This window comes from Arachis hypogaea, chromosome 4, assembly GCF_003086295.3.
Source record: "Arachis hypogaea cultivar Tifrunner chromosome 4, arahy.Tifrunner.gnm2.J5K5, whole genome shotgun sequence".
NCBI classification, from domain to species: Eukaryota; Viridiplantae; Streptophyta; class Magnoliopsida; order Fabales; family Fabaceae; genus Arachis; species Arachis hypogaea.
The window spans coordinates 7,049,629-7,121,717 of NC_092039.1; the positions used below are offsets into that span (position 1 = coordinate 7,049,629).

General features: G+C 35.3%; 3 protein-coding genes and 1 long non-coding RNA gene across 6 annotated transcripts in view; 3 read left to right on the forward strand and 1 right to left on the reverse strand.

Moving 5' to 3' along the window:
- Positions 1-7,651: 7,651 nt before the first annotated feature.
- Positions 7,652-10,194, forward strand: LOC112794179 (uncharacterized). The gene is made up of 5 exons (XR_003198750.3): positions 7,652-7,747; positions 7,842-7,980; positions 8,435-8,543; positions 8,793-8,905; positions 9,721-10,194. It is a non-coding gene; the product is annotated as an uncharacterized lncRNA (long non-coding RNA).
- Positions 10,195-53,287: 43,093 nt separating this feature from the next.
- Positions 53,288-54,613, forward strand: LOC140184026 (uncharacterized). Its single transcript, XM_072234304.1, has 4 exons — positions 53,288-53,551; positions 53,615-53,756; positions 53,835-54,289; positions 54,407-54,613. Exons 1-4 carry the CDS (start codon positions 53,288-53,290, stop codon positions 54,611-54,613), a joined length of 1,068 nt encoding a protein of 355 aa, XP_072090405.1.
- A 10,721-nt stretch (positions 54,614-65,334) lies between these two features.
- Positions 65,335-72,089, forward strand: part of LOC112796075 (phosphatidylinositol/phosphatidylcholine transfer protein SFH9) — a 6,805-nt gene continuing 50 nt past the window's right edge. Inside the window, exons 1-13 of one of the 2 annotated variants that reach the window (XR_011880888.1) lie at positions 65,340-65,638; positions 65,766-65,794; positions 66,340-66,423; positions 66,535-66,588; positions 66,761-66,838; positions 67,041-67,094; positions 67,191-67,250; positions 67,340-67,435; positions 67,972-68,073; positions 68,190-68,270; positions 68,519-68,865; positions 70,425-70,491; positions 71,483-72,089. The exon at positions 71,483-72,089 is cut by the window's right edge and continues 50 nt beyond it. Coding sequence is in view for 1 of the 2 variants with exons in the window: in XM_025838346.3 (XP_025694131.1) it covers positions 65,584-65,638; positions 65,766-65,794; positions 66,340-66,423; positions 66,535-66,588; positions 66,761-66,838; positions 67,041-67,094; positions 67,191-67,250; positions 67,340-67,435; positions 67,972-68,073; positions 68,190-68,270; positions 68,519-68,836 (1,011 nt within the window). In the remaining variant the exon portion in view is untranslated. Of the gene's footprint in view, positions 65,639-65,765; positions 65,795-66,339; positions 66,424-66,534; positions 66,589-66,760; positions 66,839-67,040; positions 67,095-67,190; positions 67,251-67,339; positions 67,436-67,971; positions 68,074-68,189; positions 68,271-68,518; positions 68,866-68,979; positions 69,266-70,424; positions 70,492-71,482 lie in introns of those variants that run through there. The other variant, XM_025838346.3, reaches the window with a different exon arrangement.
- The window catches only part of LOC112796074 (WEB family protein At1g12150-like), a 3,572-nt gene continuing 1,208 nt past the window's right edge, over positions 69,726-72,089 (reverse strand). The window contains exon 2 of one of the 2 annotated variants that reach the window (XM_025838345.3): positions 69,726-71,916. In XM_025838345.3, the coding sequence (XP_025694130.1) occupies positions 70,318-71,916 (1,599 nt within the window). In that variant the 3' untranslated portion in view covers positions 69,726-70,317. The remainder of the gene's footprint in view (positions 71,917-72,089) is intronic. The other variant, XM_072234934.1, reaches the window with a different exon arrangement.

Genomic DNA, 72,089 nt, shown 5'->3' on the forward strand with positions numbered 1-72,089 from the left:
TAACTCATACTGTACAAGGAAACAATGTAATTCGAAAATAAGGCATAAAAGTTTCGAACAAGGGTGATCCTTGTTCTATATATACTAATCTAATAACTAAGGATTACAGAAAATAAGATAAACTAGTCTTGTAGTGCAAAATTCTACTTCTGGGTCCCACTTGGTGAGTCTTTGCCACTTTGACATAATGCAAAGACGCTCATCTAAAGTTTGCTCTAATATTGTTCCATGCACAAAATCACCCTATACACAAATTTTCCTTTTCATCGAACCTGGGTCATTTTCATATACATCTAAGCCTTCAATAACTTCGATAAAACACAATTTTTGCTCTTCAACTTGTTGCATGTCACACTCTATTTCATTGCACACAATTACGTCCACCGCATATTCATCTGTGTCGTCAAACTCATAATCTTCTTTGCCATCATTATCGCCTTCAAAAGATACATTATCCCAGAATAAAACCTTATCTTCTTCATGGCTGAGATCCTCACCACTTCCAGTTTTATCCATATACAATCCACAAAGTGAAAAACCTGATATTAACTAAGGGACATATCATCAGAACCTGAAATTGACAGTTGAGACAAAAATTCTAGCACAAACAAGTGCATTATTATCAGATTATTCCAATTAAGTACTTGTACTAGGAAGTAACTATGACAATGCAACCTCACATACAGGTCCAGATTTTCAATAGAAAATGGCAACAATTTTGATGTGAAAAAACATAGATGAGACGGAAGCAAATCTGGGGCATGAGGGCATATACTCAATGGTGGATTTCATTCTTTTCTTTTTTTCCTTAAAAAATATTTTTAAAATGAAAACAACCGAAAAATTTCAGGAATACTGTAATAAAAGTTTAGCTTGAAGTATCAGTACATTTTCAAATCAGAAGTTCAAGTAATTACAAGGGCAAATTAGAAAGCAATTCTAGAGAGATTTACTGGTATAGCAAGTTGATCCTTATGTTCTTATACACTTTAACAAAGCTAGATATGATTACATAGTCAATAACAGTGCAAGTGGTAGCAGTGATTGCAATACATACACAATGATAAAACTCACAAACTACATAACACACTATTAATGAAGTATATTAGAGATTGTAGAGACTGACTATATAAGCAAATTGGGATATTAACATTCAATTTCGGCTTAACTATACACGCCAAGAGAGGGAAGTGAATGCAACATCCTGGATAACATGGTTTTGTCCCAAGAAGTTGTGTCTCAGATCAATTTTCAAGTTTGTTCCGCTATTTAAGATCTCACCACTGGTTGTCGCCTGGGGTGTAATTGTAAATATATCATAGTGAGTTGGGACTTTTTTGTAAATAAATTGGGCAACTCTATCTAATGGAGCTCTCTTGGAGAGTTCCATCAAATACTTTTCCTATAAACATATAACTAGAAGCAAATTCTTTGGTAAGAATAGGCAGAAGAGCATAGCATCTTTTGTACCCAAATTCCAAAACCTAGCAATCTGGAACATCTAGAGTCTCCTGAGCAAAACTTAAAGTAGGAAGGAGGAGAAACAATTAAATGACTAAAAAGACATTGAACAAAGCAGGGCAAGCAGTGATGGGTAGTCACTTGTAGTAACTCTCAATCACTAGCATGTTCATACAATCTAATTTTCACTCTCAGGTATTCTAAATTTGAAGAAAATCCTATTAGCTTATGGTACACACTCTTAAACATCACATCAGGTTATGGGAAAGTGAACCACAAAGATATTAAGAAAAGTGAAGGAATTGAAGTACAGGTGGAATACTCCATTTGAGATACAAAGACAAGCCTGAGAAAGTGTCAAGTGACTCAAATGAACCTCCAAAACATTCAGTCTTCTCTCAAACACTTTTCCTCAGCTTCCTTAGTCTTCTGGGAAGAAGTTAGGTTAGGTTAGGTTAGGCAATCACTAATGTTGACTTTATACCTACTAAGTGGCATTTTACTAATCATTAAGCTTGAGAACAGATTTTTCTGTTTATGCATTGTTATTCTAGAGTGTGTTTATGCTGTACTTAAGCACATTGTCAAAATTTTACCATGCTCGAGCACACTCACAACGTAGCTAGGCTCAGGCCTAATGCTCAAGCCATATATTGCAGCGAATCATTCCTATCCCTTGTACCTGCAAAACACAGTAAAAGAAACGCTTAAAATGCTTCAAAACTCAGCTAAAAGCTAACTAGAAGAAATAAGAATTGAATTAAACCATGAAATTAGAAAATTAAAAATAAAATTTGCTAATAGAAAGCCTAAAACAGACCAACTTAAATTCAAAAAATACAAGTGAATAGAGAGTTATCTAATGCCAACAAAAGGAAGAAAGGTGAAAGTACTCTAAAAAGAGAAAAAACAAGAAACCATTTAGGAATTTCACTGGGAGTCCACATTTCTTAGCACATGCTAAGCTTCCTCAAAGCTGAAGGTTAAACGAACTACTACCCCACTCACTCACTCTCACTCTTTGAATTCTTTTAGAAATTAAGAAAAAATAGTAGTATGAAGTGCGTATATGAATTTATGAGTTTCAGGTTACTCATTCCCAAGTTTGAATCTCTTAGGGTGAAGAGACAAATGATCCCTAAAATTATTCCACCATAACTCTGTAAAGATAAGACAACTTTCAGCATATACATAAGTACTATACAGTACCTTTGGTTCATCCTGAAACTGTAGCAAGCCACCCGATTCATAACCATTCTCCCTTAACAGGGTATCAATGAGGAGCGAAATAAAGAATAATATCCATCTTGAATAGTCGGAGTTATTCAATCATTCAAAATTCTGCATTTTATTGCTCCTCCTTCTCTTTAGCCGTCGAATAACGTACATTGTTTTGTCATACTGATGTGAATTCAAACAGTATCCATGGGACTGCATCATATCAACAAGATCAATAGCATAGTCCTTTTTATCTATCGAAAGAAGGAGACATTTGAGGAGCTTGTTACAGATTCTTGGCCTCAACATGAAACTTTTTTCTAGGGTGTAGAGGAATATGTTTACTGCATCATCTAGCTTCCCTTCATCACAGAGAATATCAATCAAATGTACACAACTTGTAGGATTGATATTAATATTGAACTCACCAAGAACAGAAAATATAGCTAATGCTTCATCTACCTTTTTTGCCATATAGAACCCAGTAATTAGAATTGTGTATGGAGCTAAATTAAAATCTCTACATTTGAAGTCCATTTCTAGTAAGCCTCGAATTACTTCTTTCACATTTTCTCTGATAAAATGGTTCTCCAACACGTTGATTGAATCATTATCCCACCTCGGAAGGCTTTTCAGATATTCAAAATAAAGATTGAAGGCCATCGAGACCTTCCCCTTTTTGTTTAACCAGCTCATATGGGCATTAGAATTTGATAATCCAGGTTGACAACCATGCTTCAACATATGTTCACGGATCTTAAAGGCGTCATCTTCTCTGTTGGCCCTATAAAGTCCATCAACAAGTGTCCCATAAGTAATAGAATCAGGTGAGATCCCCTTTAGTTGCAGCTCCTTGAAAAGCTTGATAGTAGCGTTGATATTACCAGTTTTGCAAAAACCATTGATTAAAATGTTGTATGTGATAATGTTAGGCACAACCCACTCCCAGCAAGCTATTTGAGAAGCTTGTAAGCATTCAAAACTTCACCAGCCTCGCACATTTGCTCCACCTTTTTCTGGAGACTAACACTATCAAAAACCCTGTTAGAACCCTGAGAAAGCCGGAAAAACAAAGATGGGCTTCTCCCAATCTCCATCTCGTGCAATAAAAGGTGTGCTTCCTCAATTCTGCGAGCCTTGCAAAGGCCATGCATCAGAGCACTGAAGGTCACAACTGAAGGGAGACATCCAAGTTTTTCCATCTGATTAAATATCTCTCGTGCCTCTCCAACCATTCCATTCCTACACATGCCACAGATGAGAATGGTGTAGGTGTAAGCATTATGAAACTGTTCGTCCTTGGAAACCTCAAGCTGAAGAGATCTAGCTTGGTCCAAACGACCTATGTCACAAAAACCTTTGATTAATGCAATGTAACAATAGGCGTCTGGTACTAAACCCATCCCAATCATCTCATCTAACATCTTTGCAGCTTCACCAACCCTACCCTCTTCGGACAAACCACGTATCATGATAGCATATAAAGTAACATCCGGCACAATTCCCCTCTTAAACATCTTGGTGTACCATACATATGCGTCACTATATCTCTTGGCATGAATGAAGCTATTTATCAGAGAACAGTAACTCTGCAGATTAAGAGCAAAACCATCTATCCTCAACAAAGACAGCAAAGAAAGCACTTCATCTGTCCTCCCGTTCTTGCGAAACCCATCAATCAAGACATTATAACAACGCAAAGTAGGCAAGCACCCATTTTCTTTCATAGTGTTAAACAACCTAAATGCCTCATCAACCTTCTTCCACTGACAGAGGCCATAAATAATAGCCGTATACGTCTTAACATCAGGTAGCACACCCCTCTTGCTCATATCATCGAGCATCTCGAGGGCAGCATTGAAGTTTCCAATCTTACAGAATCCACCAATTAAGAGAGTGTACGTGTGGTCATCTGGCAAAGAATTAGAGCTAAGCATAACATTATAGAGCAAAAAAGGCAACACAAACAAGTCTTTCTTGAGCACAACCTTCAAGATAGTGTTATAGGCGTGAGCATCAGGCTCACAATCGAACTTAGACATTCTATCAAAACACTGAATGGCTTCTTCAGCAAGACCCATATAGGAATAGGTCCTTATGAGGGCTCTAACAGATTCAGAACTTATGAAAATCCTATATTTCTTTAGAAGCTGGATCGCGTCCCAGTAAAGGGAGCACCACTCCTTAGTGGCGAGAGTGCAACTTACCTCGTTACGGGAATGCTGATCCACGAGGCTCTCGAACTTGAGCGCGACCCACATGCGGAAACAGAGGGGGAGTTGGCGGTTACGATTAGGGATATCTCGCGTGATGACGACGGCATCTGCGGCAGCGGAAGAGTGGTGCTATGATCAGCGAGGGAGGAACCTTGTGAGCAGTTCGGAAGCATTGTGGAAATGGACTCATTTCCACAACAGCATAGAGGGATCGGGGTGATGATGGTGGCAGCGGGGCACTATCTTGTGGCGTTTGGGAAAGAGGGCAACATGTGAGACCTAAAAACAGAGTAAAGAGTAATAAATTGCTGCATAAGCGAACTAAGACAACAAATAGAACCTTGTGGTGTAAGTCTTCATCTATTCAATCAAACAAATCAAATATATATATGTTGGTCACAAGTAATTTGGTGAAAGTGGGTTAACAGTTAACTTTTTATTCGAGTTCTACTAAAATAAAATGTTGTTCAACTCTTGTGTATATAAGGTAATTATGTTTTCTCGGTATATTAATTTTATTTATATTATTCAAAGCAAGACAAGATACTTATTTTAAATGCATTTTTGAGATGTTGAAATCTAAAAGTAAAGTACTTTTTTTCTAACTTGTAATTTTAAAAATAATTTGTTCATTATATATTTATTACTAGAATTAAAATAAAAGAACTAAATTAGCAAAATGAGGTTTGTAATTACCTTACTAGTTACTAGATATTGAATGGTTATTACTTTTACTAAAATAAAGAGTCACCCTTTAGATTAATAGAAACAGAATTTGCATAATTATAAGTTTGATTTACTAGCTGAAAGTGCGATCATGGCCAATTGAATACTACTACAATGCCATATAGAGCTTTTGCCAAGGTAGTAAAGGAGGTAAATTAGACTAATGATTGGAAGTCTTAATTATTCTCCTAATACTTAAAAAAGTAAAAGTTTAAAATTTTAATTTTTGAAAATATCAAAAAATAAAAAAATTATATTTTTTTTGAAATTAGAAAGATAATTAAAAAGATGAGTTAGAATGACCAAAAAAAAAAGATGAGTTAGAACTTCCAATTATTTCTCAGTAAATTAAACTTCTCAACATATATATTTATATATAAATACATCATTATTAATATATATTTATCAATGATAAATTTATACGTACCGATACAGTTAAAATATAGACAAATAACAATAAGACATGTGGATTTTATTTTTCACGTCAGCATTTAATTTTTTTTAATATATAGTATATCACCACTTTTACTAAAACACCATTTTAATTAAATAAAAATAAAAAATATTTATTTATTTAATTTTATAAAAAAAACTTAAACATTCTTCCTTTATTTTATTAGACAAAAATATCCTTTTAATACCCCTATCTTAACAGCTTCTCCCCAAATCAAAAAAAGAAGTTGAAACAGGAAACCCTAGCTTCTCCACCACCGCCCCAAGGACTACCGCCGTCCGTCGCTCTCAGGCACTACCATCGTCGTCTGGTCGTCCGTGCTTCTTCCTCCTTCAAGAATCGCAGCTTCTTCTTCCTCGAGCTCGGCGCGTCAGTTCCTGGTATTCATCTGCTCCATCGCACTCCTGCCGCTGTCCGTCGGGCGCTCAGTCACCATCATCTTCGTCTGGTCGTCGCAGATTCTTCCAACCCACCACCGTCTTCTGAGTTGTGTTCGTCGCCTGGCCTCTGTCTCCGTCACGATTCTGCCCCCCTCTTCTCAGACTGCTCAGAAGAAAAACCCATCTCCATTCCAGTTTCCTTCCTTCAAGTTCAGAGAGCAGAAGCTCAACCAAGAAAAAAAACCTTAGACTTCGACGGTCAGTTCACTGCTAACTTCTTCTGCGTTTTTTATTTATGCCATGTTCAATGATTATTTGATTACTGAATATTTGAATGTTTTGTGTTTTAATTTTTTACTGAGTGATTATTTGATTACTAATGAGCTCTAGTTTTGCTGTGTTGCTATTTTTGTGTGTTGTGATATTTTTTTGAATGATCTTTGCTATGTTGCTTTTTTATGTGTTCTTTATTTTTTATTGACATGCATCTGAGTGATATCACCACTGTAACTTAACTACTTGCTTTGTTGATGTGCTTTTGATTTCTGAATGTCATGCCACTTGTTATGTTGCTGCTGCTGTTTTAGTGTTTTTTAACTTCTGAATCTGCTGTTTTTGAATTTTTGTTGATAGATTTATTGATTTTAGGATTTAGGGTGATTATATGTTGCTGTATTCTAATTTTAGTTGCTAATTGTTGTTGACTTCTGGCTCTCTTTAGTATGTTGTGCTGATTATTCTTGATTTTTGGCTCTGAGTGTTGTTCTGTTTTTGCTCTGTATTTGATCTTGTTCAAATTTCATGATTTTGTTACTGTCTCCTGAAAGTTGGGTTTCTTTTTCTAATATGCTTAACATCAGAAAGATTTGGAAAAATTTGTTACTCTTTGTTAAGAATGTGCTGAAACTTTGTTAAAATTTGGCTGAAAATTTTATTATAAGATAGATAGATGGATAGATAGATAGATAGCTTTTGATATGAATATCCAGTGGTTCCTCTTAATCTTGTATGTTTATTACCAGATCCTTTCGGTATCATTTTGTCAAGATTACATTGCTTCAGTATATGAATTAATTTAGTACTATATTTTTTATAACTGTTGCATGTTATGTTCGAATAGGATAGAGGTTTCTTAGTGTTGCAGTTGCTGATTGTAGATTTACTTGCACTTTCTGATTATATGATGTTTATGTGTAGGTTGTGGTATTATACTTTCATGATAAATTTACATGGGTGAAAGGGCTCGGTCTCTGCACTATTTAGTTTGGTGTCAGTTTATTCAACTGGTACAAGTAAGTCATCAGCAAACTTGTCTTCCAAAATTCTTTTTCCTTTAATTCTATTATGCTTGTTTATATGTTTTTTTGGTCTATTTTTCTATTTTAGATATCTGAAGCTTCAAAAGGGCCATTTTAGTGAAGGCGAGGTGGCAGTGCTTCACACAACAGATTCTGCTGGCAAATATGTTATTCTTGAGGAGATGGATGAGCAGGATATCTGAAACCTTCATAGCAACATCTTCAAAGTAAGTCCCTCAGTTGGACTGTTGTTAAGTGATGCATGAAGCTGTAATAACTTATTTATCTACAGATATATATAAATTGACTTTTCCTTTTTAATCATAAGATCGTTAGTGCTTGTCTTGGTCATCTCAGGGCTTGAATGTTGATGTTATCAACTACTACTGCTATATGGCACTCATTAATACTGTTAATGGAGAAATGTACCACTTTTATTGTGCACCTTTGTTGTACACCTTTCGTTTATGATATAAAAGAGGAATTTTTTTATCTTCTCTCACTTTTTATCAATCACTTTTAATAGGTATATAAGAGAAGTCTATACTAACTACTAAGTAGTGCATATAAGATCTTTCAGTTGCTATATTTGTGTAGCTCCTACGACTCGCCTGCTGACTGACTTCATGTCATGTTTTCAGCAGTTATTATAGTTATTCATCCTTATACTTTTTGTGGCAGGGTTGGAGAAGGGACCTTCTCAGTTTCTTAGTTGATTACACCAACAAAAACGGAGACATGGATATCATTTGAACTTATATCTGTGTGTTGTTGTCACATATCTTTTAAGGTTGCTATACCTTGATATACATTGAGATGGCGTATCCACTTTTGCAAATTCTTTTTTGTTCTAATCAAATCTTTGTTCCCCAAAAAAAGTGGATTTGTTATAGATAAATCTTTTGTTTTTTGGTTTTACTTTTATATAGGAGAATGCTTATCCCCAATTTGTATTTTCCTTCTCCTCATCTTAATGAAATTATGTTTATCTATCAGATCCCCAGTTGGATTTACTTTTATTTATTTATGTTTCTGCTAGAGGGACAAAATTGAAGAAGCTTTAAGGCTGGCAGATTTATCAGCTGAGAAGCCTCATTTTTCACATTGTCTAGAGTGGCTTCTTTTTACGGTATTTAAAGCAGATATATCCAGGTACTTCTCAGAAAGGTTAATAATGGTATCTGTCTAATTTGTGAATTTCAACTTGTGGTTGTGCTTATGACTATATGGATCAAACAATGTATGTACTCTCGTGAACCATATTGTTACTTCAAACAAACTTTATGCCAAATTTTATGAGGGGAATCTCTTGTTCTTGCTGCTTCATTGAACCAACTCTTTGCATATAACAAGCTCTGTTAAGTTGCACTTAAGGGTTGCATGAGCTCATTACAAGTGAAATGAGGTTCTCCTCTCATTTAAAATGACAAAATGGGTGACATTTGGGCAAAATATTGGGGAAAATTCTTAAAGCATAATTTTATACACTTCCTGGATCAAGATTTTAGTTTTCTTTCCAAACCAAACACAAAATTAGATGCAGAAGTGTACATCATCAATGGGATCTCTTCATGGTTCTATATTCACAATATGAAACTGAATATTTATCTGATGTTGAAACAACCTCGTATTTGCCTGTAGTTTCTTTGTCATTTTCCTTTGAAATTTCATGGTGCTTAAACTTGATTCTTTAGTGTTAAGATCACATTGGTATATGAGTTGATTACCATTAGTAAGAGTTAGCTAGGAGTACTTGGTTACAATGGTTTAGTCATTTGATTAGTATAAATAGAAGTGATAGGATACAGAGAAGGCTTTCAAATTCTCTGAGTAATTGTGATTGTTTTGAGAATTGAGAGGTCTCTTTAATATCCTCTCTATCATTTTAATTCAGCAACAAATACAACTTTCTGTGTCCATTTCTAATGTTTATTCTGGCTGTTTATTTTTCATGCTGATTACCCCAGGCCTAATGCAAACAAGAACCAGCCCTCAGTTCCCAAACATGCCAAAAGATCGCTTTTGGAGAAAATCTGTGATCTTATCAGGAATTTTTTGGAGTACCTTGATGTTGTTGTAAGTGTTGCAAGAAAAACTGATGGTTGTCGTTGGGCAGATTTGCTTTGAGCATTGGGATGGCTGAGGAGCGGAATTTGTAGAGAATAGGGAGAGGAAGTATCTAGGGTTTGAAGACAATCGACTGAAAACTGCATAATGAAATTTCAGGGTTTGCATCTGAAGTTTAGGAAGGAGAATGTTCCAATTTTTCATAATTGACATTTGACAGTGACACTTTTAAGGATAATGATATACCTAGTCGTACTACACTTTTAAGGATCACACTCATGTATTTTTATGGACCAAATAGCGAGCTTATTATCGATATTATTTATTTATTTATCTATGTACTTCAAATCGTCTAACAGTTTTTGGATGGAAATTCAAAACACATCAATAATAAAAGGTTGAGTCCTTACATATTGGACTAAAATCCTCCCTACTTGTAAAGGTCACAAGATCACAACATTTTCTTAATTTTCAATATATAACGAGGCACCAAAGCCATGATAATGATACATTAAAATAACATAAACAGTAATGGCAACTGAACATGGTTCAAATATACAACCAAACTTCTAGGAGGCTACCCACTTCAATAGAATGAGACGCATGATCAAAATATGTATCTCAACTCTAGAAGCAGACAAGACCCCAAATAGCATGAAAATAACTATAACCATAACCATCATATGGCAGTTTTTTGCCTTCTCTGAAGATCCACTGATGAGCAACATACTAATTGTATCCAATATGGTCTGCTCTTGGATTTCCTCTTTTTCCTCTTCATTTCCGTAGGATATCTTGCCGGTGAGTTCCATTCTTTTGCAGCGTCGTTTATCAGAGCTTGAGCTGAAGGCGATTCTTCAGTTCTATCAACACTTGTAGGAAGGATATTAGAATTAGTATTTTCTTCTTCCTTTTCAAGTAAAGTCTGAGCATCACTAGAATTAGAAAACTGAACATGAGCAGACTCTAACTGTACATTACCTATTGAAGCATTTGTTATTACAACAGAATTTGAACCAAGTGGGGAATCTTCTTGGCCAAGCACAGAAGGGAAAAACGCAAAGTTCTGAAATATTAAAAACGAATTGGAACACTCAGCTCACCACCTTTTATCTTATGTCTTTCATAATCAAGAAGTGCCTGCAGTAGTACATCAGAAATATTAAAAACGAATAAAACATTTGAAAAAGAGCATGCCTACATTTATATGTACAATATCTGGTAAGTCTTTCAGAAATCTTGAAAATGGAATAGCTAAAAACAAAATAAGCATATATGTCTAAGGTATTAAATAGATTATATAGAAATTTGGACAATGCCACTACTTAAGAGCCAAAATTTTCTCTAATAAGGCCATAACTTGAACACTCATCATCTTGACATCTTACAGATCATACGGTATGCTAACATGAAAATTTTCAGAAAAGTGACATTATCTAAAATAAACCAAATGTTAATAATAGTAATGTCCACACAAATAGCCTAAACAGAGGCTTCAAAGAAACACTAAGCATGCATAGACATTTCAACAATTTGAAAACAGAATTTATTTCATAAAAGAATTTTTTTTTCAAAAGATGAAGTCTAACATTAATCTAAAACCACCTTCTCATAAAAGCCCACGGAGAGTCCATGAAACTGTGGTACATGTCCTGCATGTGTTAAAAATAGAACATTATAATCATTCATAAGCAATCAATTCATTCAAAAAGCTGTCAGAATTTGGCAGCCCTAAAACAACCAAAAAAATACCACTTATTATATAATGAAAATAATAGCTTGAAAAGTATACTTTTCCATGCATAAGGAAATCGAGAAACCATTCATAATACATGGAAACAGTTAATTGGTCTCATCATCATAACCAATACACACTACCATTACCATGACATTACTTAGAAAATTAGAAAGAATGCATATCACAGATTTGAAATCTAATAACACAGAGATACAAAGTACTATAACTTGCCCATTTGAAGAGACTCTTCAATGAGCCATGAACACAATCAAGACAAGATAGGGGACGTTGGTTCTTAGTTAGGAGGTTTGAAAGATTCTCCCACTTGCCGCCATAGCTTACACGAGGTTACCTATTCATAAATATAAGCCAGTTAGGGGTATGTCCTGGCAGCAATGAAAATAACTGATTCAAATACACTCAATTTTCAAAATGCACATATAACCAAAATGCACATACAACAATCAACAATTCTTCCTGTTAACAACAGTCAACAATCAAAGAAATTAACTCAAAAAAACAAGAATACTCAAAGAAATTGAATGAAAGAGGAGGGGGAAATAGTTGGATTGATGTATTTCTCATGCATTCCCTTGTTCTTCACTTGCTTTAGCACAGGGGGGCTAACAAGATTTGTAACGTGGGAGTAGAAAGTGCTGCACTAGGCTGAGAAGCATTGGAAGAAAAATCAATGTTTGGTTCAAGAATGGAAATTGAATGAAGGAGGAGAGGAGCTTGAGGCTACTTTGTTTGGGGGTTCTTTAGACTCTCGGAACAAGGTTGTCAGTCAGGCATGTCTGTGCTGTGACAGATCTTCAAAATTTCAGTTGATTTTTGACAGATATTCATGTTAGGAATAGAACTTGTCTCAACAGAAGTAGCTCGATTATTTTTTCGCGTTCTTACTATTGTAATTATCTTGTAGTGTTATGTGTTTGAAAATAAAAATACATAACAATGATAAAAGAGAGTTATTATTATATATCAATTTACGCTAAATCTATATTAAATGCAAAATCATTCTAATTATTGACAATTTAATTAGTTTATAATCAACATAAATCACATCAATTATATTATTTATAAGTAAATCATATATTCCGTCAAAATCAATATTATATCTAAATCAATATTACAAATTTAAATGCTAGTATTATGTAGAGTTATAAGTTAAAATAGGCTAAAATAATAATATCTATTTTAAATCATGTTTTAATAAACAAAATAAATATTATGTATTAATACGCGAAGCTTTCCACATTATATTATCATGTACATTATAATATCAATTTTAAATAATAAATTTGAATAATAGTATCTATTTTAAATAATTTGTAAATAAAAATAATATCCACTTTAAATCGTAAATCTTTTTAAGCCACAATCATAGATACACATTCTTTATAATTATATATATATATATATATATATATATATATATATATATATATATATATATATATATATATATATAAAACAATAAAATCTTTTTGAAAGATATTTTTCAATAATAAAGAATAAACAAACAAAATTTTATTCTATATATAAAAACACTTCTCAGCAGATCATTAGCAAATTATATTCACATTATAATTCTAATTGTGTTATATATATGCTTGAGTGTTTGATATGGGTAAGCGAGAATCATCCGGATCACCTCAACGTAACGAGAACAAGAGACACAAGAGTTTGTTACCATTTTATTTATTTTCTTATTACTTAATTGGTGTCACTGACTTAGCCCCTAACTATTAAATTCAGCAATTCATACTGCAATGTGATACCAAAATTGAAGTTCTGTTGAAATATTATCAAAAAGAATTTATGAAAAAAGTTGATGAAGGTCTAAAAAGGTATATGATTTATTGTATTTTTAATTTTTTTATTATTTAATGGCATTTATCTTTATGAACTGATCTATAATTTTTATTTTTTTTTTAAAAAAAATTATATCTAGTAATATTTTAATACGTGAAAGTTGATACTAGATTTTTTTACCTGTGAACGAGAACAACACACATTGGTATCTGGTTGTTTTTTATTTGTGCAATCATCAAACAATTCTGCTAGACTCCCTACCCATTGCTACAGATAAAGAGCAAAAGAGATCGAGTATAGTAAAGCTAGTAAATTAACTTTTCCCATTTTCATTTTTATGACATTTTTTTTAGGTTTCAAATATCGTCCTTTATTTAATTTTTTTCCTATATAAGTAGGCAAAATATCTAAAAGATATACTCAAGTATGACTCGTTCTATAAATACAACACTCCGTTCAGGCCAAGGATACTTGATTTTGTATTTGTGGATATGTTAGAAACAGGAGAACAAGCTCCTGGCTCGTAAGGAATATCTGTATTTGTGTTTTCCTCTTTCAATTTTTTATCTGCATAAGTTAACTGCATCTTATTTAACACAGTAATGATTGTGGGGTATGGGTGGCAACTGAGATGACAAACTACAAGAAGACGTATAGTTATACAATAAATGTAATTTTCTATTGCTAAAAAAAATAGTACTTCAATTCTAATGTGTATGGTTTTGTTGGTAACCTAAAATATTTATAGTTTTCAGGTTAATGATGGTACAAGGATGCGACTTGCGTTGGATTTGATTCTAAGGCCCCACAACTTGATGCTGCATAATGTCATTGAATCTGCTACCAGGAATTACAATAAGTATAAACAAAAGGAGTCAAACAAAAATTAAATAATCATAATTGTCATGTAGTCATGTTTAGTTTATATTAACTACTAAGACTTGTTAGTTTCATCTCTTTTACTTAAAAAATTATTATGCACTATATTTTTTATGGACTCTTGTTGAAAATTAATGTTTCTGTCTTTCGTTCGATTGTAGTTGAATTTAGGTGAAGCTTAATTTTCACTCTAGCATTTTGATTCCTTGAACCATTTCTGTGTTGTAAGCTTAATTGAAAATTTGATACTAAAATATATTAAGCATTTTAAAATAAAAACAACATGAGAGAATTGTTATAATCTATCTTCTGAAAATTGGTTCGGACCGGCCGGTTGAACCGGTTGAACCATGAACTGCTACAAAAAACAACTAGGACAAATGTTAAAACCCCCAATTTCAAAAACCGCAATTGAACCGTCGAACCGGCCAAGAACTGGTCGATCGAACCGAACCGTCACCTGGCCAGATTTTTTGGAATAAGAAAAAAACGCAAATTTCTGAAAACAGTTCGAAGCGACTGGTCGAACCGGTCAAATCGTGAACCGAGGGAAAAACGGTTCGGATCAAGATTCTGAAAACCAATTCGAACTGATCGGTCGAACCATGAACCGGTATAAAAAATAAATCAGTCACATCAAAACCGAAAGATTCAAAAACCATCATTGGATCGTCGAACCAAACTGGAACCTGACCGGTTTTCTAAAATTTGCTCAAAATGGTGCCGTTGGTTAGAGGAACCCTAACCAGTAACCAAAACGCACAGCACCTTCTTGGCCTCTCCTCTCTCACAGTCTCACTCAGCCACTCTCCTCCTTCCTCTCATCGAGCTCCTCCTCCCTCCCTCACTTCCCTCTCTCTGGCCTCTGAACAAACACACTGAAGAAAGCAGAGAAGACAGAAAAGAACTCGAACGCAGCTTGGAGAAAGCACCTAAGCAGCCATCTCTCGTCGTCCTTCCTCAACGTCCAGCCACCGCCGCTGCTACAGCTTTGGCGCAACATCGCCCTTGTTCGCCGCGCATCCGCCTCCTTTTTGGCCAAGCTTCTACGTCTATTTTTTGGCCAACCCTTGTTCTGCCCTTTTTGGCCAACCCTTGTTCGAGCTGCTTAGCCCTCTATTCAGTCCTATACGCCGCGTGTTCGAGCCTCTGTTAGCCTCTGTTCCGCGGCCTTTCAGCCACCGTTCCGTCATTGTCTGCCTCCATTCAGCCATCTCCATCGCGATTTAAAGCTCTTCCCTTTCCCTGTACTGTTTGAATTTCAGAACTGCTCCATCCTAGGGTGATTTTTTTCCTTCTTCTTGTTCTTTCTTGTATTAATTATTCAGTTATTGTTTTTTTTATTGTTGTTTTCATGGTTAGTATGTTTTCAGTTCTTATTTTGTTGTTAGTTTGCTGTAGTTTAAAATGTTAATTGTTCTTGTTATTTTGATTTTCAGTTTTAATTGATCTTATTAACTTGTTAATTTGGTAAATTATTGTTTTGGTGTTGTTCTCTACCTTTTGATTGTTATATTGTGTTTCGCTGTGGTTGATTTAATAAATTGTTCATTGAGTGGAAGATGAAAACTTGCCATGGTAAAATTGCTCCTGCCATGTTAAAACTGCTTACCTCCTCTCTTCTGCATCTCTTGTTAGAGACTTCACCACTGGTGATAAAAAATCGGTTTCTGCCATCTTCTCCTACACAGTACTATTACATAAGATAACTAATTAACAACAACAAATACAGGAACTACAAGATCCTATCCCAATTTATTTTTGGGGGAGTTTAGATGTACCCCTGAATTAACTTATTTGCCAGTTGTGTTATTTTCGATATTGCTGCCTTGAAATGTTGTAAGGCCTTTGTTAATTTCTCTTTGGCTTAATTAAATATATCATCCCGTGCTTTTATATATTTCATTAAATTCATTGTATTGACTAACTTTATATTCATTTTTTTCTTCTAATGGGTAGTTCTCTACGGAAAGATTATACAGTGGAATAGTTCATGGTGTTAAACATGTGCATTTTATATAGCTTCATATGGAAGTATAGTCATTGTTGTCTTAGTCAACATATGGTTCAATGATTAACAGAACAATGTATTTTATTCAATTTGCTTCTAGAGTTGGCGTGTTTGGAGAGTCTTGACATTTCTTGCAGTAAAGTCGCTAATTTTGGCATCAGCTTTCTAAAAGGTACTTTCCATTTCCTTGTATTATTGTGGTGTTTCAGAACAATCAGGATTTTTTATTTTATAGGTTCAACCTAGCATTTTCATCTTCTTCCATGGATTTTTCTTTGTTTTTTGTTTTTATGTGAATATAAGGTTATAATTTTGAATGCAGCTATCAACCAATCAGTTTGTCTTTTCCGAAAAAAAATTTCAGTTATATATCCAATCTTCCTTGTGCTTCACTTCTTTGATGTAGACTTCAATTGTATAAATCATTCTTGGAAAAGTCTCTTTGTTTTTCCATTTGTCCTTGTAATTTCTGAAGTTGATATTTGATCAGCGGATAATTTATACGCTTTTTGGCATTGTTTTTAGTATGTTTTAGTTAGTTTTTATTATATTTTTATTAGTTTTTATTTAAAATTCACTTTTCTGGACTTTACTATGAGTTTGTTTATTTTTCTGTGATTTCAGGTATTTTCTGGCTAAAATTGAGGGACCTGAGCAAAAATCTGATTCAGAGGCTGAAAAGGACTGCAGATGCTATTGGATTCTGACCTCCCTGCACTCAAAGTGGATTTTCTGGAGCTACAGATACCCAATTGGTGCGCTCTCAATTGCGTTGGAAAGTAGACATCCTGGGCTTTCCAGAAATGTATAATAGTATATACTTTTCCCGAGATTTGATGGCCCAAATAGCCGTTCCAAGTCAGCTCAAGAATTCTGGCGTAAAACGCTGGAACTGGCACACGAATGGGAGTTAAACGTCCAAACTGGCACAAAAGCTGGCGTTTAACTCCAAGAAAAGTCTCTACACATGAAAGCTTCAATGCTCAGCCCAAGCACACACCAAGTGGGCCCGGAAGTGGATTTTTATGTCATTTACTCACCTTTGTAAACCCTAAGTTACTAGTTCTCTACAAATAGGACCTTTTGCTATTGTATTTAGGGAGATCTTTCGATCATGTTTTTATGATTGAACCCTCTTTGGGAGGCTGGCCATTTGGCCATGCCTAGACCTTGTTCTTATGTATTTTCAACGGTGGAGTTTCTACACATCATAAATTAAGGTGTGGAGCTCTGCTGTACCTCGAGTATTAATGCAATTACTATTGTTCTTCTATTCAATTCGGCTTATTCTTGTTCTAAGATATCACTTGTTCTTCAACTTGATGAATGTGATGATCCGTGACACTCATCATCATTCTCACCTATGAACGTGTGCCTGACAACCACCTCCGTTCTATCTTAGTTGAGTGGATATCTCTTGGATCCCTTAATCGGAATCTTCGTGGTATAAGCTAGAATTGATGGCTGCATTCAAGAGAATCCGGAATGTCTAAACCTTGTATGTGGTATTCTGAGTAGGATTCGAGGATTGAATGACTGTGACGAGCTTCAAACTCCTGAAGGCTGGGCGTTAGTGACAGACGCAAAAGAATCACTGGATTCTATTCCAACCTGATTGAGAACCGACAGATGATTAGCTATGCTGTGACAGAGCGCGTTGAACATTTTCACTGAGAGGACAGGATTGTAGCCACTGACAACGGTGATGCCCAACATACAGCTTGCCATGGAAAGGAGTAAGAAGGATTGGATGAAGACAGTAGAAAATCAGAGAGACGAAAGGGACAGAGCATCTTCATACACTTATCTGAAATTCTCACCAATGAATTACATAAGTATCTTTATCTTTACTTTATGTTTTATTTATCTTTTAATCATTAATCCTCCATAACCATTTGAATCCGCCTGACTGATATTTACAAGATGACTATAGCTTGCTTCATACCAACAATCTCTGTGGGATCGACCCTGACTCGCGTAAGGTTTATTACTTGGATGACCCAGTGCACTTGCTGGTTAGTTGTGCGAAGTTGTGATAAAGAGTTGAGATTGCAATTGAGCGTACCATGTTGATGGTGCCATTGATGATCACAATTTCGTGCACCAAGTTTTTGGCACCGTTGCTGGGGATTGTTTGAGTTTGGACAACTGACGGTTCATCTTGTTGCTTAGATTTGGTATTTCTCTTCAAAAATTTTAAGAATGAATTCTAGAGTTTCAAGGTGATGTTCTTATCATCACCAAAGCTAATTGATTCTCATCAATTTAGCTCTTGAATGTAATGTCCTGCTGAAACTTGGCTAGCCATGTTTAATTTCTTTAGACTAAAGCTTTAGACTAACATTGCATGATTCCTGGAATTCTCATTAAGAATTTTGATATCCTTATTTTCTTTTCCACATAAATTTCGAAAAATCCAAAAAAATTACAAAATCATAAAAACCAAAAATATTTCTTGTTTGAGTCTAGTGTCTCATTTTAAGTTTGGTGTCAATTGCATGTTTCTGTTCTTCTTGCATTTTTCGAATTCATGCATGTGTCTTCATTGATCTTCAAGTTGTTCTTGATGATTTCCTTGCTCTGGTCTTTAAATTCTCTTGTCTTGAGTGTTTTGTTGTTTCTCATATGCATTCTCAGTTTGTTAGTGTCAATAGTATACAAACTTCTAAGTTTGGTGTCTTGCATGCACTGTTTATTTGATCTTAGTGGCATTTTGATTATTCCTCATCATTAAAAATTCAAAAAAAAAATTTTTTGTCTTTTCAAGTCAATAATACAGAGAATTGAAGATTCAGAACATACAGCAGAGGAATTACACAGAAAAAGCTGGGCGTTCAAAACGCCCAGTAAGGAAGGAAAACTGGCATTTAAACGCCAGCCAGGGTACCTGACTGGGCGTTTAACGTCAGGATGGCACAAGAGGGAAGATTTTGTTTTTAATTCAAATTTTTTTTTCAAGTTTCCAAAATTTTTCAAAATCAAATCTTTTTCAAATCATATCTTTTCAATCATATCTTTTCAAAATTAATTTCTTTTCATTTTTCAAAAATACTTGCTACAATTAATGATTTGATTCAACATTTCAAGTATGTTGCCTTTTCTGTTGAGAAAAGTTTAATGTTTGAATCATATCTTTTCTTGTTAGCCAAGTCATTAATTTTAAAAATCAAATCTCTTTAAATTGTTTTTCAACCATATCTTCTAAATCATATCTCTTTAAAACCATAACTTTTCAATCATATCTTTTTAATCACATCTTGTTCAAAATAGTTTTCAATCATATCTTTTTGATTTCCAATTTCAAAATCTTTTTCAAAATCACTTTATTTCTTTCTCAATCTTAGTTTTCGAAAATCAATTACCATTTTTTCAAAATTTCTTTTAATTAATTCACTTTAAATTTTCGAAAATTTCTTCCCCTCTTCTCACATCCTTCTATTTATGGACTAACACTCCTCCTCAATGCACAATTCAAACTCTATCTTTCTAAGTTCGAATTCTTCTACCTCTTCCTTCTATTTTTCTTTTCCTCTGACACCTTAAGGAATCTCTATACTGTGACATAGAGGATTCCATATTTTCTTGTTTTCTTCTCTTTCATATGAGCAGGAGCAAGGACAAAGGCATTCTTGTTGAAGCTGACCCTGAACCTGAAAGGACCTTGAAGCGAAAGCTAAGAGAAGCTAAAGCACAATTCTCTGTAGAGGACCTAACAGAAATCTTCAAAGAAGAAGACATGGCAGCCGAAAACAACAACAATGCAAACAATGCAAGGAAGGTGTTGGGTGACTTTACTGCACCTACTCCCGACTTCTATGGGAGAAGCATCTCTATCCCTGCCATTGGAGCAAACAACTTTGAGCTTAAGCCTCAATTAGTTTCTCTAATGCAACAGAATTGCAAGTTCCATGGACTTCCATTGGAAGATCCTCATCAGTTTTTAGCTGAATTCTTGTAAATCTGTGATACTGTCAAGACCAATGGGGTTGACCCTGAGGTCTACAGACTTATGCTATTCCCTTTTGCTGTAAGAGACAGAGCTAGGATATGGTTGGACTCACAACCTAAAGAAAGCCTGAACTCTTGGGAAAAGTTAGTCAATGCCTTCTTGGCAAAGTTCTTTCCTCCTCAAAAATTGAGTAAGCTTAGAGTGCAAGTCCAAACCTTCAGACAGAAGGAAGGTGAATCCCTCTATGAAGCTTGGGAAAGATACAAACAATTGATCAGAAGGTGTCCTTCTGACATGCTTTCTGAATGGAGCATCATAGGTATCTTCTATGATAGTCTGTCTGAACCGTCCAAGATGTCATTGGACAGCTCTGTTGGAGGATCTCTTCATCTGAAGAAGACGCCTGCAGAAGATCAAGAACTCATTGAAATGGTTGCAAATAACCAATTCATGTACACTTCTGAAAGGAATCCTGTGAACAATGGGACGAATCAGAAGAAAGGAGTTCTTGAGATTGGTACTCTGAATGCCATATTGGCTCAGAACAAAATATTGACTCAGCAAGTCAATATGATTTCTCAAAGTCTGTTTGGAATGCAAGTGACGAATGGATTTTTGACGGTTTAGAATTTTTCAAATAAAATCTCGTCGAAGTATAGTTTCTAAACCAAGCAATAATCCTTTCATACAAAAAGTTGTTTGTCACTAAAACAAACCCCTAAATTTATAAACCGAAGTATTCAAACCTCGGGTCGTTCTCCCTAGGAATTACAATAAAGTGTCTTATTATTGGTTTGAGTTGTTTTGGGGTTTTGGATAAGAGACATGAAAGTAAATGGCAATGAAAATAAACTAACAACTATAAAAGGCTCTTGGCAAGGTATGAGAACTAGAAGTTCTATCCTAGTTATCCTTCTCAATTGTGATGAGAATTGTTCATTGCTACCACTTAGTTAACCCTTACTAAACAAAGGAAAGTCAAGTGGATGAATTGACTTGAGCCACAAGTCCTAGCCAACTCTCAAGGAAAGACTAGCTTTAGTGCACTCCAAACCAATTAGCAATCTCTCCAATTATCAATTAACAAAGGAATTAGATAACTCAAGTGTTACTAATTACTCTACCTAGGCCAAGAGGAATAAAATCTACACTAAAACTAAAAGAGACATTTCAACAAACACATAAAGTGCAATAGAAGTAAACATTATTAAATGCAAGAATTAAAGGAATCCACAACTACAAAAACAAGAGATCAACAATAGAAAAGTAAAGAAGAACAATTATTGTGAATTACCTCTTATTGAATTGGAAGAATGTAGAAAGAACAATACTAGATCTACAACAAAATGTAAGAACAACATAAAGGAAATTACAACAAAAGAATAGAAGAAGATGAATGTAGCAACAAAGAATTGAAAGGTAGAAGTAGAAGAAAGCAAAGATTAAAACCTAGATCTAAGAACTAATCATAATCCTAATCCTAATTCTAGAGAGAAGTGAGAGCTTCTCTCTCTAGAAACTAATTCTAACTACTAAACTAAACTAATGGTAACTAACTTGTGTTTCCCTCTTCACTCCTTGGGTTAAATAGCATCAGAAATGAGTTGGATTGGGCCCACAAGGCTTCTAAAATCGCTGGCCACGTTTTGCTTCAAGTGGACTAGGTGGCAGCAACGGCGCGTGCGCGTACTATGCGCGTGCGCGCCACCATACTTGTAGCAACTATGGCAAATCTTATATTTTTTCGAAGCCCCGGATGTTAGCTTTCTAACCCAACTGGAACCGCATCATTTGGACCTCTGTAGCTCAAGTTATGGTCGTTTAAGTGCGAAGAGGTCGGCTTGACAGCTTTCCGGTTCTTTCATTTCTTCATGAGTTCTCCAACTTTTCATGCTTCTTTCTTCATTCCCTTGATCCAATCTTTGCCTCCTAAATCTGAAATCACTTAGCAAACATATCAAGGCATCTAATGGAATCAAGGTAAATTACATTTAGCTATTTTAAGACCTAAAAAGCATGTTTTCACTCTCAAGCACAATTTAAAGGAGAATATAAAAAACCATGCTATTTCATTGAGTAAATGTGGGTAAAAGGTGATAAAATCCCCTAAATTCAATACAAGATAAACCGTCAAAATGGGGTTTGTCAACCTCCCCACACTTAAACCAAGCATGTCCTCATGCTTAAACCAAGAATGAAGTAAGGGTATGGCATTTATTCAATGGAAACTAACTAAATGCAATCTACCTATATGCAACTATCTACATGAATGCAATTGCTTGGTCAAAGTAAATCAATTCCCAAGAAGCATATATGCACAAGGGCTAAGGACTAGCAAGTCTAATCCACAAATGAATTGAGTTATTAAATATTTTTACAAACTTGCATGAAAATTATGATCATAGGTGAAAACATGTAATTGAGCATCAAACCCTCACCGGATGTGTTCGCACTCTATTCGCTCAAGTGTTTAGGGGTTGATTCACTCAATTCTCTCCTAATCATGCTTTCTAAGATTTGTTCTTCTTCTAACAATCAACATATATTTCATGCATGCATACAAGTATCATGAGGTCTTTTCTTTAGGTTGTAATGGGGCTAGGTTCAAGGTAGGATGCATATTTGGTTAAGTGAGTTTGAAATTTGAATCTTTGATAAGCTTAAACTTCCCACCTAACCTATGACATCCTATACAATTAAGTTCTAATCTAACTACCCATTCCTCACTTTTTCACATACTCATGTATTCCTTTTTAATTTCACAACCCTATGCATTGATTTTATTGGACTATACTTTGATTTGGGGCATTTTGTCCCCTTTTTATTTCTTTCTTTTTCTTCTTTTTCTTTCTTTTTCTATTTTTTTTCTTTTTTTCTTTTCCATATTATTTTTCTTTTGTTTTTCTCATTTTTTTCTTTCTATATACAAGAACTTCAATGCATAAGGTTTTACATTTGATCAATACATGAGTATGTACCCAATTCCCAATATTTCCAATAATAATACAAAATTACCCTTTTATTCACCCAATGTCCCAAGGTTCCCACACTTGAATGATACTTAAACACTCTAGCCTAAGCTAATCAAATATCCAAATAAGGACATTTATTGTTTTTCGCTTTAAGGCTTGTAATGTGCTAAAATTAAGAACAAGTGGGTTAATCGTAGGCTCAAATTGGCTAACAATGGAAGATAAAAGGTAAGGCTATTTGGGTAAGTGAGCTAATGAAATGATGGCCTCAATCATATAAATGCATGAATACACAAAATAATGGACATAAAGAATCAAACAAATCAAAGATTACAATTATAGAAAGAGAATAATGCACACAAGAAGGAAAATAAGTGGTTATAAGATGTAACCACACCATTAGGCTCAAGTCTCACTTGCTTGTGTTCTTAGCTCAAAAACATGATCCACAAGATATATAATTCAAGCAAGTTCTATGAAGAGTTTTCACTCAAATCAATTGAGGTGCCCTATAGATAGAAATCTTGAAAATTTTCATTATTTTGACTAAGCTTATTGTGTATACATATGCAAAAATTAAGAAAATGCAAGTTAAAATCCTAAAATCCTAGAATGAAGTGCAAAAGTGTTGGGATTAGAAATTTGTCACCCAAAATCGCCGAACGGTCGAACGACCTCCCCACACTTAAAAGTTTGCACCGTCCTCGGTGCACTCAAAGATGAGCAAGGGGGTACGGCGACTCTCCGGATTGCTACGTGTTCTTAGTCTTGCTTCCGTTATTGCTCGTGGTGCATACATCATGAAAAACAAAAATATAACACCATAAGGTAGGGTAATACAAAAGCAAGGAAGCATAATTTTTGGAATAAGGTAAATCACTAGAATTGAGTGAGTGAATTAGTGCGACATTAAGAAATATTAGGTGTGTGAATTCTAAATTGCGCAGTTTAGAACACACATTAGCATAAAAAGTTATGTCACCAAAGAAGCATGTACTTTACTCATTCTAGTATGCTTGAGATGCTTTAAGTAAACTTGTAAGGTAAAACAAGCATTAAAGAAGCATGAAAGCATTCAAGTCAAACACATATGGACGCATATGATCATGAAATACCATGCACTAAGGTAAATGCGCATCATCATCCATCATCAAGAGGTTGCCTAATCACAAAATAAGGCTCAAATCACATGGTGGCCAAATCATGTAATTCAAGAAGAGTTACAAGCTTGAAGGCAATTCTCATCACTTGGTATTTTTCAAAAGATAAGCATGAAAAACTCAAGACCAAGTAGCAAAATATAACCTCAATCATAGGATCCAACAATGATTATCTAAAAACATTAATGCTAAATTAGCATTTAGGCAATAAGGGAAAGCAATGCATAGTAAACAAAGTCAATAATCCAACACTTATTATGAAAAGAGAGAAAATAAAATGAAAACTAAACTAAAATTAACTAACAAACTAACTAACTAACTAATTAACTAACTAAAATAAATGGTTATCAATGGTGTTTGGAAGTGTTGGATGAGGGGTAGAAGAGGGAAGGAAGAAAGGAGAAGGAAAGAAATGGAAAGAGGAGAAGAAAAGAAATATGGTTGGAAGAAAGGACATCCACGCGTACGCATGCATTGCGCGCACGCGCGGATGGTTTATTTCGAGAGTGGCGCGCACGCGTCATGTGCGCGAGCGCGCAAATAGGTTTGTGCATCAGGCCCAATTTCCGCACAGTGCAGGCCTAACTCTCGGGTCAAGGTATGGAAGGTGGAACTTCTCAATCCACGCGTACGCGTGCATGGCGCGCTCGCGTGGATGGTCCAAAACGCTTGATACACGCGTACGCACGCAGTGCGCGTACGCGTGGATGGTGCTCTGTTTTTTTCAAAAAATTTTGCTATGTTTTTGCACCAATCCAAGCATTCCAAACCTCCAAACATCTACCAAAACACCATAAAACCTTATTCAACATATTAAACTATCAAATATACTCAACTAACTAAACAAAACATGAAATTAGACTAATTTTACCAAATATTTACAAAAGAGAAAATGAAAAGAAGTTACCATGGTGGGTTGTCTCCCACCTAGCACTTTTGTTTATTGTCCTTAAGTTGGACTTATGGGAAGCTTCTCTCAAGGTGGCTTGTGCTTGTACTCATCTTGGAACTTCCACCAATGCTTGGACTTCCAATAAGCTCCATCATTCAAGATTAATATCTCCAAGCTTTGATGGAGTTCTTCACAAACCATGGGCTCCCAATGTTGATCCTCATGTGTTCCCGGATCCCATATTTTGTCTTCACACCCATCTCCAAGTTGATTATCATTAATCCATGTGGGTGGTGAGCAAGGTGAATTCTCAACAAAGTGACCAAACATCCTTCTAGACCCATGTACTCTAGTTATACACCAACCTTTGGTATCAAGCTTTGGACATGTGACCATAATGAACCTAGGATAATGCTTCCAACCACTAACCATCTCCTTTTTACTCTTAAAGCCACAAATATATCTAAGTTGACCATCTGTTTCAAGCAAACCATATTCAAGAGGAATAATAAAGCTTGAGTATAAGAAATTTACCCACTTGAATGAGAGAGTGGATGGTGGTGGCTTGGGGAGAGGTATCTCCAATGTGCTTGTAAGCTCTACTCCCTTGTTTGCTTCTTTGTCAATCTCCACCTCTTCATAAACTTCTTCATTCTCAATCCTTTGTTCCTCAACTTCATCTAACTCTTCTCCATCACTCAAGTCATAAATGGGAGGTTGAGAGAAATCTACCTCCACATCACTTTCAAATTCATTGGGAGAAGGTTCTTCAAATTCAAAGGATTCTTCACCAAGAAGATTGGATGCATGATCTTCATCACCAAGGGAACTCGATTCTTGCTTTACTCCTTCCAAGTCTTCATATGGGATATGCCTTGGAGGTTGTGCACATTCCTCCTCAACATCAACTTCAATCTTCTTGGAGGGGTTTTCTATAACTCTAGGCTCCCATGGAAGTTCCGCATCTCCTAAGTCTTCAACCACTTCTTCCTTTTCTTCAATGGTCATAGGTTCCTCCAATTGTTCTAACACAAAGTAGCATTCCTCCTTTTCCACCGAAGTTTTCAATCTCTCCTTTAAGCTATGCTCCTCTTTAGATTCTCCACATGTAGCTATGGGAGTTTCTTGAGTGTCCAAAAGTTGGGATGCTAGCCGGTTTACCACCTCATCCAAGGCGGTCATGAATTGTTGCACATCCCTTGTCATCTTGTCCTTGAAGAAGAACACCGAGGGTTTCATCCATTAGAGATTGGGGTGGATGGGAGGGTTCATCATTTTGGAGAAAGGGTTCATTATAGGAAGGTGGTTCTTCTTGGTAAGGTGGTGGTGTGTATTGAGGTGGTTCTTGGGAGTAGTAATCTTGGAATTGTGGTTCCATGTATGGCTCATATGGTTCAAAAGGAGGTTGGTATGGTGGGTAAGGATCATGGTCATATGGAGGTGTTTGTTGAAAATAGGCTTGTGAGTGTGGTTGAGGGTCATGTTGAGGATATGACTCATAAGCATATGGTGGTGGTTCTTGAAAGTCACAAGGAGATTCACCATAGCCATTTGATTGGTATGCATCATGGAATGGCTCTTCTTCATAGTTCATTGGTGGAGGTTGTTGCCAAGAAGATTGATCATAAGCATATGGCTCTTCCCACCTTTGATTATCCCATTCTTGATACACAACTTCATTATAGTCCTCATCACCTATAAGTGTCTGGAGGTTGATGCCAATGGGAGTGATCAATTCCTTGAGGCTCCTCCCATCTTGGAGTGTTCCATCCTTGGTACATGTTAGCATTGAAGTTCACATTCCCTACAACACAATTAGAGCCAAACTCATAGCCAAAGTGAGAACTCATTATGGAAAAACAAAATAAAACTAACAAAAATTAAGAAACATACAAAAGATAAACCTATTCACAATATTCACATATGTACAATAACCAATAACACAACACCATTGCAAATCCCCGGCAACGGCGCCATTTTGACGAATGGATTTTTGACGGTTTAGAATTTCTCAAATAAAATCTCGTCGAAGTATAGTTTCTAAACCAAGCAATAATCCTTTCATACAAAAAGTTGTTTGTCACTAAAACAAACCCCTAAATTTATAAACCGAAGTATTCAAACCTCGGGTCGTTCTCCCTAGGAATTACAATAAAGTGTCTTGTTATTGGTTTGAGTTGTTTTGGGGTTTTGGATAAGAGACATGAAAGTAAATGGCAATGAAAATAAACTAACAACTATAAAAGGCTCTTGGCAAGGTATGAGAACTAGAAGTTCTATCCTAGTTATCCTTCTCAATTGTGATGAGAATTGTTCATTGCTACCACTTAGTTAACCCTTACTAAACAAAGGAAAGTCAAGTGGATGAATTGACTTGAGCCACAAGTCCTAGCCAACTCTCAAGGAAAGACTAGCTTTAGTGCACTCCAAACCAATTAGCAATCTCTCCAATTATCAATCAACAAAGGAATTAGATAACTCAAGTGTTACTAATTACTCTACCTAGGCCAAGAGGAATAAAATCTACACTAAAACTAAAAGAGACATTTCAACAAACACATAAAGTGCAATAGAAGTAAACATTATTAAATGCAAGAATTAAAGGAATCCACAACTACAAAAACAAGAGATCAACAATAGAAAAGTAAAGAAGAACAATTATTGTGAATTACCTCTTATTGAATTGGAAGAATGTAGAAAGAACAATACTAGATCTACAACAAAATGTAAGAACAACATAAAGGAAATTACAACAAAAGAATAGAAGAAGATGAATGTAGCAACAAAGAATTGAAAGGTAGAAGTAGAAGAAAGCAAAGATTAAAACCTAGATCTAAGAACTAATCATAATCCTAATCCTAATTCTAGAGAGAAGTGAGAGCTTCTCTCTCTAGAAACTAATTCTAACTACTAAACTAAACTAATGGTAACTAACTTGTGTTTCCCTCTTCACTCCTTGGGTTAAATAGCATCAGAAATGAGTTGGATTGGGCCCACAAGGCTTCTAAAATCGCTGGCCACGTTTTGCTTCAAGTGGACTAGGTGGCAGCAACGGCGTGTGCGCGTACTATGCGCGTGCGCGCCACCATACTTGTAGCAACTATGGAAAATCTTATATTGTTTCGAAGCCCCGGATGTTAGCTTTCTAACCCAACTGGAACCGCATCATTTGGACCTCTGTAGCTCAAGTTATGGTCGTTTAAGTGCGAAGAGGTCGGCTTGACAGCTTTCCGGTTCTTTCATTTCTTCATGAGTTCTCCAACTTTTCATGCTTCTTTCTTCATTCCCTTGATCCAATCTTTGCCTCCTAAATCTGAAATCACTTAGCAAACATATCAAGGCATCTAATGGAATCAAGGTAAATTACATTTAGCTATTTTAAGACCTAAAAAGCATGTTTTCACTCTCAAGCACAATTTAAAGGAGAATATACAAAACCATGCTATTTCATTGAGTAAATGTGGGTAAAAGGTGATAAAATACCCTAAATTCAATACAAGATAAACCGTCAAAATGGGGTTTGTCAGCAAGCTGCACCAGACAGTACTAAGGACGCTTCATCTGAAGAAGAAGCTTATGATCCTGAGAACCCATCAATGGAAGAGGTGAATTACATGGGAAAACCCTATGGAAACACCTATAATCCTTCATGGAGAAATCATCCAAATCTCTCATGGAAGGATCAACAGAGACCTCAACAAGGTTTCAACAACAATATTGGTGGAAGAAACAGGTTTATCAATGGCAAGCCTTTTCCATCATCTTCTCAGTAACAGACAGAAAATTCTAAGCAGAGCCACTCTGACTTAGCAACCATGGTCTCTGATCTAATCAAAACCACTCAAAGTTTCATGACTGAAACAAGGTCCTCCATTAGAAACTTGGAGGCACAAGTGGGTCAGCTGAGTAAGAAAGTTACTGAACTCCCTCCTAATACTCTTCCAAGCAATACAGAAGAGAATCCAAAAGGAGAGTGTAAGACCATCAACATGGCCGAATTTGGAGAGGAGGAAGAGGCAGTGATCACCACTGAGGAAGACCTCAATGGACGTCCACTGGCCTCCAATGAATTCCCTAATGAGGAGCCATGGGAATCTGAGGCTCACACTGAGACCATAGAGATTCCATTGGATTTATTTCTGCCATTCATGAGCTCTAATGAGTATTCTTTCTCTAAAGAGGACGAAGATGTCACTGAAGAGCAAGTTTCTAAGTACCTTGGAGCAATCATGAACCTAAATGACAAGTTATTTGGTAATGAAACTTGGGAGATGAACCCCCTTTGCTCACCAAAGAACTAGATGACTTGACTAGGCAGAGATTACCTCAAAAAGAGATAGGACCCTGGAAAGTTCCCAATACCTTGTACAGTAGGCACCATGACCTTCAAGAAGGCTCTGTGTGACCTAGGGTCAAGCATAAACCTCATGCCTCTCTCTGTAATGGAGAAACTAGGGATCTTTGAGGTACAAGCTGCAAGAATCTCACTAGAGATGGCAGACAATTCAAGAAAATAAGCTTATGGACTTGTAGAGGATGTTCTGGTAAAGATTGAAGACCATTACATCCCTGCTGATTTCATAGTCCTAGAGACTGGGAACTGTATGGATGAATCCATCATCCTTGGCAGACCCTTCCTAGCCATAGCAAAGGCTGTGATTGATGTTGACAGAGGAGAATTGATCATTCAAGTGAATGAAGAATCCCTTGTGTTTAAGGCTCAAGGATATCCCTCTGTAACCATGGAGAGGAAGCATGAAGAGCTTCTCTCAAAACAGAGTCAAACAGAGCCCCCACAATCAAACTCTAAGTTTGGTGTTGGGAGGCCACAACCAAATTCTAAGTTTGGTGTTGAACCCCCACATTCAAACTCTAAGTTTGGTGTTGGGAGGTTCCAACATTGCTTTGAGTATCTGTGAGGCTCCATGAGGGCCCACTGTCAAGCTAATGACATTAAAGAAGCGCTTGTTGGGAGGCAACCCAATGTTATATTTATCTATTTTCCTTTTGTTATTTTATGTTTTCTATAGGTTGATGATCATGTGAAGTCACAAAAACAATTGAAAAAGCAAAAATAGAATGAAAAATAGAAAGAAAAACAGCACACCCTGGAGGAAAAACTTGCTGGCGTTTAAACGCTAGTAAGGGCAGCAAATGGGCGTTTAACGCCCAGTCTGGCACCATTCTGGGCGTTTAACGCCAGAAAGGGGCACCAGACTGGCGTTTAACGCCAGAAAGGGGCACCAGACTGGCGTTTAACGCCAGAAAGGGACACCAGACTGGCGTTTAACGCCAGAAAATGGCAGCAACCCGGTGTTTAACGCCAGGATTGGCAGAAGGGGCATTTTTGCACGCCACTTGGTGCAGGGATGAGTTATCCTTGACACCTCAGATCTGTGGACCCCACAGGATCCCCACCTACCCCACCACTCTCTCTCTTCTTCACCCATTCACCAATCACCTCAATACCTCTTCCCCAAAAACCCCTCACCTATCAAATCCTACCATTCTCTTCACCACTTACATCCATCCTTCATAAAACCCCACCTACCTCACTATTCAAATTAAACCACTTTCCCTCCCAAACCCACCCATAATGGCCGAAACACAAAGCCCCATCCATTTCCTCTATTTCTTCTTCTTCTACCCTCTTCTTTCTTCTTTTGCTCGAGGACGAGCAAACCTTCTAAGTTTGGTGTGGTAAAAGCTAAAGCTTTTTGTTTTTCCATAACCATTTATGGCATCTAAGGCCGGAGAAACCTCTAGAAAGAGGAAAGGGAACGCAAAAGCTTCCACCTCCGAGTCATGGGAGATGGAGAGATTCATCTCAAGGGTGCATCAAGACCACTTCCATGAAGTTGTGGCCATGAAGAAGGTGATCCCCGAGGTCCCTTTTCAAACTCAAAAAAGGTCAACTTTAATCAAAGGTTGGACCAAGTCCTCATGGACATGAGGAAATTCCTCATCATGAAGTCCCTGAGATGCCTCAAGGGATGCACTTTCCTCCACAAAACTATTGGGAGCAAATCAACACCTCCCTAGGAGAATTGAGTTCCAACATGGGACAACTAAGGGTGGAGCACCAAGAACATCCCATTCTCCTCCATGAAATTAGAGAAGATCAAAGAATCATGAGAGAGGAGCAACAAAGGCAAGGAAGAGACATTGAGGAGGTCAAGCACTCCATAAGATCTTCAAGAGGAAGAACAAGCCGGCATCACTAAGGTGGACCCGTTCTTTAACTTCCTTGTTCTTTATTTTCCTGTTTTTCGAATTTTCATGCTTAAGTTCATCTATGTTTGTGTCTTATGATCATTAGTGTCTTAGTGTCTATGCCTTAAAGTTATGAATGTCCTATGAATCCATCACCTTTCTTAAATGAAAAATGTTCTTAATTGAAAAAGAGAAGAATTGCATGAATTTTGAATTTTATAACAGATTAATTATTTTGATGTGGTGGCAATACTTTGACTTCTGAATGAATGCTTAAACAGTGCATATGTCTTTTGAATTTGTTGTTCATGAATGTTGGCTCTTGAAAGAATGATGAAAAAGGAGACATGTTACTGAGGATCTGAAAAATCATAAAAATGATTCTTGAAGCAAAAAAAATATTAATAATAAAGTCATGATCCAAGGCAAAAAGAGTGTGCTTAAGAACCCTGGACACCTCTAATTGGGGACTCTAGCAAAGCTGAGTCACAATCTGAAAAGATTCACCCAGTTATGTGTCTGTGGCATGTATGTATCCGGTGGTAATACTGGAAGACAGAGTGCTTTGGGCCACGTCCAAGACTCATAAAGTAGTTGTGTTCAAGAATCATCATACTTAACTAGGAGAGTCAATAACACTATCTAGATTCTGAGTTCCTATAGAAGCTAATCATTCTGAATTTCAAAGGATAGAGTGAGATGCCAAAACTGTTTAGAGGCAAAAAGCTAAAAGCCCCGCTCATCTAATTAATACTGATCTTCATAGATGTTTTTGGAATTCATTGCATGTTCTCTTCTTTTTATCTTATTTGATTTTCAGTTTCTTGGGGACAAGCAACAATTTAAGTTTGGTGTTGTGATGAGTGGATAATTTATACGCTTTTTGGCATTGTTTTTAGTATGTTTTTAGTATGTTTTAGTTAGTTTTTATTATATTTTTATTAGTTTTTATTTAAAATTCACTTTTCTAGACTTTACTATGAGTTTGTGTGTTTTTCTGTGATTTCAGGTATTTTCTGGCTAAAATTGAGGGACCTAGCAAAAATCTGATTCAGAGGCTGAAAAGGACTGCAGATGTTGTTGGATTCTGACCTTCCTACACTCGAAGTGGATTTTCTGGAGCTACAGAAGCCCAATTGGCGCGCTCTCAATTGCGTTGGAAAGTAGACATCCTGGGCTTTCCAGAAATGTATAATAGTCCATACTTTGCCCGAGATTTGATGGCCCAAACAGGTGTCCCAAGTCAGCTCAAGAATTCTGGCGTAAAACGCCGGAACTGGCACAAGAATGGGAGTTAAACGCCCAAACTGGCACAAAAGCTGGCGTTTAACTCCAAGAAAAGTCTCTACACATGAAAGCTTCAATGCTCAGCCCAAGCACACACCAAGTGGGCCCGGAAGTGGATTTTTATGTCATTTACTCACCTTTGTAAACCCTAAGTTACTAGTTCTCTACAAATAGGACCTTTTGCTATTGTATTTAGGGAGATCTTTCGATCATGTTTTTATGATTGAACCCTCTTTGGGAGGATGGCCATTTGGCCATGCCTAGACCTTGTTCTTATGTATTTTCAACGGTGGAGTTTCTACACACCATAGATTAAGGTGTGGAGCTCTGCTGTACCTCGAGTATTAATGCAATTACTATTGTTCTTCTATTCAATTCGGCTTATTCTTGTTCTAAGATATCACTTGTTCCTCAACTTGATGAATGTAATGATCCGTGACACTCATCATCATTCTCACCTATGAACGTGTGCCTGACAACCACCTCCGTTCTACCTTAGATTGAGTGGATATCTCTTGGATCCCTTAATCAGAATCTTCGTGGTATAAGCTAGAATTGATGGCGGCGTTCAAGAGAATCCGGAATGTCTAAACCTTGTCTGTGGTATTCTGAGTAGGATTCGAGGATTGAATGACTGTGACGAGCTTCAAACTCCTGAAGGCTGGGCGTTAGTGACAGACGCAAAAGAATCACTGGATTCTATTCCAACCTGATTGAGAACCGACAGATGATTAGCCGTGCTGTGACAGAGCGCGTTGAACATTTTCACTGAGAGGACGGGATTGTAGCCACTGACAACGGTGATGCCCAACATACAGTTTGCCATGGAAAGGAGTAAGAAGGATTGGATGAAGACAGTAGGAAATCAGAGAGACGAAAGGGACAGAGCATCTCCATACGCTTATCTGAAATTCTCACCAATGAATTACATAAGTATATCTATCTTTACTTTATGTTTTATTTATCTTTTAATCATTAATCCTCGATAACCATTTGAATCCGCCTGACTGAGATTTACAAGATGACCATAGCTTGCTTCATACCAACAATCTCCGTGGGATCGACCCTGACTCGCGTAAGGTTTATTACTTGGACGACTCAGTGCACTTGCTGGTTAGTTGTGCGAAGTTGTGATAAAGAGTTGAGATTGCAATTGAGCGTACCATGTTGATGGCGCCATTGATGATCACAATTTCGTGCACCAATATTGTTTATGTTAGTCAGTAGACATGTTGCAGTGTGAACTATAAACAGTATCGATATACAATACTAGCATCTCAACTTGCCGGTTTGAACAGATTGACGCCATTATAGAGGGTTGTAATTATTCATGGGAAGGAAATCATGGAGGGATAAGAAAAAATCTTGAGGATCCATGCTTAGCTCCATTTAATGAGACGAAAAGTTAGAGAGTCCATTGCACAAAGTCCTTGCCAGGCAAGACAATTTCCAACCTAATACGAAATTAAGCATGTTGTGATTGGTGTTTGCGGTGCATTCACATGCTTAAGTTGCGTGTTTGAGTAAAACAAGAGGAACCGATTTAACGAATCTATGATGCCTTGTTAAATCTGTTTCAACAGAGGGTCCCATGATCCATGAATGTTGCTTTGTCAGTGGGAGACTGTTAGATAATACGGATAATAATGCTTATGTTCATGACCTGTTAGTTAGCAATCAATGGCAACTGTTCCTTTGATCTCCATACAAGTACTCAGATCTCTGTTTAATCTTGCAGGAACTAGACAGTATATGTAATGAAAATATTTGGACCATACCAATGTATCTAGTATCTCCATCAGACGGTAAGTTGTCCAATTTAGGTGTAGAAGCCAAGATTCTTGTGATACACAGTTATGTTGCTTGTATATCTATGTTGAAGAATTATCATGTATTTGACATGCACTATATATATTATATATACATTGCTTAATGAAGGTGGATTCCGAGTTTTGGTGACCTTTAAAGGACCCGACTTTGAGTGTTCATTGGGGGGTGACACTTGTTCCAATCCTCGCGAAGCAAGAGACTCGGCTGCTGCAAGGGTGTTGGCTAACTTAAGAAGCAAGCAAAAATCGGCTAGTGATTTTGACTCCAAGGCATAGAATCAGCAAACTTTCTAGATTTTTCTCTAACTTTGATTTTTGTTTTGTGTAAGAAAAATAAAAGTAGTTTTTATTTTACTGATGTGACAATTGATGTGCCATATATTAAGTATAGCAGCTGAGTTTGTTGCTTAGTCCCAATTTATCTGTTATCTCGGTTTACTTTTATCTTTTGTTATCGTTAATGTTTTGGTGAACAGAAATGTTTTCTTTTTGAAAGTGAATTTCCAATAACTGTTGCATGGATGAATATATTGTTTTTGTGAAACGGCCATGAACATATATGAAGTTTTCTTCGTTGTTTTTGCGTGTTTTTGAAAAACTTACAATTTAAAATTAGTTGTAAAGATAACTTCTATATATTTTTTTGTGATATAAATTCCAAAACAGCTTTATCATGTTCAAAATGTTTTTATTTTTATTTTTTAGAAAAAGCTGTTTCATAGCTACCAAATTATCAAATAAAGCAGTACTTAATCATTATATGTATTTTTTTAATTTCAATCATATGTACATCAAAATTAGCCACTAGTATAAAATATATATTGAAATATATATACATATTAAAAATAAATCGAACAACACATGTATTTATATATAAATACATTAGTGACTAATTTTGATGACTGATTTTGGTATATAAAAAGTATTTTTAGACTCTAAATATCTCATATTTTACCATGTAAAGGAAACACAATCCGATAAAGAATTATCTTAAAAGTACTTTTCAACAAAAAATTATCTAAACATCAATTTCAATATCTAAACAACAAAAATATCTTAAAAAATGCCAACTTGTAAAATTTATCCATGCCAGCAGAGTTTGGCATGTAATTACCATAGACATTTAATCCTAGCATCCTATAGCTACATCTTGTGGTTTCCTATAGCTATGCTACTCTGGAATTGAGGAAACGAATACCTGTAAATAAATTTATTTAGTTTGATTTGTGTATTACGACCTTTAACTTAGAACCTTTCCCTTCCTCACAGTAATTTAAAAATTTGGATCATCCTCAACAAAGTTTAATAAAAAACTCAAAGCTGAGGTCTTACAATCAAGTTTGGTTTGGGAAACCCTCTTCATCATTCGTGAGTAGAGCCTTTCGAGCTGTGGAATGCTGTAACTGTCGTTGCGCTCGACAAAAAGCTGCTTAATAGACTACAATCTTGTTGAAAGTTCAGTATCTGATATCGTGGCGTCTTCAAGACTGCTACCATGAACACTTTCATTTGTACCCGTTCCATGCAAATTCCCATCAGTTGATTGGGTTTGACTCTTGGATGGTAAAGGCTCTTGTCCTGACTTATCTTTTGCTATTTAAACCCAATTTTGAAAACTTCATATAATCAGTATTTGATTAAAGGAAAACAGTGAACGATCAATTGATAATTTGCAACCAAGCAACCCGGAACCCAGCGTATTTATATGCATGCATACAGAAGTGGTAACCAAATACTAAAAGGGAGTAAATGGAATCTAGAAGTTCTACAGATTCGTCACTGATGTAACATTCATGATTATCAATTTATCATGCCTCAGGTCCACTCATGATGGCTAAAACACCATTAATATTAGGTACAATTCAAATGAGTTTCAGATATTATAATTTATTAATTTTACATTGGAACATAAATAACAAGCATACTGTAAATGAATCTATCCATACCTCCACGTGCAACATCAAAACTCTTCTTAGTGTGCTTCAATGCTTCATAGTTGTGATCCACACTAACCTCTGGTTCGACATTACGAAGTCAAGCACTTAATCTAGTGGCAGTTCCCAGTTGTACAACGGGAGTAGCAGAGAATGTAGACCCCCTTAATTCATTAGACAAATTAACCGGGCCACCTTGGGCAGCAATCTTGTCACAGTATGCAACTAATGTTAGATCCATCTGTGAGATCATCCCATGCACCTGACAAATGTAAAGAGGAGAAAAAAAGAAGCAAGGTGAGTCCACAACTGAACATTTATAGACATTGGTCATCAGCACAAAATCTCCAGCTCAAAACTAATCATAAAAGGAAGTTCATTTATATCACATCACGGAGCTGACAAGCTCTACTCACAATCCGAGCACCGTTGTAATCCTCTCCGTTGTAAACCTGTGGGGAAAATAAAAAGGATCAATTTCAGATAATAAAGCACTCTCAATCATTTTCAACTATGTCACATCACAAGAATGGACATTGGATAGGACCCAGCTAAGTTAAAGGCCACAGGATGCATACCTTTGCATTGGAAACAATAAGATCAATGTCCTGCAGGAATGCAGAACGTGTAATATACCAGCCATTATCAACACGTTGTAACATGGTTACCATGTCCATCGGGTTCTGGATAATTGAGTGATAGTTAGGAGCATCTTCGTCTGAGACTGAATAATGGAAGAGATTATATCGCTTGTCATATAATATCCTGCCACAGAAATAGAAGAGACAAAATCAGAGAGCCAACGAGAGAAGCTTTATGTGTTCAATTAAATATGACAATGGCCCAAGTGAAGCCAAGAATTCATGAATTTAGAACATATTAGTTGCACTTGTCTTACTTGCAATGCTTATTCGTCACATACTCACATCAGTTATATCAATTTAAAACAATTTATAGATATTTTGGTTGGTGTATTTTAGATAGCATTCAGAGCTTGGTTACTAAAACAAAACCCATTAAGGACTTTAGGATCATTATGCAACAATGTCATTAGAAGTTTAAGATATCAATCAGACCAAGAACAGGCCAAAAGCTTAAGAAAAAAATGTTTTGAGAATTGCATAGACCTAGTAACAAATTTGGCATACTGAAGCATCCACAAGTACGTTAACCTAAGAATCGTTTAGGAGTCATGTAGTTTGTTTACTCAAAGGAATCACACAAGCTAGTGTTAACCAAAACATCACCAATCATGTTTTTGTCACTCCTTTTCAAGACATAAGCATAAGCCCACAAACCCAAAGACAAAGCACCCAATCCAGCACAGGAACTAATCACACTTTGCATGGTGTAACCGTCAGGATCATGAATCCTCTGCATCTCACAAAACATTCTCAATGCAGTGTCATACTCACCAGCACTTGCATAAGAGTCAATCATGATGTTCCATGAAACCTCACTTCTTTCGGACATTTTCTCGAACACCTTGTGTGCCAAGTCTAGAAACCCACAAGTTGCATAAAAATGAATCAAACTGTTACAAATATGAGTATCCAATTCAAACCCAAGTTTCAATACATGAGCATTCACCTGTTTCCCTTCAGAAAGAGAGAACAAGTAAGCACATGCCTTTAATACAAAAGGGTATGTGTAATTTATCAGGAATAACCGCTGCACTTTGTTGTTCTCGTTCCATCATTAACATTGCTTTGTAAAGTTCCATGGACTTGTGTTTTTGGTCTGCGGTTCTAGCATAGGCTCTTATGAGTGTGTTCCACGTGAAAGAAAAAGGAACAGAGATAGCGCCGGTGACGATGGAACAGAGCTGCGCGACGGAAAAAGGAGGCGAGCCCGACGACGATGGAACCGAGCTGCGCGACGGTGCTTTCAAAGCTGAAACAGTAGCTGCACGATGGTGGAACAGAACTGCACGATAACGACGGTGGCTTCGAAGCTCGTTTCGGCGACGGCGGCAAGAGATGGACGGAAACTTTCAGAGGCGTGAACGAGAAGGTTTCTGAACCTAGATGAAGAACAATTTTAATTTTTTGTTTTTTTAACATGATTAACACAGATGAAGAATAATTTTGATTTTTTATTTTTTTAATATGTTTTTGTTTTGTTGTTTCAATTATTTGAAATTATAAACTTAGGATTAATTAAATTTTAAAATAGTCACCAAAAAAAATTAAATTTTAAAATTTGATTAATTTAAAAGGATAATTTTGTCTAATCAAATAAAAGAAGGATGTTTAAGTCTTTTTATAAAATTAAATAAATAAATATTTTTTATTTTTATTTAATTAAAAAGGTGTTTTAGTAAAAGTGGTGATATGCTATATATTTAAAAAAGAAAAAATTAAATGCTAACGTAGAAAATAAATTTCACATATCTTATTGTTTTGTCTATATTTTAAACGTATTGGTACGGATGAATTTATCATGGTACCGTAGTAAATACCTAACTTTATTACCTGATCATGATTCATGTATTATAGGAAAATTTTAGACATACTAAAAATATAGTATTTTAATGGTTTTAATAGTTAATTTTAATGGTATATATTTTATGATCGAGATTAATAACTAAAACTATTGTAATACTAATATTATTAATACACTTAAAATTTTTTTTATATTGTATGAGTTCGGTGCGTGCAAGTGAAATATTCCTTAGTTGTTTATGAATTATTTCCCATTGCAGAGTTAACAAACCAAACTTAGAATTTAAAATTTCGAGATTAACCTTATAACAACTTAAATTAGGTGTGCTATTCTCTGTTTTACATAGAAAACAGCTAACGAGTAACAACCTTAGAATTTAAAATTTCTAGAAAAGGATTTGATAACAACTTTGGTCTAAAACCGATGAAAATAATGATAATATATTGATACTTATAGTTATAGGTTTGAGTTTTAATTTAGATACAGGTTAAATACGATTTTAATTTTTATGATTTAAGTTGAAATTTTTTTTTGTTTTCAATTTTTTTTAAATTAAATATAAAATCGTTTCTGATATGACCAGTAAACATCGGTTACGAGTTATAAGCTCGGAAACGTATAATCCTCAGTAATAACCGACCTTTTTGAAGGACAGCATTAATCTCTAATTGATAACGTCGGATGTGCAATCAATTCTCAGACGTTACAACCTCGTCCACACGGATATAAAGGGACGAGGAAACAACCAAAGGGAGGATCATCTTTTTATGAAAGAAAGTATTCACACACCTATATTACTCTACTAACTTAAGCATCGGAGTGCCTTTGCAGGTACCCAACCCCCCGCTCCAATCAACCGACGTATACCGCACTTTCCAGGGAAGGATCACCGACCTTCGTCAAGAACCGAGTTATACCTCCGTTCGCTCAGGCAAGAACAGATTAGCGCTAGAAGAAGGGCCTCGTGTGAAATTTCCTTCCGCGAGCCCTTGAGACCCTGACATTTGACGATGGCCGATGCCCCTCCCCCCACCCCGTCCGAGCTTCTCCGGATGGTAACTGAGCTCCAGCAGGCGAATCAACGTATGGCTGAAGCAAACCAGCGCATGACAGAAGAAAACCAAAGAATGCAACAACAGATTCAACAATTGGCTAACGCCCGGCTGGAACATAACAATGATCGTCGCGAGCGGCAGGAAAATGATGACCAACGGTCCGAACCGACTCATGTCTCGGAGACACCTCAAGACGACGACGCTGACCATCGGAATGAGGAGGCGATACCCGAGGACGACGATGACCAGCTCGACAACTCGGCAGGGCCTTTTACGGCTGACATCATGAATTTTCAATTGCCACGACAATTCACGTTGCCGACAACACTAACTCCCTACGACGGGCTAGGGGATCCTAAGCAGCACATTAAAAAATTTCGATCTATTATGATTGTTAATGGGGCATCCGACCCCATTTTATGTCGTTGTTTTCCTTCCTTTTTAGATGGACCCGCGCTTGACTGGTTTTGCTCTTTGTCTGCAGATTCCATTTCCCGCTTTCAGGAGCTAGCAAAACAGTTTGAAGAACATTTTGCAGCATCGGCAATTTACCTGCACGATTCCGACTATCTGACTACAATCAAACAGGGTCCGCAAGAAAGTCTGAAGGATTATATTACCCGTTTCACGAAAATCGCCATGCAAATTCTTGATCTACATCCAGAGGTCCACTTGTATGCAATTAAAAGCGGCCTCCGACCTGGCAAATTCCAGGAAACTATTGCAGTAGCCAAGCCAAAGACCCTGGCCGAGTTTAGGGAGAAAGCTAAGGGGCAAATAGACATCGAAGAGCTTCGACAAGCCCGACGAGCAGAAAAGTCCGCATTCATGAAAGACGATGACAAACCTCGGGAGAGCAAGAAAAATTTCAAGCCTGTGCCACGTTACGAGTCTTACACTCAGTTCAATACAAAAAGGGACGACATTATCAAAGAAATATTAAACTCCAAGCTCATCAAGCCACCCCGTAAGGCCGGCAACTACCCGGAGCCAAAGAACGTAGACAAATCGAAGTACTGCACCTTTCACCAAAAGCATGGTCATACCACAGATGAATGCGTGATTGCCAAGGATCTATTAGAGCGCTTAGTGCGGCAAGGACACCTTGATAAAATTCATTGCAGGACATATGCAGAAACGTCAAGTTCCAAGCTCCGACCAACCTGCAACAACTTCATCATCCAAAGAAAAGGACAAAGCACCAGCTCAGCCCAGAGGGGTGATTAACTGTATTTCAGGGGGATATGCCGGTGGAGGAGAAACAAACTCGGCAAGAAAACGCATATACCGGGCTATGTTGGCGGTTGAACACTCTTCTGGCCATTCTCAACCAACCCCAGACGTCCCTGAGATGACCTTTGGCTGTTCTGATTTTAAATCCAACCACATGAACTATGACGATCCCGTGGTGATCTCAATTCAGTTGGGGGACCTTATTGTCCGGAAGGTGCTGCTTGATCCTGGGAGCAGCGCCGATGTACTATTCTTCACTACATTCCAGAAAATGAAGCTCAGCACCCATATCATGCAAGCTTACTCGGGAGATCTAGTCGGATTTTCAAGCGAACGAGTGCCTGTGCTCGGATCTGTGTGGTTGCAGACCACACTCGGTGAGCAACCCCTAACTAAGACACAGGATATACAATATCTCGTGGTCGATTGCTTTAGCCCTTATAATCTCATATTAGGAAGACCCTTTTTAAATAGATTTGCTGCTATTGTTTCCACTTTTCATCTTTGTATCAAGTTTCCTGTGCAGGATAATATAGTTGCCACCATACATGGTGACCTACACGAAGCACGACAATGCTACAATACCAGCCTCAAGCCGATTAAAAAAAGCACTCAGGCACATGTTAATTCCATACAACCTGGAAGACCATTGCTAAACGAGCTCGACCCTAGGGCCGACTTCGAAGATCGCCCTACGCCAAACGAAGATCTGGAAAAGGTCATCCTCAAGGAGGATCCTACCAAATTCACATTCATCGGAACATCTATCACCAGAGAGGAAAAGCAAAACCTGATAAACTGCTTACGCCAGAACGCTGACCTATTTGCTTGGACTTCAGGAGATATGCCGGGGATAGACCCAGCAGTGATCACACATAAATTACAAATCAATCCAACAGCTCGGCCGATCTGCCAGAAGAAAAGGAACCTCGGGACCGAGAAACGATCAGCGTCCGTAGCCGAGGTCAAGAAGCTTATTGACGCCGAGTTTATCAGAGAACTCCGCTTCACAACATGGTTGGCCAACATCGTCATGGTAAAAAAGCAAAACGGTAAATGGCGCATGTGCGTTGACTTTACTGATTTAAATAAGGCCTGCCCCAAAGATGCTTATCCTCTGCCAAATATTGACACCCTGGTTGACAATTCCTGTGGCTATGGTACCTTGAGTTTCATGGATGCATACTCTGGTTACAACCAGATCCTTATGCACCCATCAGACCAAGAAAAAACAGCATTTATAATTGAATATGGTAACTATTGTTATAATGTTATGCCTTTTGGATTAAAGAATGCAGGTGCAACTTACCAGCGACTCATGAACAAGGTCTTCGAGGAACAAATCGGCCGAAACATCGAGGTATACGTAGATGACATGGTCGTCAAAACAAAGATCGGCTGCCCTCACATACAAGACCTTGAGGAGATATTTGCACAAGTCAGAAAATATAACATGAGGCTGAACCCCGAGAAGTGTGCTTTCGGCGTCCAAGGAGGCAAATTCCTCGGCTTTATCCTGACAAGCCGAGGTATTGAAGCAAACCCAGAAAAGTGTCAAGCAATACTTAACATGCAAAGTCCGACAAACATAAAAGAAGTGCAACGTTTAACAGGCAGATTAGCAGCTCTATCGAGATTCCTTCCAGGCTTGGCGTCTAAGTCACACAGCTTTTTTCGATGTCTGAAAAAAGATAAAAAATTCTTTACTTGGACTGAGGAGTGCGAAAAAGCGTTCACCGATTTGAAACAACTCCTTTCAAAACCACCAATTTTACAGAAGCCCAAACTTGGCAAACCACTATATTTGTATTTATCTATCACTGACGTGGCGATTAGTTCTGTTCTCACTGCAGAGGAAGATAAGCAACAGCGACCAGTCTATTTTGTAAGCAAGTCATTACAAAATGCAGAACTTCGTTATCCGAGACTCGAGAAGCTCGCCCTAGCCCTGGTCTTCTCCGCAAGACGACTCCGACCTTATTTTCAAAGCCACACAATCATCGTCAGAACAGACTACCCACTTCGTCAAATACTCAGTAAGCCTGAATTGGCGGGCGGACTAATTAAGTGGTCTATCGAACTTTCCGAGTTTGACATCTCATACCAGCCACGCGGCACTATCAAACCACAATGGTTAGCCGATTTTGTTGCAGAATTAACAAGCTCACACCCAGAACAGGTAAACCAGACATGGACCTTGTTTGTTGATGGTGCTTCAAACCCTCAAGGGTCTGGAGCCGGCATACTACTGGAAAGTTCAGACGGCATAGTCCTGGAGCACTCTCTCCGCTTCTCCTTCAAAGCTAGCAATAACCAAGCGGAATACGAGGCCCTCATTGCTGGGCTCAGGTTAGCAGCCGATTTAAATATTACAAATTTAACAATACTTTGTGACTCTTTATTAGTTGTTCAACAAGTAAACAGAAGTTTCCAAGTAAAAGATCAGACTTTGCAAAAATATTTAGATGTTGTTCAACAACTGTTAGCAAACGTTTTGAACGTTAAAATACATCACATACCTAGAGAACAAAATCATAGAGCAGATGTTTTGTCAAAGTTAGCAACAACACAAGCACACACTGCCAAACTGTTGCAATCAACTTTAGATAAACCAAGCATTGATACAATAAGGATTCTAACTACCCTAAACAAAGACAGTTGGCAAAATTCTTATCTCCAGTACCTCCGCCATGGTTCTATTCCTGATGAAATCCAAGACAAGAAAAAGTTTAAGAGACAAGCATCTTTTTTCACATTGTTAAATAACACTTTATATAGGCGAGGCTACTCTCGACCACTCTTAAAATGTTTAGACAGGGATGAAGCCGACCTTATTTTATCTGAAGCCCACGAAGGCATATGCGGAATACACACCGGAGCTCGAAGCTTAGCACAAAAGATTCTACGAGCCGGATTTTACTGGCCCACATTGTGGGAAGACAGCAGCAAAAAAGTCAAGACTTGTGACAAATGCCAAAAGCACGCGCCGATCATTAACCTACCTGCCGAGGAACTTCATCATTCCGTGGTAAGCTGGCCCTTCAATAGATGGGGCATTGACATCCTCGGCCCTTTCCCCACGGCTTCGGGACAGGTAAAATACCTGGTAGTCGCCATCGATTACTTTTCTAAGTGGATCGAGGCACAACCTTTAGCAAAAATAACATCATCACAAATGGTAAATTTCGTTTGGAAGTATATTATCTGTAGATTCGGCACACCACAGCACATTATTACTGACAATGGTCGACAATTTACCGATCACAATTTCAAAGAATTTTTGCAGAATCTAAAGATCAGGCAACACTTCTCATCTGTAGAGCACCCACAATCAAACGGGTTGGCAGAGGCAGCGAACAAGGTCCTCTTACAAGCCTTAAGGAAAAAGCTCGATAACGCAAAAAGGGCATGGGCCGAGCTCATTCCAGAGGTGCTATGGGCATATAACACTACAACACACTCAACAACTAAGGAAACTCCATTTCGCCTAGTATATGGCTCGGAGGCGATGATACCCATCGAAGTCTCACAAAGCTCGCTAAGAACGCAAGCTATAAATCATGACCAAGCTCGGTTGGCCGAGCTTGACCTAGTCGAAGAAATCAGAGATATAGCAGCCATTCGGCACCGAGCATTACAACAGCAACTTGCCCGACGATATTCAAAGAAAGTAATTCCCAGAGGTTTCCAGATCGGCGACTTAGTACTAAGAAAACCAGAACAGGCTCGCCGACCTTCCACCCACGGAAAGCTCGCAGCAACTTGGGACGGTCCATATCGAATATGTGAAGTTTTAGGGAAAGGTGCCTACAAGTTAGAACATTTAGATGGAGACGAAATCTCCAGCACATGGAATGTACAATCCTTAAAGCGATACTACAGTTAAGAACAACAGCATGCTAGTACTCTTTTTCCTAACTTGAGATTTTTCCCAAAAGAGGTTTTGCTCAAGAAGGTTTTAACAAGGCTAGCTTACCGACATATAACATGTCAAGGTACTATTCATAATAAAACTGAACATTTCTTAGCATATTTTTCATGCATTTCTTCAGTAAAAATTGTTACCAAACTATCAGACTCCAACGACCTTTCGCAAAAAGGTTTCCAAACAAAGTCGCATTATTCAGTAACGAATGTGCAATATTTAAGCAAATACCAAACGCTTAAAACAGTCAAAACATCCTCATAAGGATAAACCAGAATCTTAACATGCATTCAGCAAACGCAAACAAAAAGTTCCCAACACATACACAAATCACAGATCCTATTCCAAAAAGTAAGAGATAAAGTTCCACTAAATACAGCCCAAAAGGCTAATAAAAGCCCTAATCAGCTAAGTTGTCATCGCCTTCCTTGGCAGCTTCCTCGTCATCAACAAGCTCGCCGTCACGAATTATTTTCCCAGGGTCCATGGCAGAGAAGTCTGCGTCAGGTACAAGAAATTTTGCCTGGGTCACAGCTCGCTCAAACCCCTCTGCAAATGCATCCAAAATATCACCCTCTTTAGCACCCTCCATTTCTTTCATTTTAGAAGTCAATTCAATAACTTGGTTGCCTAGACTAATCAGATCCTCTTCCTTCTTCGCCAATAATTTTACTGTCTTTTCCCGACCTTCCTTCTCATCCTTCAATTCACTTTCAAATTCAGCAAATTTTTCTTTCAGATCAGACAAGGATTTATCTTTCAACAGAAGCTCCTCCTTTAAAGCAACAGCTGCAGAAGCATCATTCGACAATTTTTTGTGTTTCTTCTCTTGACTCCGACCAATACTAGCAAGACGAAACCCCAGAACCTAGCATTCAAAATGATCATAAGTAAGTATAACAAAAGAACTAACCTGCAGAAATTGATCGACTCCTATGTCCCCGACCTCCTCCACCAAAGAAACGTCGGAAGATGACTGAACAACCTCATCAGCAACAACGTTAAACGGAAACTTCGGACACCAAACAGAAGAACTCTCCCCTTCATTATCAAAAGCATGCAATTTTTCTTGTTTCAAGGTACAACTCGACAAATCTTCCAGTGATAACATCTCTTGTTTACTTCCTCCACCATCCAACTCCACCGAATCTGTTTTCCTCTTCTTAAACACAATTCCCTTCTTCTTCGGAGGCTGGTTAACCTCGGCCCCACCATCAACCTTTTCCAGGTTTGAAGAGGAACCTTCAAAATTTTTTGCCTTAAAACGAGATCTTAAGCTAGAAGCCGATACTCCAGGATACTTCCCGGCTACAAAAAAAAAATATTATTATAACAAGACCAGATCAAATATACCTCACGTAGCATAGCCCACATCCACAAAAATCCTCACCTAGATAATCCAAAACGGCCGATTTGTCATCCTCCCAGGGGAGCAACTCTGACACAGACACTAAACCACCCTTATCCACCGTTTCAATCAGAAAAGACAAAATGCATTCATTCCGACCACTAATAAGCTCGGGCCCTAGTATATGATTTGGTTGGCAACACCAATACATGGGAAATTTCTCTCCCAAGTGCTCATCAAGATAAAATGGAAATTCCTCATCTACAGATTTTACCTTTAGAAACATTTCTTTAAAATCTTTAAAAGATGATTTGTAAAGTTTGAAAACAGCAAAACCTGGGGTGCTATTCAGATTTATCCATAACCCTTTCCAAACACCTTTGGCTTGAAATAGTGAAAAGAACAACTCTAAATCTGTTTCAACTTCAAGAAAATCCATCAAAATTTCAAAACATTTAATAAATGCCCAGCCGTTAGGATGGATTTGAGAAGGGGCACAATTCATCTGTGTCATAACATCACACTCAAAGCTGGAAAAAGGAAGCTTAACACGCAACTCCTCCAACACAGGACTGTACATATAAAAACTCTCAAAATCTTTCCTCCTATGATAGACTCGATTAGACCGATTGCATGGCAACAATTCCAGACGAAACCCTGGTTTCACTATCCTGGACAAAACCACTCTGCCAACACTATCTACATCAGAGAAAAGCGAAGCCCGTATCTGAACATCACTATCTACCTAGTCATAAGAATCACCGTCTTCAACCTTGGGCAACACCTTTTTCTTTCCCTCACCCATTTTTGAACACAAAATAAAACTACTTCTGAGAATAAGAGATGAAGAAAATCTCACTAACCTCTAGTACTCATTCTCCTTAAGAGCCTCTGAAGACTTCTTGTACTGCAACGGAAGAAACACCAAGTCCCTTACCTTTTCATTTAACAAAAACTTTTCAGATCCGTAGGACGATATCAACCGTTCAAGTCCACCCACTTCCAACGGTAGATGCAACGCTTTGGAAATAGCACAACTATTATTAACACAATAAATAAAGTGTGAAACAAAAAACAAAAAGCATTAATTCCCACTACCCTTCCATCTCCCAAAAACCTCTCAAAACAAAACGGTTTTACTTAAATGAACCACGTTAAGCTGGGGGCCCCATACGCCGAACTATAACTCGCTAATGACAATTTAAAAGCTTAACCTGTCTCTTTTAAGTCAGGACAAGCTTGGGGGCTGTGATATGACCAGTAAACATCGGTTACGAGTTATAAGCTCGGAAACGTATAATCCTCAGTAATAACCGACCTTTTTGAAGGACAGCATTAATCTCTAATTGATAACGTCAGATGTGCAATCAATTCTCAGACGTTACAACCTCGTCCACACGGATATAAAGGGACGAGGAAACAACCAAAGGGAGGATCATCTTTTTATGAAAGAAAGTATTCACACACCTATATTACTCTACTAACTTAAGCATCGGAGTGCCTTTGCAGGTACCCAACCCCCCGCTCCAATCAACCGACGTATACCGCACTTTCCAGGGAAGGATCGCCGACCTTCGTCAAGAACCGAGTTATACCTCCGTTCGCTCAGGCAAGAACAGTTTCTAAGATTTAATATAATTTTAAAACTATTTTTTTAAATAGATTAATTTTTAAAATGACAAAAATATCACCTCTTTCTTTTTATCATTATCATTATCAATTCTTTCTTCTCACCATTACTACCACCTCACCCACTACCATCTTACCATTATCTGTTTATGATTCATAAATCCAACAAAAAAAAAATTCAACCTTCAACAACAACTTTAAATAAATTAAAACTAAAACAACAATTTATTACTAAAACCATCATCATTAACAAGAAACAAAAAAATCATAATATAAAATCGAATTTGAAGGATCAAGCCTCTAACCATCTCCATATGCCGAGCACGCTTCAGAATACACATAAGCTTCAAAAAGCATTCCAAAACATGTAGCTTGAGAAGAGGAAATAGTAAAGTGGCTCCGACTTGGGTATATCCGTATATGTATCGAAATTGATTCTGTATTATCAATTGGTGGATACTACAATGAAGATTTTATAATTATTTTTATGTAAAAATACTTTTTTTTATTCTTAGATGATAGATTTGATGGTTAGATTTTGATATTTATAAAAGTGTTGTCTTTATTTAAAATATGGTTAAATAAATAAATCAAACTTTTAAATAAAGCATCTTCATAAAAAAATGTTTTTGCTATTTTCATTTGAGTAGTTGTCTTATCAATTTGGTGTAACTTCAGCAGTGGTTCTGCATCTCACACGGATCCAGATGCATCACAGGGTATTATTCTCAACTTGCCTCAACCAGCAATTTCATAGCACAATTAGTGCAAATCTAACAAATAACATAGCAATCACGCCTTAAGAAAAAAGATACCATACAATGATGAGCCCTATTATAATTAGGATCCAACCTCACAACCTCTTCACACTCCCTCAAAGTCTCACCTAGCCTCTCAAGACCCGTAAGGGCTGCGGTGCGGTTGCTCTGGTTGTTGGTTCTACCATGGTTTGAGGCTTGTTCTTAATGCGTTGGGTATCAAAATCAAAATCAAAGGCTTATAGATCCTTCCAGAGGTGGCACCACCAGCGAGACAAGAAGTTGGGAGAGGCACAACAAGAGTGAGGTGAGGTGCGGGAGGCGAGGGCGACAACGAGGATTCAATTCTCTTCTCTCTCTCTGAATTTATGTTTCTCTCTTTGAGTCTGTGTTTTTCTCTCTTCTAAAGGTGTGGAGATGGTGATATTAAGAGTATAATTGTTTGAAAGATGATTTCAAGTTAAATTTTAGGTACAAATTTAAATGTAAAAAAAAGTTGAGAAGAAATAAATCTATTCTATTTATTCTATTATATAAAAATCGAATTTCTCCATTTAATGATGGAGCTGACGTTGCATGCTTCGGAGAGTGTTTCTCGATTTAATTATTTTAACTCATTCAATACAATTTATTACAATGACTTAATTATTTCAGCTAATTAATTTGATTAAATATTTAAATATCAATATAATTTATTATAATTTATATTATTTAATTAATTATACTACATTAATTGTAATTCGTTATATTAGTGAATTGGTTTTTTTCTTTATGAAGTCTAAAATAAAATAAATAATTTATTGTTTATTCTAATTAAATTTATTAAATTTAATTATATATTATATATGAATTAATATTAATTTATAAATTATTTTATATCATAATATTCAATCAAAAAAATTGTAAATTACTTTAAATTATATACGCACGGAAAAATGGATTTAAATGTGGTTTATATAGTATAGATAGTATTTAATTAAGATCGGTGTATTTTTAAGTGTTTTGATATGATTTAATTATACTAATTAAATGATTTGATTAGATATTTAAATATCAACGTAATTTATTATACTATATAATACTTGATTAATTTTACTACATTAATTGTAGTTCCTTATATTAATTAATTAGTTTATTTATTTATAAAATCTGAAATAAAATAAATAATTTGTTGTTTATTCTAATTGAATTCATTAAATTTAATTATATTATATATAAATTAAAGATAGTTTGTAAATTACTTTATTTCCTTAGTCTTTTATATTCTGTAGATTGTTAAGTTTTAAGTTTTATATTTTCGTAAGCAAAAATAATATAAGGTAGAACTTTTTTCATTTTAAATAGAATTATTCTATGTATTATTAACTAATATCATTAGATTTGATTTATTAAAAATATAAAATAATTTTATATAACAAATTATTAATTAAACTCATTCTAAAACGTAAGCAAAATAAATTAATTTCTTAGGCGGCCCAATCTAGATCCATGATTTATACAACAAACAAACAAAACATAGAACTTGTGAATTGTGATAAAAATAAAAATAAAAAAGTAGGACCCACACCATGTTGATTTGCTTGCCTTCATTGCATCAACAAAATATGGGTCTTCTCTCTCCCAGAAAGCAAGCATATATGCCAGCAATGAAGAACGGCGTATATACTTTTAAATTTTTGTTTTTAAATTTTAGAGTGTGATACTACACGCCGTGAAAGTAAAATTATAAGTACTGTATTTTGTGTTTTAATACTTTTGATCATGTGGAATTATAAGTGAAATTATAGAAAACAGTAATAATAATTCCGGCAAATGGCTGGCGTTCTAAAAATTAAAATTTGAAGTGATAAAAAATATTATTATATACACATGAATAAATTGTATTACCAGTTTTTTTTATTGTAAATTCTATGTTGAATTACTCAACAATTAATTAATCAATATATAATTTCAAGCTATATTTTTTGTTATTATATAATATTTTTTGTATAGCTCATTGCTAAAATAAAAAATTTTACTAATTAATTAGGTTCACAGTAGATTATAGTTGTTCTTTTTTAAATTTAAAAACACTTTTGGTTACTTTCTATTCGATAATTTTTCTATCATGTATAATTATACAACTCATTTAAGCAATGATTATTGTACATAGGTACCAATATTTTACAAAATATTATGGTACCAGGCTCTTGATAATCCAGATGTTCCTCAGACTGTGATGTTTCGAAAAAGGTATTGTACAAATATTGTGAATTATTTATAGTTGTGCATATTGATTGTATTTTTATGACGTTGTGATTGATATAAGTAGCGTGTACTATAGAGAGATCTCGCAATACTTGTCTGTGCTTTCTGAAAAACTGGCGTATGTTAATGAAGATGAAGTTTTATATTCCACTGAGAGAAAGACAATAAAGGAGTTACGTGCGGCTGCGGATGAGAGAGCCTTATAGAAAACTATTTTTTATGTTTGGTTCATTGTTTATTTTTTTTTTACTTTCAAACTATTCCTATGTAGGTTGGATTTTATGTTGTTTTGGCCACTGTTTTTGATGTTGAACATGTTTTAAGTTGGTTGTATAAATCTTGTGTTTGCAGCGTGAAGGCATAAGCTAATGCAAATACATACTTCTACGATGGCTGTAATAAGGATGTGAATAATGTGGTTAATAGGTACGACTCTAATTGGACTTATTTGTGCAATCTTTTCATAAAAAAATAATATAGTTATGTAATTGATTATGTCTTTTTTTAATTTATTTACCAATATCTAGCTTAATACCAATAATTAGTAGACAATAAGAGAACAACTTATTAAAAATAAAAACTGCTTTGATTGATGGAAATATTGTCTTTTCACAAAAATAATTTGGCAAAATGAGATAGAGTGCATAGAAAAAATTCATATACCTACAACAATTTGATACCAAAGTCTTCTCTGCTAGACTAAAATTTAGAAAATTGATAAGCCTAAAAAATTGTGTTTGAGCATTTAAATTGTGTTGAATATAATTTTTAAGATTTTATTGTAACTAAAGGGTAACAGGCCAAGTGTTAATTAATGTTTTTGAATAAAACAAGTAGGTATAAGTTGAATTTGTTAGTTTTTGATGGTACTGCTACAACAACTTTTGATTGTGTTCGATAAGGAGGCCACAACTCTATTCGGACGGACCTGTATTGAGATGGTGAAAGAGTTGAATGTATGTGATTTCTGCTGTTGAAACCATTTGAATGGTAATGATGATTCAATGTCGGATGTGAATATAGAAGATAATTTTATACCATCCTCAGAAACTTTAGACGGTATGTAAAAATTTTATCTGTATATTTTTGTGTACATCAGGGACTAAATTGCATCGATATGACAACTGAGTATTTAAAGAGAGTTCATCCGGCTGATGTGTGGGATATAGAAAATCCTATTTATCATTATCAACACTGTAAAGCATGGAAGTGGTCTGAAGAAAGGCTTGCTAAATTCAAATAGTTGCCCCAACCAAAATTTTTATTATGTTGTATGGAAGAAAAGATCGAACTTCCTTTACTTTTTGTGCCTTCTGATGAGCTCATTCAGCTTCATACTAGAGAAGATTAAAAAAGTATTCATTTGCTAAAAAATATAAGGGTATTTAATTCAATGTTTTGTTTTACATCAATGGCTAAAAAAATTGACCGTGGGGTGAACAATGGGACTGCTCCTCCAATTTTTAAGCCTGGGGTCAAAACTATCATAGCATTGGTAGCTTACTTCCCCCGGATAGTCTGCGACCAACATTTACCCAACTATATATCTATGACACAAAAAATGAGATTAATAATCGGATAGGCACACTTTGGTAATTTTCATGCAACCAGTCAAACATTTTAGTTAATTTTTATCTGTGAGAGAAAATAACATAAAAATTATTGTGTTTTTTTTGTGCAGTTCCAATGAAGCTATAAATAAGCGGGATAAGAAAATTGTGGCAATATTAAGAAACATGCTAGACAAATATAATAGTTTGGCAACGAGTTTTCGCTATGCGAGAGATAGGTACCAACAGGAAAATTGTACAAACATAAAGCTTAAGTTGATTAGTAAAAGGACTACAGATTGCAGGACATACAACTTGCCATCTGCATCTAAAGTGGCTACATTGATTGTTGGCGATGTCGAATAACTAAGCAAAGATACAGATATTATTATAAAGAGTCAAACTAGAAAGCTCCAATAGATTGATGTTTTTCACCCATCTTATTTAGCTTTGCAATATCTATTGTTGTTTCCATATGGGGAGGATGAATTTCGTTTGGGTATTACAACATCAGATTCTATCTCCGCTAGGCCTACAAAGAAAAACAAAATAATCACTTTGCGACAATTCTTTGCTTTTCAACTACGTATAGAAAATGACGTGTGAATCTCCGTTAATTCTGAGATCAAAGAGATTATTCCAACAGTTTCTGGTAGATGCCTACACAATGGTAAAATCAGAGAGGTTAAAATCCTTTAGGTGTAAACAACCACAGTTGAGAGTTGATAAATACAAATGTCTGCATAAAAGTCTTATAAACGGGGATGTAGATGCTGCAAGGCTTGGCAAAAGAATCATTCTTTCCAGTACTTTTACCGGTGGACCTAAGTACATGATGAATAATTGTAAATATGCATTTGTAATTTGCAGATATGCAGGATATCCTAACTATTTTATCACTAGGACCTGTAACCCTGAATAGGATGAGATAAAAAGAGAAGTGACTCCCATTGGATTAACGGCAGAAGATTGCCCTGATATATTGTGTCGAGTTTTCAAGATCAAACTTGATGGTTTGATTGATGACCTAAAAAAGGAAAAAATCTTTGGCAAAATTTTGGGATGTAAGTTTGTGTTTATGCAACACCTTATTAAAATCTTATATTGTAATATTTTGCTCATTTGTCTTTTTCAATTTTCAGATGTTTGCACTGTAGAGTTTCAAAAGAGAGGGCTTCCGCATGCACATATCCTTGTATTCATGAGTAACGAGTTCAAGACACAAACACTAGATGATATAGACAAACATATAACAGCTGAGATTCCTAATAAAAATAAAAGGCCAAATCTACATGAAACTGTTCAAAATTACATGGTACATGGTCCATGTGGTCTGTACAATAAGAATTCACCCTACATGAAGAATGGATCATGTTCAAAGTTTTATCCCAAAGAGTTTAGACAGCGAACACTCATTGATAAAGCCGAATTTTCTAAATATAACGGTCGAACAGTGAAGAAAAGGGAATGTGTATTAGACAATAAGTTCATTATTCCTTATAATCCAGAGCTGTTGTTCAAATTTGGGTGCCACATAAATGTGGAATACACATGCCAAACAAGTTCTATTAAGTATTTGTTTAAGTATTACACAAGGGCAATGACCGTGTAACAACTAACCTATACAACACTGGTGATCCGCCAGAAGCCACACAAGTTGTTGACGAAATTAGGAATTACTACGATTGTAGGTACATTTTGACATGTGAGGCAGTCTGGTTTATTTGGATATGAAATCCAAGAGAAAGAAGCATTTGTGATTAGACTTCCATTCCATTTGGAGGATGAGCAACTTGTGGTTTATAGTGAAACTTCTAATGTGAATGATATCGTCGAAAGAGCAATATCTCAAGTCTATGTATTTGGGATGGATAACGGCGAACATGTCATGTCCCTATACTCGAAGTCTGACTTATGCTAAGTTTCTAACCAAGTTTGTTTGGAAGGACGATGCTTTAAAGTGGTTTTCTTGAAAGCAAGGCTTCGCAATTGGTAGGTTGACTCATGTACCTGCAGGTAATGATGAGTTTATATTCAATTTTGATCTTATTTATTTGATGATTTAAATTTAAAATCTTAACAGCATGTACCATTTTATTCAATTTATCTACACTAGAAAATAATTGTTCAAATAACTTTCAGCAGTTATAATCTGTAGATTATAAAAATTTAGAATTGTTCTATATTTTTTAGAAAAATTAATCTTATGCGGATGTGTAGATACATAATAATTGAAATCGCATAGCCTAATCCATTTAGCAATTTAAAAGTGGGATTTTAACCAAGTTTTTTGCAGCAAATACCAAAGAATATTACCAACGACTTCTGTTGAATACTCAAAGAGGATGTATAAATTTTTGAGATATAAAAATAGTAGGAGGAACAATTTATGCTACGTATAGAGATGCATGCTTCATCCTTGGACTCTTGTAAAATGACAGAGAATTCATGGATGCAATTAAGGAAGCATGCTCATGGGCCTCAGGATCATATGTTAGAAGGTTATTTGTCATTCTATTAACATCCAACAATATCTCAAGACCAGAACATGTCTGGGATAGATGTTGGCATGAACTCTCAGATGATATTTTGTATCGATAGAGAACCGTGATGAACATGAGGGATAAGTTTTTATAATTGTAATTATAAAAGTTCTTCATTATCAATCATTTTTAGTTTGGTTGAATTTTTACAGTATCGTATAATATGCAGAGTTAACCATGTCAGATGATGAGATTAATCAGTTGTGCTTAATGGATGATATAGACAAGATCTTATATTCCTATGATAAAACCTTGAAAGACTATCCTCCTATGCCTTTAGCAACTGAAGTTGATAGTTCTTTGTTAATTAAAAGGGTTATCAGGGAAGAGCTAAAATTTAACAAGGATGATTTAAAGAAAAATTCCTCAAACATGTTAGCCATCACAACACCTGAGCAGAAATATGCATTCGATAAAATTATTACAGCTGTGTATTGTGATGAAGGGATTTTTTCTTTGTGTATGGTCATGGGGGTACTGAAAAAATATTTCTCTAGAACCTTATGTCAGCTGAGATTCGCTCAAGGGGTGATATTGTGTTAAACATTACTTCAAGTGGTATTTCATCTTTATTTCTTCCCAGTGGAAGAACGACACACTCAAGGTTCAAAATATCGCTGAATATAACTAAGGATTTTGTATGTAACATCAAATCCGGTTCCCCTCAAGCAATACTACTGTTGAAAGCCAAACTTATAATTTGGGATGAGGCTCCAATGGTTAGTAAGTATTGCTATGAAGCGCAAGATAAATGTTTAGGTGATATCATGAGGTTTTCTCTAACATATAACAAATATTTTTCCTTTGGAGGAAAAGTGGTTGTACTAGGTGGAGACTTTAGACAAATTCTTTCTATCATTTCACGAGGATCGACACAAATTAGTCTTACCGTTGAAAGTTTTGTCAGGTGCTCAAACTAACAAAAAACGCAAGACTCTTTGTAGGGACAAATGCTTCAGATCAAGATGAGACAAAGCAATTTGGTGAGTGCTTATTGGAAGTTTGTGATGGTCTAATATGTGACAATATGGATGGTGAATCTGAGATATGTCTTCTAGGAGATATTGTTATTCCTTCTTCGCACCAGAAATTTGATGAGTTGGTTCATTTTTCTTATCCAAATATTTTGGATAACATGTCCTCAAAAAAAATTTTCAAAGCAAGAACTATACTGGCTCCCACGTTGGACATCGTTGAAGAGAACAACAACCATCTGATGGCTATCATTCCTGGAGGAAAAAAATTATATATTAGTTCGGATTCGATTTGTATGGATGAAGGAAATATGAAGAGTCAACTAGATCTCTATGGTCTTGAATTACTTAATAGCATAAATTGCTCTGGTTTGCCTCCACATAAATTAATACTCAAGGTTGGTGTTCCGACGATGTTACTGAGAAATATTGACCAATTCAGTGGTCTTTGTAATGGTACAAGGCTACAAGTTAGGAAATTTAGAAATCATGTCATAGAATGTGAAGTTTTAACGGGTAACAATGTTGGTCATATTGCTTTGATTTCAAGAATGAATATGGTACCAACAAATGAAACCGTCCCAATTAGATTCCAACAAAGACAATTTTCCATAATAGTATCGTTTGCCATGACAATTAATAAGTCTCAGGGACAAACTTTATCTCATGTTGGATTGTACTTGCCCAAACCAGTTTTTATACATGGCCAACTATATGTGGCACTTTCAAGAGTTAAGAGGAAGAGAAGTTTAAAAGTTTTACTTATGAATCACGTAGGAATATCTGCAAATTCAACCATCAATGTAGTTTATAAAAAAATCTTTGAATAAATAGGATTCTAATATAAATATTTTCATTTTATTTTAAATTCTGTATCAATATATAATTATTTTACTCAAAAAAGTGTAACTAATTATTACTCACTATTTTTAACTTAAACTTTGATTTTGATAATAATTTTATAAATTTCTTAACATAATAATTATTATTATTTTGTATTTTTTTTAAATATCTAAATATATAATTTTTTTTACTTTCATAAATTTTTCGGTGCTTAGCACAGTTCATACACTAGTTTTTTAGTTAAATTTTAGAAACTAAAATCGTACTTAATCAATCAATTATATTATGTATATATAAAAAATTAATTATTAAATTAATTATTTTATAAAATTTAATTTAAAATATAAAATATATATTAAAAGAAATTTAATAATATATATTTATATATTAATACATAATAAATAATTTAATGACTCCATTTTTAACGTGTTTATTCGTCATGAAAGTTGAAACTATAAATTTTTAAAGGTCCCAGCAAGGAAGCTTTCGTCATGGATGCAAGACGAAGATATTGTGCGAATTTTAATGATTCAGCAAGTATATTCCATTTTCTCCGATTTTTTCTTTTTAGAAAATTGACGGTGAATCGGATGCTACAAAATGGATCTGAGTGGGACCACCAAAATTAACGATTGGGATTCTTTGATGCTCATCTATTGGGCCATCAGCAGTCACAATCATTATGAATCCGCGGTTTTCTTTTTAAAATTAGAAAATAAAAAATTACCCAAAAAGGAAAATAAACTAAAAAAAATTGGTTATATTCACATTAGTCTCTTAGATTTTAACGAGACAAAATAGTCCAACGAAACAAGGAATATTATTACATAAGCTAAATAGGTTTTATTCCGTATAAAATTTGTTTGACTCATTGAAATTTACAAAAAATAAAAAATATTTCAGTATTATTTCCTATTTTCCTAAATAGAGGTGAGAAGACATGTTTATCTCTCGTTGAAAAGTGTTTGGTACCACAAGAAAGAAAGAAAGTAAAATCACGGATTTTTTAAATAAATAAATAAAATAAATATTTTATTTTATTAAAATATGTAATTTATAATTTTATTATTAAAATCTATTTTTTATTTATGTTATTTATTGAAATATTATCTTTTATTTTATAGTATATTTTATTTATAATATAAATAAGATAAGACACATTATAGATTAGTTGCATGTATCATGTTTGCACACATGATATATGAGATAGAGTAAAATTCACGTATTTCATTTATGATATAAACGAAATATACTCAAAGTTAAATTGTTTATAAAAGAAGAAAAGAATTTAAAGAATTATTAGAGTAATTTTTATTAAATAAAAAAGAATATTTACAGAATGAAAAAGAATCATGTTCACAATCCTAACAAAACCGATCCCTTTTTTATACACCCACACTTGTTAATTATTCTTAAGGGGTATTAACTGATGGACTGCTATTGGTTCATTTTTTATTAGATTACAGTTGATTATTACTAGCTAAGCTTATATTTTGGGCTATTGTTCTCAATACACCCCTTAAGCTCAAGTTGCTCTTTGGAACAATTCTCAGCATGTTTTTGAGCCTTTCATAATTGGTTACCGACAAAAATTTTGTTAAAATTTCAATAACTTGTTCAATTCCAGGAATATGTACAACTTACAATGACTTGTTGTTGATCTTTTTTCGAACAATTTGGATATCTAACTGAAAATACTTCGTTTTGTCATGTAAGACTGGATTTGCAGTGAGCAAAACAGTGTTTAAATTGTCACAAAATATTGATGGAGCAATAGTCAATGCAATCTTCAACTCAGACAACAAATTCTTCACCCATATAATCTCTGCTTCACAGCTGCCAAGCTTCAAAATTCTGCCTCAGTTGAAGACCTACTTATAGTTGTTTGTTTTCTGCAAGATTAAGTAACTAAATTAGTTTCCAAGAAGACACAATAACCTGAAACAGACCTCCGATCCTCTAAATCTGCTACCCTGTCAGAATCAGAAAAACCATACAACCTATAGTCGTTGCATTTATGTAAGAGCAAACCATGTTCTTGTATTCCTTGAAGGTATCTTAAATTCTCTTTACAGCCTTCGAGTGAGCAAGTAAAAGGCTGTGCATGAATTGAGAAACCTTCCTTACAGCAAAACTCAAGTCAGGCTTAGTGATGGTAATATATTGCAATGTACCTACCACAGATCTAAAGAGTTTCAGATACTTAAATTGTTTTGAACCTATAGACAGTAACTGCAAAGAGGAGATCATAGGAGTAGGCATAGCACTTGCCGCACTCATTCCTAATTTAGATAGTAGGTCTTTAATGTATTTAGTTTTGGATAAATGAAATTGTCTAGTTTCAGTTTTATGAACCTCAATACCAAGAAAGTAGGATAACTCTCCTAAGTCTTTGAGAGTAAAAATCTTATTTAACTTTTGTATCATAACATTAATTTCATTTGAATCATTACCAATGATGATAATGTCATTAACATAACATAGAATATAAATGACATAATGAGAGTCATGTTTGATGAATAAAGATATATCAGACTTAGTACTAACAAAGCCAAACTTATTTAGAATATTGCTAATCTTTAGAAACCATTCTCTTGGAGCCTACTTGAGGCCTTAAAAGGCTTTATTTAATTTACACACTAAACTGTCAGAATCATGACAGAAACCAATAGGTTGATGCATATATATAGTTTTATGTAAGTCACCATTAAAAAAATATTATTAAAATCCAGTTGTCTTATAAATCAGTCTTTAGATAAAGCTATACTTAACGCAATTTGAATCATGGTAGGTCTGATAACAGGACTAAACACCTGTTTAAAATCAAAGCCTTTAGATTGGTGGAAGCCTTAAGCCACCAATCTGGCTTTGTACTTTTGTATGGTGCCATCAGAAAGCCTTTTTTATAGTGAAAACCTATTTAGATCCAATAATTTTGGCATTTTGAGGTTTTATTTCCGATTAAGGCATCATACTCCTCATGCATAGCATTTTTTCAATGAGAAATAGCCAATGCAGCACTAGGTATTTTAGGAGGTGTTTCATATAAAACTTTAAAATCAACATATTATTAATTAAGGCTTTGGATTTAAAATTTTCAGTTTTAGACTTGGTGAGCATGGCATGTTAATTTAGAGGTTTAAGAGATATAAAAGCATTTACAGATGTAAGAACGGATGCAGAATTATTATTATTATTATTATTATTATTATTATTATTATTATTATTATTATTAGAGTCAATAGGTGGAGGCCAGATTTGTATCCTAGAGATGGGAATAGGATGTGTTTCAATATCACAGTGTATGGAATTAGAATTAGTAGGAGTACTTGGATTATGACTACTAATATCGCTAGGATTACAATTTATATACTGAATATTTAAAATAGACGAACTATGAGATGAAAAGCCTAAAACATAACCTATACCAGAAATAAAATGGTTAAAAGAACTAGATTTATCAAAATCTCTAGAGGAGTCATTCTTATCAATTTTAACAAATAGTTCCTTGTAAGGAAAGGAGACTTCATCAAATTGAATATGTCTTGTGGTATAAAGTTTATCACAAAATGAAAGGCATTTGTAGTCTTTTGAGTTTGGGGTATAACCAAGAAAGACACATTTATGAGATCTAAAATCCATCTTTGTTTTGTTGTAAGGCCTTAAAAGAGAAAAACAGCTACTACCAAAAATTCTTAGAGAAGTATAATCAGGGACAGTGTTAAACAAGGTCTCGTAAGGAGATTTGTTGTCCGAAATTGGAGTTGGGATGCGATTAATTAAGTAGCTGTTAAAACAGCCTCATCCCAGAAAATAAATGGCATAGAGGCTGTAGATAACATGGCAATACTCATTTCAATGAAGTGCCTATGTTTTCTCTCTGCCCTGCCATTTTGTTATGGAGTGTAAAGACAACTAAACTTTTGAACAATACCTTCATTGACCAAGAATTGACTGAACTGATGAGAAGTGTACTCTCCACCATTATCAGACTGAAAAGTTTTTATTTTATGGTTTGTAAGATTCTCCATTTCTTGTTTAAACTGTTTGAAAGCTAACAGAACTTGAGATTTAGAGACAAGTAAAAAAAAGAAAAGTATATCGAGAATATGCATCAATAAAGGTAACATAATAACAAAATTCTAAGTGTGATACAATGGGTGCTGGACCCCAAACATCGGATTAAACAAGTTGGAGAGGTGCATTGTAGACAGTAAGTGAGGAAATAAAAGGCAATTTACGCATTTTAGCATGCATACAGTTTTCACACACACCAAAAATCAAAATTTCTTTATTATTGTCCATGTCAATATTACAACTTGATAGAATTGTGAGTACAATTTTCTTGGTTGTGTGGCCAAGTCTTTTATGCTACAAGTCCAAAGAAACTTTAGAAGAAATAAAAGTACAAGATTGTAAAGAATCTAGAAAAAAATTAGGAACAGTAACATTGAAAAATCTGTAAATGCCACCCTATTTATGTCCTTGAAAAAGCACTTTGTCAGTTTGTTGGCATTTAACAAAACACACATGAACATAAAATTGAAAATAAACATCATTATCTTCAACAAATTTGGAGACACTAATAAGATTTTTGGTGATTTCTGGAAAATAAATTAATTATTGTAATCTAAAATATCTATTAGAATCATAAACATATAATCAAGAAGTACCAATTTTAGATATATGCAAACCTGAGCCATTCCCAATTTGAACTTGGTCAGAGCCTGAATAATCTGAGGATGTGATAAACGAAGATGAATCAGGAGTAATGGGGTGGGAAGCACCAGTATCTGAGTACCACAAGGAGTCAGCAATAGATCTTGAAGTAGCTATGTAGGCAGTAGGATGATGAAAAGATGGAGGGGGTGGTAGTGGTGTAGTTGTAGTGGTGTTGACTTGTGATATATTAGAAGAGTTTGGTGAATTGGTGAAGGAGGTGGAAGAGGGAGTCGGAAAATTTTGTGATGGAGGAGGTATATGCTGATTGAATCTGTTGAAACAATGCCAAGTAATATGACCAAATCTACCACATATCTGGCATTGTGGCCTATTCTGATTGATAAAGGATTTACCTTCTCGTGAAAACCTACCACCTCTACCTTTTCTTCCTCCAAAACCACGACCTGAATTGGAATTGGAAGGAAATGAACTCTGAGAGATATTAGCTTGAATCATAGAGGTTGTGAATTTCTGGAATTTGTCAAGCATATTATCAAAGGTTAAAATTTGAGTTTCAACCTCATAAAGGCTGAAAATTTCTCGTTTGGAATTGACGGTATGAATTAAAATTTGATATTCTTCATTCAATTCCTCAAGCAGGGCATCAACATGTTATTCAACAATTAAAGGGGAGTCTAAAGCTGCTAAAGAATCTACAATTTTCTTAATCTTTGAAATACATTCAGAAGCTGTTGAACCTTGCTTCTTGATAATCTTTATTTGTGCTCTGAGCTGTTTCACACAATATTTGGTAGATTCCTTAAAATATTGTTCAATTCTGTCCCAAATTTTATGACTGAAAGAGCAACCAACCATTCTGGTTTTGAATACACGATCAATAGATACCATAAGCCAAGACTGGAGATTATAATCATCTTGAAGCCATTGGGTATATGCTAATGACTCGATTTCATTTTATTGATCTTCAATCGTAGTGAATCTGGGAGGAACACGATCTTTATAGAGATGATTTTCCAAAAGCTGACCTCGAACTGCCGCCAATGCTTGTTGTTGCCAAATTTTGTGATTTTTTTCTCCCAATTTATCACTATTTGGAGTAAAAGGTCGGGAGTTGAACAACTGAGGTGGAAAAGAAAAGGAATTGAGATTAGCAAGAAGATTATGGTTGTTGGTGTTGGCAGAATTTTTAGGATTTGAATTGTTGTTGTTGTTGGTCCTAAGAGGTGAATTATTAGATGAATATGGAGATGCATCCATGGTTGAGAAAAACCTGAAGTCGTGATACCATAAAAGAAGAAGAGAATCTTAAAGAATTACTAGAGTAACTTTTATTGAATGAAAAATAATGTTTACAGAATGAAAAGGAATCATATTCACAACCCTAACAAAACTGATCTCTTTTTATACACCAACACTTGATAACTATTCTTGAGGGGTATTAAGTGATAGGTTGCTACTGGAGTATTTTGATTTCTCCTGTTTTGGCTCGTTGGCAATGAACATGTGCGGCTCATGTTTGATGTCCACGAGAGAATCATACTTGAACAAGTGATGGAGTTTTCTGTGAAGGTCAGCAATGTTGGCGGTAGTGGTTCTGTTAACGCGAATTTTGTCTAAGATGATCCACCTCTTGTACCGCCCCCTGTATTGTGCTAGTCCGGAGATGTCCATAGAAATGGACGGTGAGAAGTCTGACAAAGAATATATTGCCGACAATAATAAGGATGAGGACTTCATATCAGAGACTTCGGTAGGTAGATTAGTTCGGTATCTTCTGTCTGCTCCGCAACAGATTTTGGAGTTATTAGTTGTACCCAACGACTATCACAGATGCACTTACAAGAGGCTACAATAGTTGTTTGTCAGGAAGGGCTGGGAGGCACAGACTCAAAAGTAATTTCGAAGTTGATCACTTTCACAATGTGTTAAGTCACGTTCATGCAATTAATGTCTTCGTTCTGTGTGTCCGCGAACAATATAAAACTTGAGTATCTCACAAATATTAAGAAAAACGTTCAAGAAAAGAAGAAATAAAGGTAATAGAGAAAGAAAAAATAACAAAAGAGGAACTTTAAACAAGTTCTTTATATATGCACATCTAAATCTTATTTCAATGTAAGATATTCATAATCTTATTTCGTTTATACTATAAATAATATACGTAAGACTATGTAAATCGATAAAAACACTATAAATTATATATTTTAATAAATAAAATATTTATTTTATTTATTTAAAAAAATCCGTAAAATTAAGTAGACAATTTCTAGTGATTTTCTTTCTCTTTCTTTTGGTAATAAAGTAGTTTATTTGAATAAATTAATATATTGAGAACTCTAATATACCTGATTATTTATAATCATCTATATCTATACTTTTATGCTATATATAATGGTGATATGAAAAAAATTGGTATATAATTCTTAAAAAAATATTTTGCTAACCACAAAAAAAATTAAATGCATGACCTTTTAATTTTAGCATATTTATCATCTTGATTATCTCAAATTTATTTTTGTTATTATTATCATTATTATCCATATTTAATTTTTATAAAGGTAGTTTAGTAGTTACATTAATTTCTATTAATACACTAGTTAATAATAAGGACAACGATTTTACATAGTTAGTATCAGTTGTTTAATGATCTGAAACAAGTGAAAAATTTTGAGTGGAAAGGCAAATTATAATAAATTATTATTTTTATTTATGAAATTTAAAATTCGATAAATTAATTAACAAATTATTTTACTTTAACGAAAATAATTTTCATATGACAGAATATTCAAACATTAATTTTATTTGTGAATAAATTTATCAGGATTTTAGTTTTTTATAAATATAAATAATTATTTATTAATATTTTGTGGATACAAAATTTAAGTTCAGTCTTTTAATAATATATTATCTATAGCATTTTTAATTTTTTATGAGAAAAATTTGTTCAATTTAATATTCTGAAATATGACGCTAATAATTTGGCATCTTCTATTATACTTATATTAGAATAAAATTTAAAATATTTTTTATTTTTATAAAAATAAATTTTAATTATTTTGTTGGTGTTAATAATTTTATTAAATTTATAATTAAATTTTATAATTTTTTTAATTAAATTTTTTATATTACTTTTAATTTTATAATTATATCTTTTTTATTATAAAAAATAAGAATTAATTAAATATTTATTTACAAATTAAAAGTATCACAAGTAAAAATTTAATATTTTAATTAAATCTTTGATCACATATTTTTTTATAAAAAATATTCTGTTAATTTTAACGTTTTTGACATAAAAATAATTTAATTACAAAATTAAAAATAATATAAAAATCCAATCAAAAAGAAAAATATAAAAATTTAATTATAATTTTGGTAGAATTATAAATATGAACAGAATAATTAAAAGTAAAAATAATGTATTTCCTTTTTCTCTAAAAACAATTTAAATTGTCAAGGTTGTAATTTTTCAGAGATTAAAATATATATAATCATGTTGGTGGAAAGTGGAAGAGAGATGAGTGGTGGTGTAGGCCCACCATGCCTGAATCTTGGGTCCTCACTGCACTCTTCACTCACTGTTATATATTTTCTTTTTCAATCTGTCTTAGTAGATTCTCACTATATTTTCTCCTTTTCATTTTTCTTTTCTTTTCTTTTCTTTTCTTTTTTTTTCCTTCAAGTTTCGGTTTTGCTCTCTCTTCACAGTAACGGAGAGGTGCAACAAACAAACAAACAACACAGACACAGTGAATTTGAAGCTACACTAATTCTGGGTTGGTGTTGCTGTTGCTTCTGATTTCTCTTCCTCATTTCTCAAAGAACTCAAAAAGAATCAACAGCAACAAATGGGGGATGTTTCCCAGGATGCCCTCAACAACCTCAAATCTCTCATGGATCAAGGTCTCACCTTTTTCATCTCTCTCTTAATCCTTGCTCTTTTTTCTCATCTGGGTCTCTCACTTTTCCCCCTTTTTTTTATGCTCATGTTAAAAATTTGCTTCTTTTCTCTTTTTGTAATTATGCTTAGTTGAGGAGCCATTGCAGAGAACCTTTCAGGTAACCCATTTTCTATCTTTCTTTATCTATTGTTTCTAGATACTCATTCTGATCTGATTTCAACATTCTGAATTATTCATTCTAAGCTGCCCCTTTTTGTTATCTGGTATAGTTTTTGCTTGTTTTCAACATGTGCTGGTTTTGATCTCTCTGTACTGTGTGGCTGTGTAAATTATTCTCTATTAGTTCCTTTTCGGTGGATTGTGTCTAGTGTGGCCATTTGGAGTCATGATGGTTAAAGTAATTTTGAATGTTTCATTCATGTTGTTAACTAATTAGTGCTGCTATTCTCCTGCATGCTTTTTGGTGGGATTTATAGTTTGTATTGATTTAGTAGGAAGGGGATAAATTGAGATCTGATTTTCAAGTTTTGAAGTTTCAATCAATGTAGCACTGTATATCTTTAACACTATTCACTAATTTGCTTGAAGGATTTATTTATTCATAGTTGTATTAATAATTTCTTCTTTTTCTGGATGGATGCAAATTTCATAAAGTGCACCTAAATGTTCCCCTTTTGGAATTTAATCCTGGGTGATATGCAGAATGTTCATCAAGGATATGTGACTGAAACCTTAGTACGATTTCTGAAAGCAAGGGAGTGGAATGCTTCCAAGGCTCATAAAATGGTAAGACATACTTAAGCCAATTGTTATGTTGTTTAGTGCTAAGCAAGTATGTTCTTAATTGTTGTAAAAACTATGAATTTTCCGTAACATAATTGCTCTATCATGTTGCAGTTAGTTGATTCTCTAAATTGGAGAGTACAAAATGAGATTGACAACATTTTATCCGTAAGTTTATGTTTTTGATGATCCTTTTAACTTATTGTTTCTGTTTCCTTAATTTGTTCATTTTTCTTTTTTAGTTAGATCTTTAGAATCCCCTTTATATACTTAGCAAGACCTTGTTGACAAATGGCTATGAGTTTTTACTTGGTTATTCTCGATGATGTTTCATTTTCAGAAACCAATAGTCCCGCCTGATTTATACAGATCAATTCGCGATTCACAACTAATAGGATTGTCAGGTTACTCAAGAGAGGTGCTCATTCTGAAACATAATTTTTTTTTTGTTGGTATCCCATGTCATCTCGGTCACTTCTGAATGTATTTTCTTGTCAACATGTGCGAGTTATGCTATATTTGCAGTTCAGCACACATTGTATTCTCCTAAATCAAATTTATATAATTGTCTTATCTCTGTTTCTTTTTTCCCCTCTCTCTTTCTCTGTGATCAATTCCAGGGTCTTCCTGTCTTTGCAATTGGTGTTGGGCTTAGCACATTTGACAAAGCATCTGTAAGTTCAATTTATTAGAGAAAGGAAGAGAAACATTGGTCTGTTGGGAGGCACTATTTGACTTCTAACTGTATCCTGATCTTGTATGATCCGCAGGTTCATTATTATGTTCAGTCTCACATTCAGATCAATGAATATCGTGACCGTGTGGTCTTGGTGAGTATTAGTCTTTGGATTCTTCTAAGATTAGTTTGGTAGTTTAGCTTCTGCCATTTCATTGAGTTTTTACCCATATTTGTCTGTAGCCTTCTTCATCAAAGAAACATGGACAACCTATTACCACATGTGTAAAAGTTTTGGATATGACTGGTCTGAAGTTCTCGGCCTTGAACCAAATTAAGGTACATTTATTTCATGTAGCTACTTGGTCCGGCACAGTTGCTCTACTTGTGAATTCAATGTATTAACAATGAATTTTGATGTTAAAATAAGAAGCGTGATGGTTTGATGTGAATGGTATGTATTTAATATATTAATCCTAAAAGAGAAAAAGAAAAAGAGAGTAAATATTTGAATAGTAAGTTTGTAAAAGCAATTCAGAATTGGTATACTGAATAAATCTGAGAACATATAGAATTTATTTATTTATTTATTATAATTAAGATAGGGAGAAAGAATTGAATACTCACATGTCACTATAAGTAACCTTTGGCATTACTGAAATGACATGCTCAATTGCACTCCAAGATTCTGATTTTAGGCCAGAAAACCTTTGTCAACTGGTTTTATTTGTTTTTGGATATTTCTAATATTGTTGAGCTATGCTTTTCTTTTTTATTGAGGACTCGAGGGCTATTGTAATATCCTTTCCTCCTTGTTAATAACATTTCTCTTTATATATAATACTGTTACTAAGTTGTCATTCATGTCATTGCAGTTGTTAACAATAATATCATCCATTGATGATCTGAACTACCCTGAGAAGACAAATACATATTACATTGTAAATGCCCCATATATATTTTCAGCATGTTGGAAGGTGAGAAGATATTTCGTCTTGCGACTTGGTTACTCTTGTGATATTCATGGCATATTAGTTTAAGTTGAGCACCTATTTGAAATATCAGCATAATGTTAAACATTTAGCATTAGCAGGTAGTGAAGCCACTTTTGCAAGAAAGGACAAGAAGAAAAGTGCAAGTCTTACCGGGTTGTGGGCGAGAAGAGCTGTTGCAGGTAAACTTTTTGGTTTCTGTATGATTCCTCAAAAAGCATTACTGAAATATGTGCTTCCCAAAGCAGATATTGTAATCTTATTTATGTTTCTCTTTGCATATTCGTGTTTGCATTTTTCCTATAAAAAGTAGTTGTAGCACAGGTTAATCTCCTCAAAATGCTTGTATTGTTTCAGAAAAAAATATCTTCATTTATTGCCTTATCTTATATGGTTTGATAGAATTTAAAAATCAAAATTTGGCATGCAGATAATGGACGAGGCATCTTTACCACATTTCTGTAGAAAAGAAGGCTCCGGATCTTCCAGACGCTCAGAGGGCAGCAGTGAGAACTGCTATTCCTTAGATCATCCCTTCCACCAAGAACTCTACAATTACATCAAGGAGCAATCCAGGATCCATGAAAAGGTCGAACCCATCAAGCAGGGATCCTTCCATGTAGATTTCCCCGAGCCTCCAGCTGAGGAAGTAGAGATTGCCAAGACTATAGAGTCAGAGTTGCACAAGTTTGAGAACTGCAATGGAGTTTCAGATTCACTAGATGGCCTCAAAATCAATGGTGACTGAACTACTGAAGTAGCTTGGGCGTTTTGACGGTTTGTTAGTTACTCCCTTTGTTTGCTTTTTATCTGTTACTATTACTTTCTGATACATATTAATTGTATTGTTTTCTGGATACATTGATCCGTGGATGTGCCGGAAATTAACAGTGATAGATGAAAAGGAACCGACGGAGTATCTTTCATTCAGGATGTGCACTGATGAGTTAAAATGGTTTGTCCTGTTTAACCATTTGAACCAATCTATGTGTAGTCAAGGGGAACATTCACATTGCTTAAACATTAGGATTCTGCAGAATTAGTTTAGCTTTTATGTTAAGGTTGAGGAATTCAGTAGTAGTTGGAATAAAGTGGATACCCCAGCTTTAAATATACAATAGAGAAATGTCAAATATAGTATTTTGTTTATGACGTAATGTGTTCCATCTCAACTTTCCATGGTTTGCCTTCTCAATTTATATTTGTCTACTCTTGCAATTTGTAGGGTTGGACTTGGGAAAAGGGGTCTAATTATTAATATGATTAAATATACTATTCCATTTATTCACAAAGGAAAATTTTTGTTGTTTTTCCTTAAATGTCTTACCTTTGTACTTTATTTGTAATATTTCAACATGTTCTTTTATACTTGATGCATAGATTTTTTCAAAAAACAAAATACTACTAATTACAAACCATTTAGATGAATTTGAAAAGCAATTAATTGGATGTAAAATGTATGAGTTTTATGTTGTCTCAATTGATACTTAGTCCCAAGCACGTTAGGTTAATTGATATTGTTTGATATTTACCAAAATGAATTCTATATCAATAAATGTGAATGATAATAATTCTTTTCATGTAGTTGGAGTATTCTAGTGAGGATGGATCTTTTCAGGATCTAAACATTGGAGTAATAGATTAGGAAAAATTTTCTTCATAAACAAATTTATGAATAAATACATGATGGGAGTTGGAATTTGGAAATAAGAACAAAACAAAATAGTATGCACTTTCTATTTGCATGGTTTACACTTTACAAGATCATCAATGCACCATTACCAGAAGCTGGCCTTGTCCATTTTGGTGCCTCATTTGGAAACAAATTGCAAATGTCCTTCATTTCCTGCACTCAATCATCATCTTCAGCTTTTTATAATTTTGCAAAGTAAAGAAGCAAATCTAAAGAGAAGCTAAATCTAAATGTTTCTCCTAAACCATTGATTTTTTTTTTTTATTTTTTTAGTTTTTGGAAGTTTTAAGGGTCCTAGGAACCCAAAACTTTAAAACAGATTTTGACAATGAGCTTATCTGCATTTGCAAATTGTTTTATGGAAGCTGTTGATCGATAAAATGATCATCATGGACATGTAGTTGAAAGGAACCTCCCAAATCCAAAAGAGAAAGGGCAAAATTTGAAATGCTACGACCAATATGGTTCCCTTTTGCTCCTTTTGATTATAGATTGAACACCATCTAAATATCTGATCTTTGACTTTCTATAGCCTTCTAGATGTGCAAGGAGATTGATCTTGCAGAATTTTCTGCATAGTCCATATCGCTGTTTTGTTCTTCACGCCACCTTCTTAGCTCATCTTCGACTGCTTCTTTCGCAGAATCTGCCATCTCTGCATTCCTAAGAGCCATATCTGTTGCAGCCTTAATTTCTTCAATTGCTTTCAGGTTAGCTTCTACTTTCTTGTCCACTTCTCTTTTCCGTGCATTGATTGCTTCCACCTGAGCATGTGCAGCTGCTTCTGTCCTCTCAATCAAATCTTCGGATTCCTTGATCTTTCCACTCAAAGCTGCAAACTCCTTGACTGATAATACAATCTTGCTATTAGCATTAGCATTAGCATTAGAATTAGAATCTGCATCGGAGACTCTCCCTCGCATATCAGACAATGTTTTCATTTCCTGAATCGCTTTCCGTTCTGCTGCTTTTGATTCTTCAGCCTCTCTAAGGGCATCCTCCAGCTTTCTCCCTAATTCTTCAGCCATGGCCTGAGCTTTTTCAGCTTCTCGCTTCAGCTCTTCGGTTTGTACTCTCAATTCTTCTTCTTCCCTTTTTGCACTTTCTGTCTCCAATGCTAGCTCCTGAATCTTCAAACTCATCTCTTGAGTGAGATCAACTTCCTCCACAGAACCAGGGTCAGGCCCTGCCTCTTCCTTGATAGTTTGTAGTTCACTGGTGAGGCTGGCAGCAAGAGCTTCTGCCGCCTGTTGCTTCTCCTTAAGTTCTTCTTGGTCTCTCTTCACTTGTTCTAATTCTGTCCTAAGAGAAGCAACTAATTCTCTCAGGGAATTTTCTTCTGCAACAACTTCATGCAGCATCTTTGTAGCTTGTTTAATCTCATCAGTCATTTGTCTCACAGATTCCATTTCAGAAGCATGTGCCTCCCTCATCTGCTCCTGAAGAAGCTGAATCTCTGCACTTGTTTCGGCCAGTTTCACCTCTAGGCTTGCTGTTAGTTCAGGGTCATATTCGGCCTTTAAGGCCGTCAACTTTGCCTGCGCATCTTCCTTTGCGGTTATGTAATAGCTTAGTTGGCTTTCCCTTTCCTGCATGACCTGTACCTGTTCTTCTTGTGCTTTTAGAGTTTGAAGCTTCAGCTGTTCAATTGATGCCTTCATGTTTGCGATTTCATTTGACATTTCATTGACTTTTTCCAAGTTCATCTTCGTGGAGCGTTGAGCTTCCCCTGCAGTTTGGAATGCAGCCAACTTTGCCTCCAAAGCTGCATCGAAGTCTTGCCTTATCTGGTTGAGTTCTTGCTTGGAAGCATCTAGTTCCTTCACAGTTGTTTGATACTCCTTTCTTGCTTGCTCTAGTTCTCTTTTCCAAGCTTCATATCCTATAGCTTTCTGGGACAGTTGTTCCTCGAGTATTTTGGCCTTGTTCTTCACGACTTCGGCTGCCTCTATTGCCGTCTCCTTAGATTCTCTGACACTGATGAGCTTCTTTGTCAAGTCCTGCAGTGTCACATTGGCCCTCTCAAGCTCAGCAAGTGCTTTAGATTTTGTATTCTCAGCACTGCCAAGCTGTTTCTTTATCATGTTTAGTTCTCTTTGAGCCAACAGAAGTTGTGTCTCCTTTTCCAGTACATTCTGCCAAACACAAAAAATTGAGACTTTTTAAATTGTATCCTAATAGCATCTTGAACAAGCATTTCTACAAACACATTGAAGGCTCTTGTAGGGAGTGTTCAGATTAGTTGTGGAAGAAATTACTTATATCAATTATTGTATGTATAATTTATTTTTTCATAACTGAATATGAT

Bases quoted from the DNA above. Each gene is read 5' to 3' on its own strand.
- LOC140184026 (XM_072234304.1), top strand. From the start codon at position 53,288: ATGACGTGTGAATCTCCGTTAATTCTGAGATCAAAGAGATTATTCCAA. The intron at 53,757-53,834 runs GTAAGTTTGTGT...TTCAATTTTCAG, and splicing joins CTTTGGCAAAATTTTGGGAT to ATGTTTGCACTGTAGAGTTT. The intron at 54,290-54,406 runs GCAATGACCGTG...CATGTGAGGCAG, and splicing joins TGTTTAAGTATTACACAAGG to TCTGGTTTATTTGGATATGA.